Raw genomic sequence first — 72,089 nt, forward strand, 5'->3', positions numbered from 1 at the left:
TCCATTCAATCACATTATATATTATAGAAAAGAAGTCAAATCCAAAAGTGCAATGCAATCCTTTTTTTTTTTTAATTTTATATTATTTAACTTTACACTATTGTATTGGTTTTGCCATATATCAAAATGAATCTGCCACAGGTATACATGTGTTCCCCATCCTGAACCCTCCTGTCTCCTCCCTCCCCATACCATCCCTCTGGATCGTCCCAGTGCACCAGCCCCAAGCATCCAGTATCGTGCATTGAACCTGGATTGGTGATTCGTTTCATATTTGATATTATACATATTTCAATGCCATTCTCCCAAATCATCCCACCCTCTCCTTCTCCCACAGAGTCCAAAAGACTGTTCTATACATCAGTGTCTCTTTTGCTGTCTTGTATACAGGGTTATTGCTACCATCTTTCTAAATTCCATATATATGTGTTAGTATACTGTATTGGTGTTTTTCTTTCTGGCTTACTTCACTCTGTATAATAGGCTCCAGCTTCATCCACCTCATTAGAACTGATTCAAATGTATTCTTTTTAATGGCTGAGTAATACTCCATTGTGTATATGTACCACAGCTTTCTTATCCATTCATCTGCTGATGGACATCTAGGTCGCTTCCATGTCCTGGCTATTATAAACAGTGCTGCGGTGAACATTGGGGTACACGTGTCTCTTTCAATTCTGGTTTCCTCAGTGTGTATGCCCAGCAGTGGGATTGCTGGGTCATAAGGCAGTTCTATTTCCAGTTTTTAAAGGAATGTCCACACTGTTCTCCATAGTGGCTGTACTAGTTTGCATTCCCACCAACAGTGTAAGAGGGTTCCCTTTTCTCCACACCCTCTCCAGCATTTATTGCTTGTAGACTTTTGGATTGCAGCCATTCTGACTGATGTGAAATGGTACCTTATTGTGGTTTTGATTTGTATTTCTCTGATAATGAGTGATGTTGAGCATCTTTTCACGTGTTTGTTAGGCATCTGTATGTCTTCTTTGGAGAAATGTCTGTTTAGTTCTTTGGCCCATTTTTTGATTGGGTCATTTATTTTTCTGGAATTGAGCTGTAGGAGTTGCTTGTATATTTTTGAGATAAGTTGTTTGTCTGTTGCTTCATTTGCTATTATTTTCTACCATTCTGAAGGCTGTCTTTTCACCTTGCTTATAGTTTCCTTTGTTGTGCAGAAGCTTTTAAGTTTAATTAGGTCCCATTTGTTTATTTTTGCTTTTATTTCCAATATTCTGGGAGGTGGGTCATAGAGGATCCTGCTGTGATGTATGTCGGAGAGTGTTTTGCCTATGTTCTCCTCTAGGAGTTTTATAGTTTCTGGTCTTATGTTGAGATCTTTAATCCATTTTGAGTTTATTTTTGTGTATGGTGTTAGAAAGTGTTCTAGTTTCATTCTTTTACAAGTGGTTGACCAGTTTTCCCAGCACCACTTGTTAAAGAGATTGTCTTTAATCCATTGTATATTCTTGCCTCCTTTGTCAAAGATAAGGTGTCCATATGTGTGTGGATTTATCTCTGGGCTTTCTATTTTGTTCCATTGATCTATATTTCTGTCTTTGTGCCAGTACCATACTGTCTTGATGACTGTGGCTTTGTAGTAGAGCCTGAAGTCAGACAGGTTGATTACTCCAGTTCCATTCTTCTTTCTCAAGATAGCGTTGGCTATTCGAGGTTTTTTGTATTTCCATACAAATTGTGAAATTATTTGTTCTAGCTCTGTGAAGAATACCATTGGTAGCTTGATAGGGATTACATTGAATCTAGATTGCTTTGGGTAGTGTACTCATTTTCACTATATTGATTCTTCCGATCCATGAACTTGGTATATTTCTCCATCTATTAGTGTCCTCTTTGATTTCTTTCACCAGTGTTTTATAGTTTTCTATATATAGGTCTTTGGTTTCTTTAGGTAGATATATTCCTAAGTATTTTATTCTTTTCGTTGCAATGGTGAATGGAATTGTTTCCTTAATTTCTCTTTCTGTTTTCTCATTATTAGTGTATAGGAATGCAAGGGATTTCTGTGTGTTGATTTTATATCCAGCAACTTTACTATATTCATTGATTAGTTCTAGTAATTTTCTGGTGGAGTCTTTAGGGTTTTCTATGTAGAGGATCATGTCATCTGCAAACAGTGAGAGTTTTACTTCTTCTTTTCCAATTTGGATTCCTTTTATTTCTTTTTCTGCTCTGATTGCTGTGGCCAAGACTTCCAAAACTATGTTGAATAGTAATGGTGAAAGTGGGCACCCTTGTCTTGTTCCTGACTTTAGAGGAAATGCTTTCAATTTTTCACCATTGAGGATAATGTTTGCTGTGGGTTTGTCATATATAGCTTTTATTATGTTGAGGTATGTTCCTTCTATTCCTGCTTTCTGGAGAGTTTTTATCATAAATGGTTGTTGAATTTTGTCAAAGGCTTTCTCTGCATCTATTGAGATAATCATATGGTTTTTATTTTTAAGTTTGTTAATGTGGTGTATTACATCAAAAGTGCAATGCAATTCTAATTAGAGCCCTAGAAAGGATTTTGGTTAAACTTTTTCTGATGAATTGATAATTGAAATGGATTTGAGAGAGGCCAAAAATAACCTATATATTCTTGAAGAGCAAGACAGAATTGAGTGGCCTTATCCAAATATCAGAATTGACTTTAAATTTGTAGTGATGAATACTGATATGTGGTATTTTAAATAGACGGATAAATTGGGCCATAGGACTTAATGGAGAGTACACAAATTAGCCCATACATAGGGAGATGTTTGATTTATGACACATGTGGCACTGCAAATCTGTAGGAAAAGGGCAGATTTTTCAATAAGTGGTTCACTGAAATTGGGAGAATCAATAAAAGTTTAGGTAGCTGTTCATAGGATAAAATATAAAAACAGAAAGAAACCCTACTCAACATTATACACACACATCACTTGTAGCTGGATTATGACCTGTGAGAGGCAAAACCATAAATATTCCAGAAGACAAGATAGAGAATAGTTTCATGGCCCCAGTGCAGGGACAGATTACTTAAAACAGAAAAGCACTGGCCGTAAGCAGAAGAATGATAAATTTTGACTATAAGTATGTTATATAATTAAGTATGTCTTAATTAAAGTCTGTTCACAAAGCACAGCACAAAAGAGAAAATAAAAACAACAAAGCAAAAGATTATTTTAGCCACACATATAACTGGTATTGAAAACACATAAATAACTCACTGAATCAGTAAGAATAAGATGGAAAATAGAATAGAAAAATGGCAAAAGAGTTAAACATGAACAGGCTTTTCATAGAAGAGAATGTCCAAAAGGTTCATAAAGGTGAGAATGTGCAAAAACTTAATAGTAGTGATAAACAAGTAAATTAAATGTTGCCAACACTTGGCGTAGATGAAGATGTGCAGGCAGAGAAACTCTCTGTGTTGCTGCAGGGATTACATGTTGTTACAACCACTACAGAAAACAGTTTGTCACCCTGCAGAAAAGCTATAGATATGTATAACTATGAGCCAGTGATTCTGTTCTTGCATGTATACCCAAGAGACTTTTAAACATGAGTCACATGAAAAACACCCAAGAATATTCATTGCACCATTGTTCATAAGAAAAAGCTAAAAGCATTGTTAGGGAAAAAAATAGCTAAAAGCATCCCAGTATTCACACAGTGTAGAACAGTATAATCATTTCAAAATTACTTTGCTAAAATCATGCATTGGAATGCTAGTCAATGATGAAGACAAAAGATTGAAGGCTACTAGGAACAAGATGGATGAGTCTCTCAAATAAATATGATAGAGTGAAAGAAGCAGGCCATAAAAGGGAGCATGCAGTATGATTCCTCTGATACAACTTCAAATAAACTGTATTGTTTAGGAATGCATACAAAATTTGTAAGGTCATGTTTTTTAGGAAAGCACTGAACTGATTATCATAAAGTCAAGATCCATAGGGAAGGGAGTGGGTTGTGATTGGGAGTAATACCAGTGGCGGTATTCTGGAAGGCTGGCAATGGTCTGTTTCTTGACCTTAGTCTTGGTTAAGTAGGAGTTTGCTTTTATAAGGGGCTTCCCTGGCATTATCTAAACCTGGCATATATTCTTTATGCAATTCCCTATGCCTCAGTGGAGAAGGCAATGGCACCCCACTCCAGTACTCTTGCCTGGAAAATCCCATGGATGGAGGAGCCTAGTAGGCTGCAGTCCATGGGGGTCGCTAGGAGTCGGACATGACTGAGAGACTTCACTTTCACTTTTCACTTTCATGCATTGGAGAAGGAAATGGCAACCCACTCCCGTGTTCTTGCCTGGAGAATCCCAGGGACGGGGGAGCCTGGTGGGCTGCCATCTCTGGGGTCGCACAGAATTGGATGCTACTGAAGCAACTTAGCAGCAGCAGTAGCAGCAGCATCCCATAATCTAGTCATCACTTGAAACCTTTCTCTTGCCAGATAATTCACCCTCTATTTACATCAATTCCCAATTCACTGATGACAGACAAATTGGAAGATCATCATCAACATTAATAAGATCATTAGCCATCACAGACCAAATCCATTACAGTGAGTCCAGGCCACCACACTTAAATGCAAGCAGGCACACCAAGGCTATTGGGCAGGCAAAAGGCATCTGTGCCTTTTTCTCAGGAGAGTCCACTACGGTATCTTAGGGTTTAACCTTGTCACATTTCACCAGTGCTGTTGTCCAGAGATCTCCATGTGCTGGAGGATCTAGAGTAACCTAAGCAATGTCCTCATCATCCTGTGAGACTGGACATGAAATTTACCATGGTGTACACAATGGTGGAAGAGCAAAGAGTTGCTTTAGGTTGTTCACCTTATAGGGAGAACCCAGGAGTAGGTTGGGTTTTCCAGCTTTCAATATAAATTGGTTCATCCTTTAGGCCTTGCATTTCTGAGCTCAACAGTGCTACTCTGTTTTGACCTCACGTCTTACTCTGCACCAGCAGGATGAAATGTTTAACTATGCTCCTGAGGACATTGCTCAAGGAGATTTTGAATGTGGAAGGAAAATTTTTAAAAAGGCATCATTTTCCACTGTGTATTCTCTCAGGAACTTTGCCACCTATCAATCCAGCCACCCATCCAATACACAATGTTTAACACATGATAAGTGCCTTTGACTGTGTGGATCACAATAAACTGTGGAAAATTCTTCAATAGATTGGAATACGAGACCACCTGACCTGACTCTTGAGAAACGTGTATGCAGGTCAGGAAGCAACAGATAGAACTGGACATGGAACAACAGACTGATTCCAAACACGAAAAGGAGGGATCAAGGCTGTATATTGTCACCCTGCTTATTTAAGTTATATGCAGAGTACATCATGAGAAACGCTGGGCTGGAAGAAGCACAAGCTGGAATCATGATTGCGGGAGAAATATCAATAAACTCAGATATGCAGAGGACACCACCCTTATGGAAGAAAGTGAAGAGGAACTAAAAAGCCTCCTGATGAAAGTGAAAGTGGAGAGTGAAAAAGTTGGCTTAAAGCTCAAAATTTAGAAAACGAAGATCATGGCATCTGGTCTCATCACTTCATGGCAAATAGATGGGGAAACAGTGGAAAGAGTGTCAGACTTTTTTGGGGGGGCTCCAAAATCATTGCAGATGGTGACTGCAGCCATGAAATTAAAAGACGCTTGCTCCTCGGTAGGAAAGTTATAACCAACCTAGATAGCATATTGAAAAGCAGAGACATTACTTTGCCAACAAAGGTCCATCTAGTCAAGGTTATGGTTTATTTGTTCATCTTGTATTAATTTATCACACTCTTTCCAAGCATGTATTTATTATTTATATGGATTCTTAAATAGAGTTTTCCATTCTTTGACCTCAAAAGGACTCAATGGAGGGAATGGGATGGTGACAATTTGTAAGTTAACAGTAATCAGAAACTAACAAATTCAAATCGTGACTAGTGTGCTTCTCCTTTTGTGACAAAAACACTTTTTATCTTACCCTTTTGATTACTAGTGTGGACTTCTCGTGATGCCACTTCCAGATGCCAAATAATTCCCATTATAATTCAAAAGCGTTTCTTTCCAGAGGTTACCAGACCTGTTTTTAAGCGGGAAAGAGTCTTTCCACGTACAATTCCAACGTCAAATGTTTCTGAAGGGCAAAGGCCATCAGCGTGCTTAGAGAGTGCATTCTGGTGCATAAATAATTCATGGCTGTATGCCACAGAAAAAGTCTGTCTAGTACCGAGATGTCCTCATAGCATCAATCTGCCGCCTTCCACTCCACCCCCAATATAGGGTTGTATAAGATTGGAGGCGTCTTTCTAGGGTTAAAATGCTAGGAAAGTCAAAATAAAGCCAAAGTAACATCAAGATACGATATGAAGTCAACTAACCTAAGAATGTTGAGGAACAACCAATAAAGAGAAGATCATCAGTGTAGCCTGGGTGCGTTCACAGAGTGAGAGATCATGGGAACCAAGTACTACACGCTCAGTGGCAGGGAATGGGGAAAGGGAAGCAATCCAAAGGAAACTAGCGGTAGTAGTGCTAATGAGTGGGGCAGAGTGGCTCTAAACAAGCGAACTGAAAGAGAAACCAAACGGTTTCTTTAACATTCCTTTAATCAAGCTAAAGGAAATGCATATTTTAAAAGAGTTTCCCCAACAGTAGTAGAGTAGGTAGGTTCACAGGTTCTCTCTAAAGTCAACTGGCCTTTGACTTTGCAGAAATGATGGGAGGGGGCATTGATGGATGGTAAACCAGGAGGACAGGTTGCCACTTTAACAGCACAAATGAGGTCTAAAGGTGTTGGGGGAGCAGGGCTTTAAAATTTCTCCTCTTCATAGGCTCAGGTAAACAATCTCAAGTATTATGAGCTACAGTTCAACAAAGACTCTGACAGAGGTGGGCCACCAGAGGTGGGCAAGTCCGGTTGGTCCCGCAGAAGGAGCTGGCATCTGGACAAAGCTGGTCGTCCCTGACCCCAGGAAAAGAGCTGCTCACCTCTCTGAGATTTTGTTTTCAGGAGTCCTCACTCAGGAAAACGCCCCTCTCTGGGGAGGTACAGGAAATTACAGGTCACATATATGGGGAAAACCACATCTTCGTTCTCCAGATTCACCACCTCTAGCTCTTCATCCTTTCCCAGGGAAAGCACCTGGAGTTCTGTCTCCTTCCGGAAAATGGCTCTTCCAGCCCTGTCCAAGGAGGCCAGGCGCAAGCGGAACGCGACCTTTCTCTGCCAGAGTAAGCTGACCCCGAGACCGCAGGACCTGTTCAGTGCGCTGCGCTTGAAAATGATGCGCCGGTTGGCATAGCACACCACCAAGTCCCAGCCGACGTTGAAGCCTGCCCACCGCCAGGTGCACTGCTTATCCCTGAGGAGCTGGCCCCCGCACCGCATGCTGGTCCTCTGGAGGTCGGACACGAAGACATCCACGGGCCCGAGGTCTCTGGTCTGCTCAGCCCGGAGGAGGGCAAGCCACTGCTCTTTGTACACTGGGGTCAGCCACGTGGCAGGGATCAGTGCATCCTGGTCGATGATGCGTGCTGACGGCAGGTCGCAGATCATGTAGGCAAGCCGCAGCTGCTGGAACGCTGGCACGAAGGCTCTGCCCTGCTCGGTCTCCAGGAAAGGGGTGCCCTCTGACTCCTGCCTGGACCTGGCAAACCACGAGTCGGCGTCAGGCAGCAGGTCTCTGCGGGGGCCTCTCCATGTCGGCTGCAGCTGCAGGAACATCCACTTTTTCAGCGTCGTGTACACATCCATCTCTACCTCCATCACGAAGAGCTCTGAAGAGGCAATGACCTCTTTCATGAGATCCAGGCTAACTTCTCTCAATAACTCCTCACTATGCTGGGTCATCAGGTTGTCCAGCAGCCACTGAAGACACATGGCCCTGATGTTCTGGAGTCCGTAGCTCTCAGCAGAGCAGTAGTAGCTGCACACGGTCTCATCACTGACCGTCTCCTTCATTATCTCTCCGCACTGCTGAATCAGCTTGTCCAGCTGCAGCATGCTGGCTGTGGCCAGCATGGGGACCACTCGACCGGGTGGGATGAGCACAGAGTTTCGGTACAGGGAACCTAAAGCCTCGTGCAATGCCTCACAATCAATGTTCTCGTCAGGCATCTGCAACTCTACAGTATCCATGGTTGTCTCACGCCACGCACCACTGAACATGCTAGCAAAGTATCCTGACCGGCACAAGTAGACCTTGTGCAAGTTCCACTCCTCCCCCAGGGCACGGATCTGCACGTCACTCCCTTCTCCTCTCAGAAAAAGTGTCTTATAAACGGACTCTAAACGGTCTTTTGCTCGCTTCCTGTGAGGCGCTTTTGTGAGCTGCCCTTCTGGGCCTGTCTTCCGCTTGTGGCGCCCTTGGCTAGTGGTGGGTCTGGCCTCTTCGCTCTCCTCCCCTTCCTCTATCACTGCCACTGCTACCTCCTCGGCCTCCTCCTCCCCCTCAGGGGCACCTGGCTCCTCTGGGGCATGCCCCACTCTGTTCGAGGGCATCTGACTGTTGACTGCTCCCATGGCTTTTACCTCAGGGGTACAGAGGGCAAGCTTCCTCACCAGACGCAGCCGCCACTGGCACTAGCTCAGCCCACGGTGTCGTTGGATACGGCTGATGTTTGTGACGTCATCTTGGACGCCACGCAAAGCCACACCCACGAGGCTTTCCCCTACCCCTCCCACTCCCCATCACAGGATCAGTGCACTCTGTACCAGGAATTCCACTCTGTGTATCTTTCCCTCCAGGGATGATTTCTCTGCGGCTCCCTTCGTAGGATAATGGTGGAACAGAGGACTTTGTGTATGAATTTTTCCCATGAATCTTAAGAACATCATTTCCTCTTCCCCATTTGACATAATTACTGATCACTCCTTTTTTTGGATAATTACGTCTTGGTTCCAGCTCTGTGCTCTATGCACCTTAATTTCTGTAATTATTTTCTTAGGTTATCCCATCATTTGCGGCTGTCAAAACATTTTCTGTGATAAAAGTGGCAATGTGTGCCCAGTCTTTGCTTTTGTCTCTATTTTAGACACCAGCTAAGCATGTAACAAACTTAAACACTGAAAGAAATGAGGAATGAATGAGATGGATTTTGATTTTTGAGGAAATTAATAATATTAAATACTGACAAGTGTTATATGCTAAACAAAGTATACGGTGTAGAGAGAGTGTGGACCTTTCAATGACAAGGAAAGTACAATGCAAGGGAAAAAACTTTGAAAACGGTAAGTCTCTCAGGTCATTTGACCTTGCCTAAGTAGAATGTTTGGGGCTTCCCACACATTCCCAGTGGTAAACAATCCACCTGCCAATGCAGGAGACGCATGAGGCATGGGTTGGGAAGACTTCCTCGAGGAGGAAACGACAACCCACTCCAGTATTCATGCCTGAAAAATTCCATGAATAGCAGAGACTTGCAAACTCGTGTCCATGGGGTCGCAAAGATTCTGCCCTATTCAAATCATGTGAGTAGAATGTTTACACACTTTGAATAGGACAGGATAACCTTAAATCACATTTTAAATATTCTCTGTTAGATGGCTATAGAAAGTTGATAAGAAGGTCTATATAATGCTTCAGGTTGAGTGGTGCTTGGCATGAGAGAAACATGAATACTGACTCTAGAGTTGTGACAGCTAATGGTGAATGGTGAACAGTGCCGCCAGATTCATGGTCTCCGAAGGAGAAGATTTAACTCGGGACCAAAGACAGTCTCAGTCACTTGGAGCATTGTGTAGATTTTATCTAAAGTGAAAGTGACAGAAAAAGCTTCAGACATAGACGTCAGAAGGGAGCAGGAGAGAACCCACCTCACTACTTTAAGCAAGGCGTTATACACTTCTCAACTAGCTGCTGAGACTAGATAAAAGATACCTCAAGACTTCGAGAATTTTTCCAGACCCTTTCCTGTAACATACCTCCTGGGATGACATCAGCACGAGATTAGCCAGAAGGAACAGGTTAACCCAGAGCTACAGCTGTGGAAGTTTTTACCCAGACCTTCTCCCATAACATATATCCAAAGCTTAAAAAAAAAAAAAAAAAAAAAGACATGTCCTTGAATAAGAGATACTGCTGCCTACGAGGCCTACATATCTATAGCAAAGAATGTGAAAAAGAAAGAATGTTTATCTCCTCCTTAAAGGGGCCTTAGGCTTTGACTCCTTATCAACCTGCCTAAGTTAACTCTCTCATTTCCCCCTTTTTATTTTAGGAGAATATTGTTGCTGAGGGGAAAGGGGCAGAGAAATCTGTCAGTAACTGCTTCCTGCAGGTGAGGGGCACTGACCCTAAGTGGTTGAAGCAACATATTCTCCTTACCCTTTTACTTAGGGTTTCTGATCCAAGGGCCCCAAGTAGTAAATACACAGTTACATATGTAAGGAGCAAACAGCAAAAAACAGAATGATTACAATGATTGTAGTCAAGATAGTTTTTCACAAAGGAGAGCTTGTAAACCAAGATTGTATCTGTAACCATGATGGAACATCAGGGGAGTCCATTTTGAAGAGTGGCCAGAATCTCTGCATCACTGTTACTTTGTCTGGGAAGCCATTGTATCCTTTAGAAAGAACAAACTAGATAAGTAGATTAAAAGGCAGAGACCAAATATCAGTAGATGAATTACTGTAATCAGCAGTCCAAGAATAACCTGCAAGAATCAGCTTACATTTGATAGTAACTTTGATCCTGGTCTGGGTAGAGTCAACACTTGGGCTGCCGTATTTATAAGAATGGAGCCATCTGGCATATTCATATACATTTTGAATGTAGGTATAAAAAACCCAGTTAGAAGTAGTTGAAAGAATGAAAACCTGAAATTTAACAGACAAAATAAATCTTATAATTTCTTTTCAGGTGAATGAGTCTATAACCCAGCGTAGACAGGTGCTTGAGGTAGCCAGTTGTCAAAGTTTGTCCAGGTAGGCCTTGGCTTCTTACTGTGGTATTACTGTAAAAGTGAAAATAATTGTCCCCATTAACAATTTAGGTGCTTTTCTAGGTATGAGAAGATGCAAGAATCTGGGCTCAAGAAAATCTTTCCCTGAAAATCTCTAACTCTCCAAAGGCCTGTTTTGTCCATTTTTCCAGAACACAGAGCGAGTGCCTAATTTCTGATTTTCACCCTGAACTCCTTTCAGGGGACGTTGAAGGTCAGCAGCTGTAGTGTCCATGAGTTAATCTTTGTAGAGGCAGATAGCAAGTGCCAGTTGCCAGAGCAGGGCCCTTTTATGGCCATGAGTTTGACCATGGTTCGCAGAGCATTTCATTACCATCTTGTTCCATGGTGCTGGGAGGGTTCATTCGCAGGTCTGTCAAAGATCTCACTGATAGGCCACTCAGGGTGTTATTACTGGACTAGGCCCTGTGAGTAACAAAAGTCTCTGGACCACACCTGTCTTACTAGTCTCTTGGTCCAGGAAAATATTCTGTCTTGTTGCTTCTTATATACAGAGTCACACCATTATACTTATTGATTTCATATGGAGCTGCACACCATCATTATATCAGTGGCTCAGTCACACACTTGATAATGTAAGGAACAACACTTCTTGAAGCAGGCAGTATAGAAAACAATATCGTTAGAAGTAATAGTAGAATCATCAGTAAGAACTTCAATCAAGAACTTCTATTAAGTATAGCCCAGTGACATATCCATGTCATCTGATTTCGTTTGCTAAATGACTTTCAGATCAGATCAGATCAGATCAATCGCTCAGTCGTGTCCAACTCTTTGCAAACCCATGAATCGCAGCACGCCAGGCCTCCCTGTCCATCACCAACTCCCGGAGTTCACCCAGACTCACGTCCATCGAGTCAGTGATGCCATCCAGCCATCTCATCCTCTGTCGTCCCCTTCTCCTCCTGCCCCCAATCCCTCCCAGCCTCAGAGTCTTTTCCAATGAGTCAACTCTTCGCATGAGGTGGCCAAAGTACTGGAGTTTCAGCTTTAGCATCATTCCTTCCAAAGAAATCCCAGGGCTGATCTCCTTCAGAATGGACTGGTTGGATCTCCTTGCAGTCCAAGGGACTCTCAAGAGGCTTCTCCAACACCACAGTTCAATAGCATCAAGTCTTCGGCACTCAGCCTTCTTCACAGTCCAACTCTCACATCCATACATGACCACAGGAAAAACTATAGCCTTGACTAGACGAACCTCTGTTGGCAAAGTAGTGCCTCTGCTTTTGAATCTGCTATCTAGGTTGGTCATAGCTTTCCTGTCAAGGAGCAACCGTCTTTTAGTTTCATGGCTTCAGTCACCATCTGCAGTGATTTTGGAGCCCAAAAAGATAAAGTCTGACACTGTTCCACTGTTTCCCCATCTATTTCCCATGAAGCGATGGGACCGGACACCATGAACTTCGTTTTCTGAATGTTGAGCTTTAAGCCAACTGTTTCACTCTCCACTTTCTCTTTCATCAAGAGGCTTTTTAGTTCCTCTTCGCTGTCTGCCATAAGGGTGGTGTCATCTACATATCTGAGGTTATTGATATTTCTCCCGGCAATCTTGATTCCAGCTTGTGTTCTTCCAGTCCAGCGTTTCTCATGATGTACTCTGCATAGAAGGTGAATAAGCAGGGTGGCAATATACAGCCTTGACGTACTCCTTTTCATCTTTGGAACCAGTCTGTTGTTCCATGTCCAGTTCGAACTGTTGCTTCCTGACCTGCATACAGATTTCTCCAGAGGCAGGTCAGGTGGCCTGCTATTCCCATCTCTTTCAGAATTTTCCACAGTTTATTGTGATCCACACAGCCAAAGGCTTTGGCATAGTCAATAATGCAGAAATAGATGTTTTTCTGGAACTCTCTTGCTTTTTTCATGATCCAGCGGATGTTGGCAATTTGATCTCTGGTTCCTCTGCCTTTTCTAAAACCAGCTTGAACATCTGGAAGTTCACGGTTTACGTATTGCTGAAGCCTGGCTTGGAGAGTGTTGAGCATGACTTTACTAGCATGTGAGATGAGTGCACTTGTGTGGTAGTTTGAGCATTCTTTGGCATTGTCTTTCTTTGGGATTGGAATGAAAACTGACCTTTTCCAGTCCTGTGGCCACTGCTGAGTTTTCCAAATCTGCTGGCATATTGAGCCCAGCACTTTCATAGCATCATCTTTCAGGATTTGAAATAGTTCCACTGGAGTTCCATCACCTCCACTAGCTTTGTTCGTAGTGATGCTTTCTAAGGCCCACTTGGCTTCACATTCCAGGATGTCTGGCTCTAGGTCAGTGATCACACCATCGTGATTATCTGGCTCGTGAAGATCTTTTTTGTACAGTTCTTCCGTGTATACTTGCCACCTCTCCTGAATATCTTCTGCTTCTGTTAGGCCCATACCATTTCTGTCCTTTCTCGAGCCCATCTTTGCATGAAATGTTCCCTTGGTATCTCTTGTTTTCTTGAAAAGATCTCTACTCTTTCCCATTCTGTTGTTTTCCTCTATTTTTGCATTGATCGCTGAGGAAGGCTTTCTTATCTCTTCTTGCTATTCTTTGGAACTCTGCATTCAGATGCTTATATCTTTCCTTTTCTCCTTTGCTTTTCCCTTCTCTTCTTTTCACAGCTATTTGTAAGGCCTCCCCAGACAGCCATTTTGCTTTTTTGCATTTCTTTTCCATGGGGATGGTTTGATCCGTGTCTCCTGTACAATGTCACGAACCTCATTCCATAGTTCATCAGGCACTCTTATCTATCAGATCTAGGCCCTTAAATCTGTTTCTCACTTCCACTGTATAATCATAAGGGATTTGATTTAGGTCATACCTGAATGGTCTAGAAGTTTTCCCTACTTTCTTCAATTAAAGTCTGATTTTGGCAATAAGGAGTTCATGATCTGAGCCACAGTCAGCTCCTGGTCTTGTTTTTGCTGACTGTGTAGAGCTTCTCCATCTTTGGCTGCAAAGAATATAATCAGTCTGATTTTGGTGTGGACCATCTGTTGATGTCCATGTGTAGAGTCTTCTCTTGTGTTATTGGAAGAGGGTATTTGTTATGACCAGTGCATTTTCTTGGCAAAACTCTATTAGTCTTTGTCCTGCTTCATTCCGTATTCCAAGGCCAAATTTGCCTGTTACTCCAGGTGTTTCTTGATTTCCTACTTTTGCATTCAGTCCACTATAATTAAAAGGACATCTTTTTTGGGTGTTAGTTCTAAAAGGCCTGGTAGGTCTTCATAGAACCGTTCAACTTCAGCTTCTTCAGCCTTACTGGTTGGGCCATAGACTTGGATTACTGAGATATTGAATGGTTTGCCTTGGAAACGAACAGAGATCATTCTGTCGTTTTTGAGATTGCATCCAAGTACTGCATTTCAGACTCTTTTGTTGACCATGACGGCTACTCCATTTCTTCTGAGGGATTCCTGCCCACAGTAGCAGATATAATGGTCACCTGAGTTAAATTCACCCATTCCAGTCCATTTGAGTTCGCTGATTCCAAGAATGTCGACATTCACTCTTGCCATCTCTTGTTTGACTACGTCCAATTTGCCTTGATTCATGGACCTGACATCCCAGGTTCCTATGCAATATTGCTCTTTACAGCATCGGACCTTGCTTCTATCACCAGTCACATCCACAGCTGGGTATTGTTTTTTCTTTGGCTCCATTCCTTCATTCTTTCTGGAGTTATTTCTCCACTGATCTCCAGTAGCATATTGGGCACCTACTGACCTGGGGAGTTCCTCTTTCAGTATCCTCTCCTTTTGCCTTTTCATACTGCTCATGGGGTTGTCAAGGCAAGAATACTGAAGTGGTTTGCCATTCCCTTCTCCAGTGGACCACATTCTGTCAGACCTCTCCACCATGACCCACCCGTCTTGGGTTGTCCCATGGGCATGGCTTAGTTTCATTGAGTTAGACAAGGCTGTTGTCCTAGTGTGATTAGATTGACTAGTTTTCTGTGAGTACAGTTTCAGTGTGTCTGCCCTCTGATGCCCTCTTGCACCACTTACCGTCTTACTTGGGCTTCTCTTACCTTGGGCGTGGGTTATCTCTTCACGGCTGCTCCAGCAAAGCCCAGCCGCCGTTCCTTACCTTGGACGAGGGGTATCTCCTCACCGCCGCCCTTCCTGACCTTCAACGTGGGATAGCTCCTCTAGGCCTCCTGCGCCCAGGCAGCCACGGCTCCTTGGATGTGGGGTCGGTCCTCCCGGCCGCCGCCCCTGGCCTCGGGCTTGGGATTGCTCCTCCCGGCCACCGCTCCTTACCTGAGATGCGGGGTAGCTCCTCTCGGCCATTCCTGCGCCCTGTCGGTGAGTCCCACTCAATCAAGAGTAGGCTCCATTATTGGAGCCACCCTGACCCTGAGAGTCAAATTTGCTCAAGATATTCCATTTGTTCATGATAGTCAGCCTGCTTTGTGAAACTGGTTGAAAGTGAAAGTCACTCAGTCGTGTTCGACTGTTTGCGACCCCATGGACTATACAGTCCGTGGAATTCTCCAGGCCAGAATACTGGACTGGGTAGCCTTTCCCTTCTCCAGGGGATCTTCCCAACCCAGGGATCGAGCCCAGGTCTCCTCCACCACACGTGGATTCTTTACCAGCTGAGCCACACGAGGGAAGTTCTGCTAAATACATCACTTACCTTGAGGAACACAAAATCGGCTGTCTCTAGTTGTAACAAATGATGCTTATTCTCCTGATAGAGGCCGTGCCACAATGAGGTACTATTTGCTATGTAACATCTTATATAACACCCATATGGCATACGCTAACTTATCTTGTGTGTTCAGGATAATTGTTGAGACTCTGTGATATGTTAAACTAAACATTCCAGCAGATCTTGTTTCCCAGAAACGGGTGGGGGAGGGGGGAGGGGTTAGAGAGAGGGGATTATCCAGTAACAGTCAAACCAATTTCTTTTAAAAACTCACCAGGAAGGGCTTCTCTGGTGGCTCAGATGGTAAAGAATCTGCCTGCAATGCAGGAGACCCGGGTTCGGTCCCTGGGTCGGGAAGATCCCCTGGAGAAGGGAATGGCAACCCACTCCAGTATTCTTGCCTGAAGAATACCATGGACAGAGGAGCCTCCTGGGCTATAGTCCATGGGGTTGCAAAGAGTCAGACATGACTGAGCGACTCTCTTTCTCTCTCTCTCTCTCTCACTCTCCCTCACACACACACACACACACACGAAGAATAACTGACTCCCTATTCATATAGGCTTTGTGACTTGCTATTCTCACATTAGGGAAAATCATAACTAGCAAGGGTGGTCCAAAACTTGTCTTTGATTCTAACAAAAGTCATGTGGTGCTCAAAGGTGAACCCAGCTGGATTCATTGCCTGGTTTTTATAATCCAAGCCCTTGACTTCAAGTCCTGTTGCAAGGACTAATAATCATTGTGTTTCGTTTGATTACTTGTTTTGCAGTTGGCCACTGCATCCTGTCTGGAGTCTTAAATGCTATTGCACAGCCCGTGTCACACCAGAGTATTCAATGATGCATTCTACTGCAAAAGGAGCAGGAGAGACCAATCCATGTCCTACTACAGACTACATTCTCTAAACAAATTCCTGATCATCAAACTCAGAGCAATGTTGATAATCTAGATAACATGGGTTAATGGCTTGTGGCCAGAAGGGGGTACTAAAAAATATCTCTTGACATCCAGGCTAGGACATGTTATTCTCCCATTAGACACTGAAAAAAATCTCAGGGAATGCCAACTTCAGGTGAGATCATGAGATCTTGTCACTCTGAGATCATGATAAAGTGAGACAAAACAAAGGCCACTTCATGATTTTTTTGTTCCTTAGCACAGACAAAAGCAAGATCACTGTACAAATCACCGTATATCCCTCTCCTAGCTAGTATGAGTGACTGCTAGTTTGGGGGTTTTGTTTTCCCCTTTGCTTTGTTTCTTTGCTTGTTTTCAGCAATTGTAGCTTTAACCTCACTCGAATCTATTCTCTCTATACAAAGGTTTATTAAGATACTGTCATAGGAATTCCCTGTGTTCCTGACAGTATCCAATCCAGATCAGAGCTCTGCTTCTTTAAAAATTCACCCAAATCAACTAAAACAAGCCCACCTCTTTTTTTTCTTTAATTTTTTTTTTGAGGTGGTCCCTTTGTTTAGTCTTTATTCAATTTGTTACCATATTGCTTCTGTTTTGTTTGTTTGTTTTCTTTTATGTTTTGGTTTTTGGCCACAAGACATGTGGGACCTTAGTTTCCCCAACCAGGGAGCGAACCCACACCACCTACTTTGGAAGGCAAAGGCTCATCCACCGGACCAGCAGGGAAGTCCCAAGCCCAAATCTCTTAACATCCCTTTTCTATCACCCACGTACTTGTGTGGCCCACAGTTCCTTCACTGTGTATGTTCTCCTTCACTGCAAAGAATAATAAACTCAAATTGTTCAACTACAAATGTGTTCCTGCTGGTCTTAAGCTGGGAGGCATCGAAATATCATATCACGTTAAACCTGATGGCAAAGCAAAGCAGAAGACTCAAATGTATTTGATTTATGTATTTACGTATTTGTATCTAAATGTATTTACAATAACCCCACATGCTATTATTTCTAATGTAAGTTTCAGTTTACAAAGACATTTATTTTGTATCCTTTCAACCAGCGATTTCAAGGCCTAGCGACTGAGAAGAGGGCTAGTATACTGGTGGAGATATTAACAATATGAACAGTAAAAGACCAACCATAAAATATATTGAAATTAGATATTCATGATCGTGGAATGGGAGAAAGAAAGCAAAGGTTGAGTTTTGGACAATGAGTTTGAGATGATGGCCTGACCACCAGGTCAGATGCTGTATGGGCCACAGAAGATTAGACCCAAATTCTTCACATTCCAAAGCACAGGGTTCCAGAACAAACGGTTCCTTTGGGTGGCTACCAACCTTCCTCAAGCCCTGTCCCCAGCCTCCATAACATCTCAGTAAGCACAGTGAGACAAAAAAGACCCTGATGAGACCCTGTAAATCCAAATGTGACCATTCTGTATGTCCGTTTTTCTAACTCCTGCCCATCCCCACAAACATCACCCACCCCCACATAGGTTATCCAGGCGACCTATGTATTCAGAAGCAGAAAGAAATGTCAATTTTACTTGGAATGACTAATTATAGAACAGCACTATCTCACAGAATCCTCTGCGCTGATAGAGATGTTCCATATCTGCGCTGCACACAGTATAGTAGCCACGGGTTTACATGTAGCCATTGAGCACTTCAAATGCTGCGAGTGAGACTGAGAGACTGAATTTTCCATTTTATTTAATTTTAATCCATTTAAATAATCACATACGACTAGGGGCTACCATCTTTAAGAATATACCTCTACAGCAAGTCTCCTCACCTGTGGTGGACCATACTCAGCCACTTGCCTTCACCCAAAACATGCTCTTTGTGACCGCTTGGATGATTTTAATTCACTTAGAGTCACCACTCTTCATAAAATCCCATGTACAGCAAACACGCTCTTCAAAACCATCAGCTGCTTGTAGATTCCTATTTTTGCCATCACCATGTACTATTTTTATTTTTTAAAATAATTGACAGACATCACCAATGTAATGCAGTGTGTTTATGTGATGAATACTGCTCAGAGAATTAAGGATCTTTTGGGTATTCAAATCTTACCTTGAATCTGCCCAGATAGTTTTTGTTCCTTCCACTGCATCTTATTACCCTGCTAGTCTTTAAACCAAGTTTGATAGTTGAAGTTTGCTACAATGTGGAGTGAAATTTATCCTTTGGTGTCTGATCTCAGAATCTAATCATAGCAACTGACATGGAAAACGTGTTCACAGACTAAACCAAACTTTCATCTGCACTGTTAGAACAAATCATTCCCGAAGACTGTTCATATATCAATTGGCTATTGTCTAAATAAATGAGGTAAATTTCAATTCTCCTACTACTAGAAAAAAAAATTGCCACCTTTCTTTAGAATGTCATGAATAGACAAATTTTACTTCTGAAACACAAGCACTTGAAGAAGTATAAGTTTCAGCTAACATCCTGGTTATTTTCTCCTTACCAGAATCAGTGTCTTTCTATTTATTTACTCAGATGAGGAAGGAATCTACATTTAGATTAAAATTGGTTGCCTGGACTATACGTTCTATTTTGTTCCTTTGTAGATCGCACCACCTTTGAGATTTCCAAGTGGTGGGGCAGACTGCTGGCTATAGGTCTGGATTCAAAGAAGAGGTCTGTGCATGGGCTATGAATTTGAGAGTCTATGACATATAGATGGTGCCTGGAGTCAAGCAAGTAAACCTTAGAACAGGGGGCAGATGACACACCCCTCTCAAGAGATTTATCTTGAATAAAGGGAAGGGCATCAAGGCCCAGGTAGCTGAGTGGACAAGGAAAGGGTGGAACCTCATGAGGGCTCATAAAATATAAATGTGTGTGTGTGTGTATGAATGTCTTAGAAGTCATGTTACTAGCTGAACAGGTGATGACATAAAAACCTTGGATTCTGCTTCAATCCACTTATTTCCGTGTGTGTGTGTGTGTGTGTGTGTGTTTGCTGATCCCAATTCTAAAGTTTAAGTTTAATCGCATGATTAAACTGATGTGATGTGCTTATATAAAATAGGTGAATTTTGCTATTTTAACTCTCACCAGGCAGTTTCATGTCCAAATTCTGTGGCTGAGACTTGGCAAGTACCTTCCTGTAGACCTTGTGGCTGGACACTCCCTCTTCTTTTTATTTTCCTCTTAAAAAGATGGTTTTCTTTTTCCAGCACATGATTTATCTTTCATCGAAATTTCAGTGTCATCTTTGTGCTGTTTATATATAGACCCTTTCCACAGTAGCATAATTTACACTGGTCTGCTGTCTGTGTCCATCCCACTTCCATCCCTGGGGCACTGCTTTCTCCTTCATAAGTCATTGTTTATTTAAGTCTCTTGTGTCTTTGCACACGAATGCTAAGCTTTATCTTCTTACAGCATCTATCTCTAGGACACCACTGGAAGGGAAGATGACAGAAGAGGGTTTGTCTACCGAATTGTAATAACATTTCATTCCTGTCTCCTTAAGACAGGCAGAAGCAGAGATGGACTATCAAAAGATGCAACAGAACCAGATGTAGAAACAGCCAGAGACAGGACAGCCTGACAGAAAAACAGAGATAGCTGGTCAGGCAGGCTGAGAAAGCCCAACAGATGGACAGACTCAGAAATTGTACCTCCTCCCCCAAAAGAGACAGGTAGAAAGGCATACACAGAAAGGGGCAGACAGAGACAGGTAGAAATAGATGGAGACAGAGACAGGGAGGCAGAGGAAGCCAGGCACAGACAGGGACAAACAGACACCCATTCAAACTAAGGCAAAGAATGATGGTTGCAGACAGAGACAGGGAGACAGGCAGAGGCTGATTGACACAGATAGAAAGACAGAGACAGACAGACTGAGAGATGGAGAAAGACAGACGCACACTGAAAGAGAGCCAACAGACATAGAGATAGTGATGGGGAGAGAGAGAGTCAGAGAGAAACAAGGTTGGGGGTGGGGAGAAAGACAGAGACAGATCGGGACAGAAAGGGAAAGACAAAGACAGACGGATGGGGAAAGAGACACAGAGAGATGCAGATACAGACGGATACAGAAGCACTGGGGAAATACAGAGACAGAGACAGAAACATAGAGACCCAGACACAAACAGATTGTCAGAAACAGAGAGAAACAGAAAGATACGGACAGTAAGACAGAGACAGAGAGTGACGAAGATAGGCAGTCTGAGACAGAGACTGAGGTAGACAAAGACAGAGGTAGATAGAAATTAGACAGGGATGCAGACAGACATCATGGAGACAGAGATAGGGGATGACAGAGAGAGCGGCAGACATACAGAGAGGGAAAAACAGAGACAGGGATAAATCCTCATCATTGTCAAGGACCACGTGGTATCCCATAGGGGTACATCTCCTTTAGTGTGGCGTTTACTTTGTTGTTATTTAGCTTGATGTTTTCCTATAGCGTTACCATGACTGTACTTCGCCCTGCCTCCCCATCTACCCATGCCTTACGAAGAGGCTAACAAAATGAGTATCAACATGGGAAAAGGTTTCTTCCTCATCCTGAGCAGTCAAAAAGAAAAGAAAAAAAAAAGAGAGAGAAAAAATAGAGACAGGTATTGGATAAGTTGCCCAAACTGGCAAATGGCAACAGTCAGGGTTTGTGAGAGTTTAAATGTTTAAATGAGTGTATTTCAGCTGTCACTGTTTGTACATTATTGAATATCTTTCTATTGTAAGTGGCAACAAGCAATTTAAGGATTTAAAGCTCGTTGGGTAGGAAAACAAAAGCAGATCTTTCAGTCAAGGTACACTTGTAGCTAAGTAGTCTCTGAATTTCCCAACTGAGGATACCTCTGTTTAGATGAAATGGCATCTTGGCATTCAGCTCAAGAACAAGTGATTTCAAATTGCTTAGAGAGTTTATATAAAGAAAGTGAAATTCTTACCGAAAAAAAAAAAATAACAATAATTTTTACGTTTCAACTGAATCATGACTTACTCTTCTCCCCAGTTATTTTTAAACACAAATAAAATGAAGTCTATTGTTTGTAGTTGGTTAGGTATATGGAATATAAGGGAACACGAGAAAGGGTAGGGGGCTGCAAAATTAAGGGCAAACATCGAAGGATGCAACAGCAGCTTCCTGGTTGAACCATTTCATATAAGTAACTGTCACGTAAATATTACTCTAATCCTAGTATGTGGGTTTGGGATAAGGAAGCCTTTCAAATCTCCTTAAAGAGGAAAAGGAATGAATGAATGGATAAAGTCAAAAGTAATTTGTTCACTGAATGACAATGGATAAAATCTAATTGGGAAGAGAAACATAAACCACCAGTAAGGAAAATTCTGATTTCAACTAAGTAAAGCCTTAAATCTGGTGACTGTTTTTTTTTTTTTTTTTAATTTAAATGTACATTTATTTATTTTAATTGGAGGCTAATTACTTTACAATATTGTATTGGTTTTGCCATACATCAACATGAATCTGCCAAACACCAATAGAGTATACTATTTTTTTTTATTTGTTCATCTTGTATTAATTTATCACACTCTTTCCAAGCATGTATTTATTATTTATATGGATTCTTAAATAGAGTTTTCCATTCTTTGACCTCAAAAGGACTCAATGGAGGGAATGGGATGGTGACAATTTGTAAGTTAACAGTAATCAGAAACTAACAAATTCAAATCGTGACTAGTGTGCTTCTCCTTTTGTGACAAAAACACTTTTTATCTTACCCTTTTGATTACTAGTGTGGACTTCTCGTGATGCCACTTCCAGATGCCAAATAATTCCCATTATAATTCAAAAGCGTTTCTTTCCAGAGGTTACCAGACCTGTTTTTAAGCGGGAAAGAGTCTTTCCACGTACAATTCCAACGTCAAATGTTTCTGAAGGGCAAAGGCCATCAGCGTGCTTAGAGAGTGCATTCTGGTGCATAAATAATTCATGGCTGTATGCCACAGAAAAAGTCTGTCTAGTACCGAGATGTCCTCATAGCATCAATCTGCCGCCTTCCACTCCACCCCCAATATAGGGTTGTATAAGATTGGAGGCGTCTTTCTAGGGTTAAAATGCTAGGAAAGTCAAAATAAAGCCAAAGTAACATCAAGATACGATATGAAGTCAACTAACCTAAGAATGTTGAGGAACAACCAATAAAGAGAAGATCATCAGTGTAGCCTGGGTGCGTTCACAGAGTGAGAGATCATGGGAACCAAGTACTACACGCTCAGTGGCAGGGAATGGGGAAAGGGAAGCAATCCAAAGGAAGCTAGTGGTAGTAGTGGTAATGAGTGGGGCAGAGTGGCTCTAAACAAGCGAACTGAAAGAGAAACCAAATGGTTTCTTTAACATTCCTTTAATCAAGCTAAAGGAAATGCATATTTTAAAAGAGTTTCCCCAGCAGTAGTAGAGTAGGTAGGTTCACAGGTTCTCTCTAAAGTCAACTGGCCTTTGACTTTGCAGAAATGATGGGAGGGGGCATTGATGGATGGTAAACCAGGAGGACAGGTTGCCACTTTAACAGCACAAATGAGGTCTAAAGGTGTTGGGGGAGCAGGGCTTTAAAATTTCTCCTCTTCATAGGCTCAGGTAAACAATCTCAAGTATTATGAGCTACAGTTCAACAAAGACTCTGACAGAGGTGGGCCACCAGAGGTGGGCAAGTCCGGTTGGTCCCGCAGAAGGAGCTGGCATCTGGACAAAGCTGGTCGTCCCTGACCCCAGGAAAAGAGCTGCTCACCTCTCTGAGATTTTGTTTTCAGGAGTCCTCACTCAGGAAAACGCCCCTCTCTGGGGAGGTACAGGAAATTACAGGTCACATATATGGGGAAAACCACATCTTCGTTCTCCAGATTCACCACCTCTAGCTCTTCATCCTTTCCCAGGGAAAGCACCTGGAGTTCTGTCTCCTTCCGGAAAATGGCTCTTCCAGCCCTGTCCAAGGAGGCCAGGCGCAAGCGGAACGCGACCTTTCTCTGCCAGAGTAAGCTGACCCCGAGACCGCAGGACCTGTTCAGTGCGCTGCGCTTGAAAATGATGCGCCGGTTGGCATAGCACACCACCAAGTCCCAGCTGACGTTGAAGCCTGCCCACCGCCAGGTGCACTGCTTATCCCTGAGGAGCTGGCCCCCGCACCGCATGCTGGTCCTCTGGAGGTCGGACTCGAAGACATCCACGGGCCCGAGGTCTCTGGTCTGCTCAGCCCGGAGGAGGGCAAGCCACTGCTCTTTGTACACTGGGGTCAGCCACGTGGCAGGGATCAGTGCATCCTGGTCGATGATGCGTGCTGACGGCAGGTCGCAGATCATGTAGGCAAGCCGCAGCTGCTGGAACGCTGGCACGAAGGCTCTGCCCTGCTCGGTCTCCAGGAAAGGGGTGCCCTCTGACTCCTGCCTGGACCTGGCAAACCACGAGTCGGCGTCAGGCAGCAGGTCTCTGCGGGGGCCTCTCCATGTCGGCTGCAGCTGCAGGAACATCCACTTTTTCAGTGTCGTGTACACATCCATCTCTACCTCCATCACGAAGAGCTCTGAAGAGGCAATGACCTCTTTCATGAGATCCAGGCTAACTTCTCTCAATAACTCCTCACTATGCTGGGTCATCAGGTTGTCCAGCAGCCACTGAAGACACATGGCCCTGATGTTCTGGAGTCCGTAGCTCTCAGCAGAGCAGTAGTAGCTGCACACGGTCTCATCACTGACCGTCTCCTTCATTATCTCCCCGCACTGCTGAATCAGCTTGTCCAGCTGCAGCATGCTGGCTGTGGCCAGCATGGGGACCACTCGACCGGGTGGGATGAGCACAGAGTTTCGGTACAGGGAACCTAAAGCCTCGTGCAATGCCTCACAATCAATGTTCTCGTCAGGCATCTGCAACTCTACAGTATCCATGGTTGTCTCACGCCACGCACCACTGAACATGCTAGCAAAGTATCCTGACCGGCACAAGTAGACCTTGTGCAAGTTCCACTCCTCCCCCAGGGCACGGATCTGCACGTCACTCCCTTCTCCTCTCAGAAAAAGTGTCTTATAAACGGACTCTAAACGGTCTTTTGCTCGCTTCCTGTGAGGCGCTTTTGTGAGCTGCCCTTCTGGGCCTGTCTTCCGCTTGTGGCGCCCTTGGCTAGTGGTGGGTCTGGCCTCTTCGCTCTCCTCCCCTTCCTCTATCACTGCCACTGCTACCTCCTCGGCCTCCTCCTCCCCCTCAGGGGCACCTGGCTCCTCTGGGGCATGCCCCACTCTGTTCGAGGGCATCTGACTGTTGACTGCTCCCATGGCTTTTACCTCAGGGGTACAGAGGGCAAGCTTCCTCACCAGACGCAGCCGCCACTGGCACTAGCTCAGCCCACGGTGTCGTTGGATACGGCTGATGTTTGTGACGTCATCTTGGACGCCACGCAAAGCCACACCCACGAGGCTTTCCCCTACCCCTCCCACTCCCCATCACAGGATAAGTGCACTCTGTACCAGGAATTCCACTCTGTGTATCTTTCCCTCCAGGGATGATTTCTCTGCGGCTCCCTTCGTAGGATAATGGTGGAACAGAGGACTTTGTGTATGAATTTTCCCCATGAATCTTAAGAACATCATTTCCTCTTCCCCATTTGACATAATTACTGATCACTCCTTTTTTTGGATAATTACGTCTTGGTTCCAGCTCTGTGCTCTATGCACCTTAATTTCTGTAATTATTTTCTTAGGTTATCCCATCATTTGCGGCTGTCAAAACATTTTCTGTGATAAAAGTGGCAATGTGTGCCCAGTCTTTGCTTTTGTCTCTATTTTAGACACCAGCTAAGCATGTAACAAACTTAAACACTGAAAGAAATGAGGAATGAATGAGATGGATTTTGATTTTTGAGGAAATTAATAATATTAAATACTGACAAGTGTTATATGCTAAACAAAGTATACGGTGTAGAGAGAGTGTGGACCTTTCAATGACAAGGAAAGTACAATGCAAGGGAAGAAACTTTGAAAACGGTAAGTCTCTCAGGTCATTTGACCTTGCCTAAGTAGAATGTTTGGGGCTTCCCAAACATTCCCAGTGGTAAACAATCCACCTGCCAATGCAGGAGACGCATGAGGCATGGGTTGGGAAGACTTCCTCGAGGAGGAAACGACAACCCACTCCAGTATTCATGCCTGAAAAATTCCATGAATAGCAGAGACTTGCAAACTAGTGTCCATGGGGTTGCAAACATTCTGTCCTATTCAAAGCTGCAGCATGCTGGCATTGGCCAGCATAGGGACCACTCGACCAGGTGGGATGAGCACAGACTCCCTGGGACAGGGAACCTAAAGCCTTGTGCAGTGCCTCATGTCAGGCATCTCCATCCTAGAGAGTTAACTTTGGCAGGTTGATAAGCAGTGAAAGCCTACGGCCCCTGTAAGGAGGAGATGAACATTTTTTCGTTTTCACATTCTTTTACCTTAGACAAGTAGATTTGGTAGGCAGCCTTATCTCTTGTTCAGTAACATGCCTTTTTTTTTTGTACCTTTGGATGTATGTCATGGGACCTCTGGGCAAAATCTTCCACAGCTGGATCTCTGAGTTAATCTGTTCCTTCTGACTAATCTCGTGCTGATGTCATGTCAGGATGTATGTTATAGGAAAGGGTCTGGGAAAAATTCTTACAGCCTTGCGATATTTTTTTATCTATTCTCCGCAACAAGTTGAGAAGTATATAAGGCCTTCCCTCAGCTAGTCAGGTGGGTTCTCTCCTACCCCCTTCTGATATCTATGGCAGAAGCGTTTTCTGGAACTTTCACTTTAAATAAAATCTACACAATGCTCTGAGTGACTGAGACTGTCTTTGGTCCCGGAGTTAAATCTTCTTCTTCAGTGACCATGAATCCAGCAGCACTGTTCACCATTCACCATAAGCTATCATCTTGAGAGCTCATCTGGGATATACAGGACAAGGTAAGTATACTCAGAGCTGGGACTCCTTTGCTCTTTTACTGTAAAGTCTCTACTAACTCAGAAGCTTATGGACCAAACTTCTTTTCCCCAGTCAGCTTTTCCTGGGCTGTCTGACCATTTCATAAATGCTTGGGGAATTAAAGCTACTAACCTAGTATGCTGGGTTGTAGATTTTCAATGGACTTGCAATCCATGCTGTTATTGTGTTTTTCTAGCCCGACTCCATTCCAAGTTTTACAGGACATTGCAGGCAGGAACACTTAGGGAGCTAGCTATAGCTCTAGCTCCAGGGACATCTCTCAGACCAGAAATCACCATCCTAATCCCAGAGACCCAGAAGCAAGTTATTGTCACGACTACGCCTCCAGACTATATGGATATGGATTGAAGCATTGCTGGTCAGCATGAGATTCTGGAGGACACAGATTGGGGAACTCCAGATTTGGGCAGATTGGGAATGTGGCTGGCTTCTTCCCTTGGTAGTGTTAGCTCTTAGTGGGTCAGAGAAAGCCCTCCATTGGCTCTTGTCTCATCCTTAGATATTCTTTTTGTACAATCTCCTGGACAGGAATAGAAAGGTTGACCTTGACACACCATGAATGTGAACAATTATTTTTTCCTCACAGGCTGACCCTTCATCACCTCTTTTGTTATCAGATAGATGCATGTGGCAACTCTCAGAAGGGACATCTTGGGTTTTCTGTTCATCCCTTTATGACTTACCACTTCTACTGCAGTCAAGGATATGCTCAGGAATGTGCACAGACACATACAGGACTGGTGCTTCACCTGGTGGTCTTACCTTTGAAAGCATTCCAGAAAACTACTCTGCTCCACCCTGGATGGCACTGGAGAAAAAGGGAAATCAAGCCAAGGTTTTAATGGTGAGGAACTGAACATCAATCTGGGATGCCATCAGGTCTATCCCTGCTGCATCTCCACCCCACCTCCGTGGTAGAACGAGAAGGGACAGTAATGAGAAACCTGCATTCATAAGGGACAGGTTAACTCCAGCCAGCAAGGAAGCTTGGGTGGAACACCTGTCTCTCCACCCCCATCTAGAGCAGAGAGGGATGCCTCCAGTACAAAAAAAGCCATGGAACTGGGCATCGCTTTTTTCTCTCTTACAGATGGGAGCTAGCAGTTCCAGAATCACCCTTTTGAGTTGTATTTTGAAAACCTGGGATAAGTTTGATCCCCAGAGCCTAAAAAATCCCTTATATGAAGGCTTTCTTTGCTTTAAGAGAAGACCTCACCTCCCCAGAGAGACAATCCCTGCTGGGACAACATCTTATCAGTCAGTCAACTCCTGTCAGCAGAGCCAATTTGAACACTGTCTGGTTTAAATTTTAGATATAAAACTATGACTACAAAAAGGAGAGATGACATTTTTGACACTGAATGGCCATGATATTCTTTAGACTCCAGAGAAAACTGGTTAAAATGAAGTCTTTTTGAAATTGCAAAATTGTTTCTTTTTGCACATGCAATTAAGAAAAAGCTGGCTTGTTAAAATATTTTTTTGGGAGCTCTGATCCTGCATGAGAAACAAAAATATGTCTGGGGAAAAAACCTGAAGTTAACTCTTATCATGTCCTTGAGATACACAGCCCACTCTGTCTGAAACTCCAGCCATGAGCAAATTGGTAGAACTTCAAGCCAAGGGAAAAAATGGGCAGAGACATTTTAAATTTCAAATGGAAAACTGTGAAGTCTCTGTCTAGATTTATGTGTGTCTCAGTGTGTGTCTTTGTCCTTGGACAAAATTGCTAAAGGCCAGTTGGTCAGTGAGCTCTATTTATCTGGCCTAAGGAGAAGTAAGCACTTACAAATCAAACAGTTCTAAATTCAAGAAAACTAAATTAAATGAATTTCAGACTTGTATGAACTGGGAAATATTCACTGTTGAATTGATACCTGGTATTGATGTTTGTTTATTGATCTAATTAACATAGACATTGTGAAGATAGAAAATTATATTTACCAGTCTACAAAATGATGATATAAAGTACAATTCATAGTTGCTGAAAGAAAGTAGGATGTGTGTTTTCAATAAAAAGGTATAAGGAATGAAATTACATTCTATTAAAAAAGGAAGTAAATTTGAACTTACAGGTTCTCTGAATGGGCAAATAAAGTGATGAATACAAAAAATATAAAAAATGTTTGTGGCAAATGAAAAAAGGTTTGTGGCAAGTGGAAGAGAGTTTTGTGCATGACTCAAGTTTCTTAAGACATTAAACTGCCTTTGAAATCTTTTATTGTTACTTTGACTAAGAGAATAACTATTGTTTGACAGTGAATATAAGCTGGCACCAATCTGGAATTTGGTTTTCTCTTCCTGATAAAAGAACAAAGTTTTCTTGGAATGTGGCTTTTGATAACAGACAATGGCACACGTAGACAAAGCTCATTCTGCTTCTACAAAAATTAACCCCTCATCAGGGCATTTTAAATGGATAAACAATGGCTGTAAACCAAATAGTTGGGGCTATGGGAAATCCAAGATGACTGCTTAGCTTTTCCTGGCTCCCTGACAAATCTCATTTTTATTTGATAAGACAAACCCTTTCCTGGCTTCAGGGTTAATGTCTCACAATAGAAAAAAAAAAAAGGTTAAAATGTGTTTTCTACAATCTCCAGTAATTGGAGTACCCACTTTGCTGGACAGGTCGTACAGATGTTGATAAAAATCTTCACGAACTTCTTGGAGACTGTCGCTTTCACTGGCATCCTCAGTTGTCGGGCAAGGACGGCAGAACAAAGGGATCGGTTACATGGGATTGAACAGACTGCTAAATATGATTGAAATTTTCATGACTTTTTGTCTGACATATTACTGGCTTCTAATCTTTGTTTACAGATATAAAGAAGCTCTTTTCAAGTTACTGATAGTTCAAAACAATTTAGTGATTTACATCTGTGGGTAAAATTATCACATTTTTCTCTCTGCCTCGTCCTTCCAGAAGAAATTGGAGACACTTGGGTTCTGAACAGCCTGATCAGGTAAATAAAAAGACTGCCTCCCAACATATGCGGAAATCTCAAAGTATACTGCTGCTGCTGCTGCTAAGTCGCTTCAGTCGTGTCCGACTCTGGGAGACCCCAGAGATGGCAGCCCACCAGGCTCTGCCATCCCTTGGATTCTCCAGGCAAGAACACTGGAGTGGGTTGCCATTTCCTTCTCCAATGCATGAAAGTGAAAATTGAAAGGGAAGTCACTCAGTCATATCCCACTCTTAGCGACTCCATGGACTGCAGCCCACCAGAATTCTCCATCCATGGGATTTTCCAGGCAAGCGTACTGGAGTGGGGTGCCATTGCCTTCTCCAAAAGTATACTGGGAGGCTCTAAAAGAAAAATTGACCCAACTGATGTCAGGCCTAAGGTATCTATTAAGTTTCACTGAATATTAGGTTCTAGTTTTGTTAATTAAGATCTGTATTTACTAAGACTGACTTCTAAGGTAGTTCCTTGTGGTTATGTTAATATTGTTAAGAAGTTTAAGTTATGAAAAAGGACACTCTGAGTTTGTTTCTGAAGCTTATCTCAGTAAACAGTTTTTGAATAAAGATCAAATGCTCCAGGATCTACAACCAGGAGATTAACAACAAGACTGGAAAAGGTCAGTTTTCCTTCCATTCCCAAACAAAGGCAATGCCAAAGAATGCTCAAACTACCGCACAAGTGCACTCATCTCATATGGTAGTTAAGTAATGCTCAAAATTCTCCAAGCCAGGCTTCAGCAATATGTGAACCGTAAACTTCCTGATGTTCAAGCTGGTTTTAGAAAAGGCAGAGGAACCAGAGTTCAAATTGCCAAACATCTGCTGGATCATGGAAAAAGCAAGAGAGTTCCAGAAAAACATCTATTTCTGCTTTATTGAGTATGACAAAGCCTTTGACTGTGTGGATCACAATAAACTGTGGAAAATTCTGAAAGAGATGGGAATAGCAGACCACCTGACCTGCCTCTGGAGAAATCTGTATGCAGGTCAGGAAGCAACAGTTCGAACTGGACATGGAACAACAGACTGGTTCCAAAGAGGAAAAGGAATACGTCAAGGCTATATATTGCCACCCTGTTTATTTTACCTATATGCAGAGTACATTATGAGAAATGCTGGACTGGAAGAAGCACAAGCTGGAATCAAGATTGCCGGGAGAAATATCAATAACCTCAGATATGTAGGTGACATCACCCTGATGGCAGACAGTGAAGAGGAATTAAAAAGCCTCTTGATGAAAGTGAAAGTGGAGAGTGAAAAAGTTGGCTTAAAGCTCAACATTCAGAAAACGAAGATCATGGCGTCCGGTCCCATCGCTTCATGGGAAATAGATGGGGAAACAGTGGAACAGTGTCAGACTTTATCTTTTTGGGCTCCAAAATCACTGCAGATGGTGACTGAAGCCATGAAACTAAAAGACACTTGCTCCTTGAAAGGAAAGTTATGACCAACCTAGATAGCCATTTCAAAAGCAGTGACATTACTTTGCCAACAGAGGTTCGTCTAGTCAAGGCTATAGTTTTTCCTGTGGTCATGTATGGATGTGAGAGTTGGACTGTGAAGAAGGCTGAGTGCCGAAGACTTGATGCTTTTGAACTGTGGTGTTGGAGAAGCCTCTTGAGAGTCCCTTGGACTGCAAGGAGATCCAACCAGTCCATTCTGAAGGAGATCAGCCCTGGGATTTCTTTGGAAGGAATGATGCTAAAGCTGAAACTCCAGTACTTTGGCCACCTCATGCGAAGAGTTGACTCATTGGAAAAGAGTCTGAGGCTGGGAGGGATTGGGGGCAGGAGGAGAAGGGGACGACAGAGGATGAGATGGCTGGATGGCATCACTGACTCGATGGACGTGAGTCTGGGTGAACTCCGGGAGTTGGTGATGGACAGGGAGGCCTGGCGTTCTGCGATTCATGGGGTTGCAAAGAGTTGGACACGACTGAGCGGTTGATCTGATCTGATCTGATCTGAAAGTCATTTAGCAAACGAAATCAGATGACATGGATATGTCACTGGGCTATACTTAATAGAAGTTCTTGATTGAAGTTCTTACTGATGATTCTACTATTACTTCTAACGATATTGTTTTCTATACTGCCTGCTTCAAGAAGTGTTGTTCCTTACATTATCAAGTGTGTGACTGAGCCACTGATATAATGATGGTGTGCAGCTCCATATGAAATCAATAAGTATAATGGTGTGACTCTGTATATAAGAAGCAACAAGACAGAATATTTTCCTGGACCAAGAGACTAGTAAGACAGGTGTGGTCCAGAGACTTTTGTTACTCACAGGGCCTAGTCCAGTAATAACACCCTGAGTGGCCTATCAGTGAGATCTTTGACAGACCTGCGAATGAACCCTCCCAGCACCATGGAACAAGATGGTAATGAAATGCTCTGCGAACCATGGTCAAACTCATGGCCATAAAAGGGCCCTGCTCTGGCAACTGGCACTTGCTATCTGCCTCTACAAAGATTAACTCATGGACACTACAGCTGCTGACCTTCAACGTCCCCTGAAAGGAGTTCAGGGTGAAAATCAGAAATTAGGCACTCGCTCTGTGTTCTGGAAAAATGGACAAAACAGGCCTTTGGAGAGTTAGAGATTTTCAGGGAAAGATTTTCTTGAGCCCAAATTCTTGCATCTTCTCATACCTAGAAAAGCACCTAAGTTGTTAATGGGGACAACTATTTTGGCTTTTACAGTAATACCACAGTAAGAAGCCAAGGCCTACCTGGACAAACTTTGACAACTGGCTACCTCAAGCACCTGTCTACGCTGGGTTATAGACTCATTCACCTGAAAAGAAATTATAAGATTTATTTTGTCTGTTAAATTTCAGGTTTTCATTCTTTCAACTACTTCTAACTGGGTTTTTTATACCTACATTCAAAATGTATATGAATATGCCAGATGGCTCCATTCTTATAAATAGGGCAGCCCAAGTGTTGACTCTACCCAGACCAGGATCAAAGTTACTATCAAATGTAAGCTGATTCTTGCAGGTTATTCTTGGACTGCTGATTACAGTAATTCATCTACTGATATTTGGTCTCTGCCTTTTAATCTACTTATCTAGTTTGTTCTTTCTAAAGGATACAATGGCTTCCCAGACAAAGTAACAGTGATGCAGAGATTCTGGCCACTCTTCAAAATGGACTCCCCTGATGTTCCATCATGGTTACAGATACAATCTTGGTTTACAAGCTCTCCTTTGTGAAAAACTATCTTGACTACAATCATTGTAATCATTCTGTTTTTTGCTGTTTGCTCCTTACATATATAACTGTGTATTTACTACTTGGGGCCCTTGGATCAGAAACCCTAAGTAAAAGGGTAAGGAGAATATGTTGCTTCAACCACTTAGGGTCAGTGCCCCTCACCTGCAGGAAGCAGTTACTGACAGATTTCTCTGCCCCTTTCCCCTCAGCAACAATATTCTCCTAAAATAAAAAGGGGGAAATGAGAGAGTTAACTTAGGCAGGTTGATAAGGAGTCAAAGCCTAAGGCCCCTTTAAGGAGGAGATAAACATTCTTTCTTTTTCACATTCTTTGCTATAGATATGTAGGCCTCGTAGGCAGCAGTATCTCTTATTCAAGGACATGTCTTTTTTTTTTTTTTTTTTTTTTAAGCTTTGGATATATGTTATGGGAGAAGGTCTGGGTAAAAACTTCCACAGCTGTAGCTCTGGGTTAACCTGTTCCTTCTGGCTAATCTCGTGCTGATGTCATCCCAGGAGGTATGTTACAGGAAAGGGTCTGGAAAAATTCTCACCGTCTTGAGGTATCTTTTATCTAGTCTCAGCAGCTAGTTGAGAAGTGTATAACGCCTTGCTTAAAGTAGTGAGGTGGGTTCTCTCCTGCTCCCTTCTGACGTCTATGTCTGAAGCTTTTTCTGTCACTTTCACTTTAGATAAAATCTACACAATGCTCCAAGTGACTGAGACTGTCTTTGGTCCCGAGTTAAATCTTCTCCTTCGGAGACCATGAATCTGGCGGCACTGTTCACCATTCACCATTAGCTGTCACAACTCTAGAGTCAGTATGCATGTTTGTCTCATGCCAAGCACCACTCAACCTGAAGCATTATATAGACCTTCTTATCAACTTTCTATAGCCATCTAACAGAGAATATTTAAAATGTGATTTAAGGTTATCCTGTCCTATTCAAAGTGTGTAAACATTCTACTCACATGATTTGAATAGGGCAGAATCTTTGCGACCCCATGGACACGAGTTTGCAAGTCTCTGCTATTCATGGAATTTTTCAGGCATGAATACTGGAGTGGGTTGTCGTTTCCTCCTCGAGGAAGTCTTCCCAACCCATGCCTCATGCGTCTCCTGCATTGGCAGGTGGATTGTTTACCCCTGGGAATGTTTGGGAAGCCCCAAACATTCTACTTAGGCAAGGTCAAATGACCTGAGAGACTTACCGTTTTCAAAGTTTCTTCCCTTGCATTGTACTTTCCTTGTCATTGAAAGGTCCACACTCTCTCTACACCGTATACTTTGTTTAGCATATAACACTTGTCAGTATTTAATATTATTAATTTCCTCAAAAATCAAAATCCATCTCATTCATTCCTCATTTCTTTCAGTGTTTAAGTTTGTTACATGCTTAGCTGGTGTCTAAAATAGAGACAAAAGCAAAGACTGGGCACACATTGCCACTTTTATCACAGAAAATGTTTTGACAGCCGCAAATGATGGGATAACCTAAGAAAATAATTACAGAAATTAAGGTGCATAGAGCACAGAGCTGGAACCAAGACGTAATTATCCAAAAAAAGGAGTGATCAGTAATTATGTCAAATGGGGAAGAGGAAATGATGTTCTTAAGATTCATGGGGAAAATTCATACACAAAGTCCTCTGTTCCACCATTATCCTACGAAGGGAGCCGCAGAGAAATCATCCCTGGAGGGAAAGATACACAGAGTGGAATTCCTGGTACAGAGTGCACTGATCCTGTGATGGGGAGTGGGAGGGGTAGGGGAAAGCCTCGTGGGTGTGGCTTTGCGTGGCGTCCAAGATGACGTCACAAACATCAGCCGTATCCAACGACACCGTGGGCTGAGCTAGTGCCAGTGGCGGCTGCGTCTGGTGAGGAAGCTTGCCCTCTGCACCCCTGAGGTAAAAGCCATGGGAGCAGTCAACAGTCAGATGCCCTCGAACAGAGTGGGGCATGCCCCAGAGGAGCCAGGTGCCCCTGAGGGGGAGGAGGAGGCCGAGGAGGTAGCAGTGGCAGTGATAGAGGAAGGGGAGGAGAGCGAAGAGGCCAGACCAACCACTAGCCAAGGGCGCCACAAGCGGAAGACAGGCCCAGAAGGGCAGCTCACAAAAGCGCCTCACAGGAAGCGAGCTAAAGACCGTTTAGAGTCCGTTTATAAGACACTTTTTCTGAGAGGAGAAGGGAGTGACGTGCAGATCCGTGCCTTGGGGAAGGAGTGGAACTTGCACAAGGTCTACTTGTGCCGGTCAGGATACTTTGCTAGCATGTTCAGTGGTGCGTGGCGTGAGACAACCATGGATACTGTAGAGTTGCAGATGCCTGACGAGAACATTGATTGTGAGGCACTGCACGAGGCTTTAGGTTCCCTGTACCGAAACTCTGTGCTCATCCCACCCGGTCGAGTGGTCCCCATGCTGGCCACAGCCAGCATGCTGCAGCTGGACAAGCTGATTCAGCAGTGCGGAGAGATAATGAAGGAGATGGTCAGTGATGAGACCGTGTGCAGCTACTACTGCTCTGCTGAGAGCTACGGACTCCAGAACATCAGGGCCATGTGTCTTCAGTGGCTGCTGGACAACCTGATGACCCAGCATAGTGAGGAGTTATTGAGAGAAGTTAGCCTGGATCTCATGAAAGAGGTCATTGCCTCTTCAGAGCTCTTCGTGATGGAGGTAGAGATGGATGTGTACACGACGCTGAAAAAGTGGATGTTCCTGCAGCTGCAGCCGACATGGAGAGGCCCCCGCAGAGACCTGCTGCCTGACGCCGACTCGTGGTTTGCCAGGTCCAGGCAGGAGTCAGAGGGCACCCCTTTCCTGGAGACCGAGCAGGGCAGAGCCTTCGTGCCAGCGTTCCAGCAGCTGCGGCTTGCCTACATGATCTGCGACCTGCCGTCAGCACGCATCATCGACCAGGATGCACTGATCCCTGCCACGTGGCTGACCCCAGTGTACAAAGAGCAGTGGCTTGCCCTCCTCCGGGCTGAGCAGACCAGAGACCTCGGGCCCGTGGATGTCTTCGTGTCCGACCTCCAGAGGACCAGCATGCGGTGCGGGGGCCAGCTCCTCAGGGATAAGCAGTGCAGCTGGCGGTGGGCAGGCTTCAACGTCGGCTGGGACTTGGTGGTGTGCTATGCCAACCGGCGCATCATTTTCAAGCGCAGCGCACTGAACAAGTCCTGCAGTCTCGGGGTCAGCTTACTCTGGCAGAGAAAGGTCGCGTTCCGCTTGCGCCTGGCCTCCTTGGACAGGGCTGGAAGAGCCATTTTCCGGAAGGAGACAGAACTCCAGGTGCTTTCCCTGGGAAAGGATGAAGAGCTAGAGGTGGTGAATCTGGAGAACGAAGATGTGGTTTTCCCCATATATGTGACCTGTAATTTCCTGTACCTCCCCAGAGAGGGGCGTTTTCCTGAGTGAGGACTCCTGAAAACAAAATCTCAGAGAGATGAGCAGCTCTTTTCCTGGGGTCAGGGACGACCAGCTTTGTCCAGATGCCAGCTCCTTCTGCCGGACCAACCGGACTTGCCCACCTCTGGTGGCCCACCTCTGTCAGAGTCTTTGTTGAACTGTAGCTCATAATACTTGAGATTGTTTACCTGAGCCTATGAAGAGGAGAAATTTTAAAGCCCTGCTCCCCCAACACCTTTAGACCTCATTTGTGCTGTTAAAGTGGCAACCTGTCCTCCTGGTTTACCATCCATCAATGCCCCCTCCCATCATTTCTGCAAAGTCAAAGGCCAGTTGACTTTAGAGAGAACCTGTGAACCTACCTACTCTACTACTGTTGGGGAAACTCTTTTAAAATATGCATTTCCTTTAGCTTGATTAAAGGAATGTTAAAGAAACCATTTGGTTTCTCTTTCAGTTCGCGTGTTTAGAGCCACTCTGCCCCACTCATTACCACTACTACCACTAGCTTCCTTTGGATTGCTTCCCTTTCCCCATTCCCTGCCACTGAGCGTGTAGTACTTGGTTCCCATGATCTCTCACTCTGTGAACGCACCCAGGCTACACTGATGATCTTCTCTTTATTGGTTGTTCCTCAACATTCTTAGGTTAGTTGATTTCATATCGTATCTTGATGTTACTTTGGCTTTATTTTGACTTTCCTAGCATTTTAACCCTAGAAAGACGCCTCAAATCTTATACAACCCTATATTGGGGGTGGAGTGGAAGGCGGCAGATTGATGCTATGAGGACATCTCGGTACTAGACAGACTTTTTCTGTGGCATACAGCCATGAATTATTTATGCACCAGAATGCACTCTCTAAGCACGCTGATGGCCTTTGCCCTTCAGAAACATTTGACGTTGGAATTGTACGTGGAAAGACTCTTTCCCGCTTAAAAACAGGTCTGGTAACCTCTGGAAAGAAACGCTTTTGAATTATAATGGGAATTATTTGGCATCTGGAAGTGGCATCACGAGAAGTCCACACTAGTAATCAAAAGGGTAAGATAAAAAGTGTTTTTGTCACAAAAGGAGAAGCACACTAGTCACGATTTGAATTTGTTAGTTTCTGATTACTGTTAACTTACAAATTGTCACCATCCCATTCCCTCCATTGAGTCATTTTGAGGTCAAAGAATGGAAAACTCTATTTAAGAATCCATATAAATAATAAATACATGCTTGGAAAGAGTGTGATAAATTAATACAAGATGAACAAATAAAAAAAATAGTATAATCTATTGGTGTTTGGCAGATTCATGTTGATGTATGGCAAAACCAATACAATATTGTAAAGTAATTAGCCTCCAATTAAAATAAATAAATGTAAATTTAATTTAAAAAAAAAAAAAAACAGTCACCAGATTTAAGGCTTTACTTAGCTGAAATCAGAATTTTCCTTACTGGTGGTTTATGTTTCTCTTCCCAATTAGATTTTATCCATTGTCATTCAGTGAACAAATTACTTTTGACTTTATCCATTCATTCATTCCTTTTCCTCTTTAAGGAGATTTGAAAGGCTTCCTTATCCCAAACCCACATACTAGTATTAGAGTGATATTTACGTGACAGTTACTTATATGAAATGGTTCAACCAGGAAGCTGCTGTTGCATCCTTCGATGTTTGCCCTTAATTTTGCAGCCCCCTACCCTTTCTCGTGTTCCCTTATATTCCATATACCTAACCAACTACAAACAATAGACTTCATTTTATTTGTGTTTAAAAATAACTGGGGAGAAGAGTAAGTCATGATTCAGTTGAAAGGTAAAAATTATTGTTATTTTTTTTTTTTTTTGGTAAGAATTTCACTTTCTTTATATAAACTCTCTAAGCAATTTGAAATCACTTTTTCTTGAGCTGAATGCCAAGATGCCATTTCATCTAAACAGAGGTATCCTCAGTTGGGAAATTCAGAGACTACTTAGCTACAAGTGTACCTTGACTGAAAGATCTGCTTTTGTTTTCCTACCCAACGAGCTTTAAATCCTTAAATTGCTTGTTGCCACTTACAATAGAAGATATTCAATAATGTACAAACAGTGACAGCTGAAATACACTCATTTAAACATTTAAACTCTCACAAACCCTGACTGTTGCCATTTGCCAGTTTGGGCAATTTATCCAATACCTGTCTCTATTTTTTCTCTTTTTTTTTTTTTTTTTCTTTTCTTTTTGACTGCTCAGGATGAGGAAGAAACCTTTTCCCATGTTGATACTCATTTTGTTAGCCTTTTCGTAAGGCATGGGGAAATGGGGAGGTAGGGCGACGTACAGTCATGGTAACGCTACAGGAAACCATCAAGCTAAATAACAGCAAAGTAAACGCCACACTAAAGGAGATGTACCCCTATGGGATACCACGTGGTCCTTGACAATGATGAGGATTTATCCCTGTCTCTGTTTTTCCCTCTCTGTATGTCTGCCACTCTCTCTGTCATCCCCTATCTCTGTCTCCATGATGTCTGTCTGCATCCCTGTCTAATTTCTATCTACTTCTGTCTTTGTCTACCTCAGTCTCTGTCTCAGACTGCCTATCTTCGTCACTCTGTCTCTGTCTTACTGTCCATATCTTTCTGTTTCTCTCTGTTTCTGACAATCTGTTTGTGTCTGGGTCTCTATGTTTCTGTCTCTGTCTCTGTATTTCTCCAGTGCTTCTGTATCCGTCTGTATCTGCATCTCTCTGTGTCTCTTTCTCCATCTGTCTGTCTTTGTCTTTCCCTTTCTGTCCCGCTCTGTCTCTGTCTTTCTCCCCACCCCGAACCTTGTTTCTCTCTGACTCTCTCTCTCCCCATCACTATCTCTATGTCTGTTGGCTCTCTTTCAGTGTGCATCTGTCTTTCTCTGTCTCTCAGTCTGTCTGTCTCTGTCTTTCTATCTGTGTCAATCAGCCTCTGCCTGTCTCCCTGTCTCTGTCTGCAACCATCATTCTTTGCCTTAGTTTGAATGGGTGTCTGTTTGTCCCTGTCTGTGCCTGGCTTCCTCTGCCTCCCTGTCTCTGTCTCCATCTATTTCTACCTGTCTCTGTCTGCCCCTTTCTGTGTATGCCTTTCTACCTGTCTCTTTTGGGGGAGGAGGTACAATTTCTGAGTCTGTCCATCTGTTGGGCTTTCTCAGCCTGCCTGACCAGCTATCTCCGTTTTTCTGTCAGGAAGTCCTGTCTCTGGCTGTTTCTACATCTGGTTCTGTTGCATCTTTTGATAGTCCATCTCTCTTCTGCCTGTCTTAAGGAGACAGGAATGAAATGTTATTACAATTCGGTAGACAAACCCTCTTCTGTCATCTTCCCTTCCAGTGGTGTCCTAGAGATAGGTGCTGTAAGAAGATAAAGCTTAGCATTCGTGTGCAAAGACACAAGAGACTTAAATAAACAGTGACTTATGAAGGAGAAAGCAGTGCCCCAGGGGTGGAAGTGGGATGGACACAGACAGCAGACCAGTGTAAATTATGCTACTGTGGAAAGGGTCTATATATAAACAGCACAAAGATGACACTGAAATTTCGATGAAAGATAAATCATGTGCTGGAAAAAGAAAACCATCTTTTTAAGAGGAAAATAAAAAGAAGAGGGAGTGTCCAGCCACAAGGTCTACAGGAAGGTACTTGCCAAGTCTCAGCCACAGAATTTGGACATGAAACTGCCTGGTGAGAGTTAAAATAGCAAAATTCACCTATTTTATATAAGCACATCACATCAGTTTAATCATGCGATTAAACTTAAACTTTTGAATTGGGGTCAGCAAACACACACACACACACACACACACACACACACGGAAATAATTGGATTGAAGCAGAATCCAAGGTTTTTATGTCATCACCTGTTCAGCTAGTAACATGACTTCTAAGACATTCATACACACACACACACATATTTATATTTTATGAGCCCTCATGAGGTTCCACCCTTTCCTTGTCCACTCAGCTACCTGGGCCTTGATGCCCTTCCCTTTATTCAAGATAAATCTCTTGAAAGGGGTGTGTCATCTGCCCCCTGTTCTAAGGTTTACTTGCTTGACTCCAGGCACCATCTATATGTCATAGACTCTCAAATTCATAGCCCATGCACAGACCTCTTCTTTGAATCCAGACCTATAGCCAGCAGTCTGCCCCACCACTTGGAAATCTCAAAGGTGGTGCGATCTACAAAGGAACAAAATAGAACGTATAGTCCAGGCAACCAATTTTAATCTAAATGTAGATTCCTTCCTCATTTGAGTAAATAAATAGAAAGACACTGATGCTGGTAAGGAGAAAATAACCAGGATGTTAGCTGAAACTTATACTTCTTCAAGTGCTTGTGTTTCAGAAGTAAAATTTGTCTATTCATGACATTCTAAAGAAAGGTGGCAATTTTTTTTTCTAGTAGTAAGAGAATTGAAATTTACCTCATTTATTTAGACAATAGCCAATTGATATATGAACAGTCTTCGGGAATGATTTGTTCTAACAGTGCAGATGAAAGTTTGGTTTGGTCTGTGAACACGTTTTCCATGTCAATTGCTATGATTAGATTCTGAGATCAGACACCAAAGGATAAATTTCACTCCACATTGTAGCAAACTTCAACTATCAAACTTGGTTTAAAGACTAGCAGGGTAATAAGATGCAGTGGAAGGAACAAAAACTATCTGGGCAGATTCAAGGTAAGATTTGAATACCCAAAAGATCCTTAATTCTCTGAGCAGTATTCATCACATAAACACACTGCATTACATTGGTGATGTCTGTCAATTATTTTAAAAAATAAAAATAGTACATGGTGATGGCAAAAATAGGAATCTACAAGCAGCTGATGGTTTTGATGAGCGCGTTTGCTGTACATGGGATTTTTTGAAGAGTGGTGACTCTAAGTGAATTAAAATCATCCAAGCAGTCACGAAGAGCATGTTTTGGGTGAAGGCAAGTGGCTGAGTATGGTCCACCACAGGTGAGGAGACTTGCTGTAGAGGTATATTCTTAATTAAATTGATTAAATAAAATGGAAAATTCAGTCTCTCAGTCTCACTCGCAGCATTTGAAGTGCTCAATGGCTACATGTAAACCCGTGGCTACTATACTGTGCGCAGCGCAGATATGGAACATCTCTATCCACGCAGAGAATTCTGTGAGATAGTGCTGTTCTATAATCAGTCATTCCAAGTAAAATTTACATTTCCTTCTGCTTCTGAATACATAGGTCGCCTGGATAACCTATGTGGGGGTGGGTGATGTTTGTGGGGATGGGGAGGAGTTAGAAAAACGGACATACAGAATGGTCACATTTGGATTTACAGGGTCTCATCAGGGTCTTTTTTGTCTCACTGTGCTTACTGAGATGTTATGGAGGCTGGGGACAGGGCTTGAGGAAGGTTGGTAGCCACCCAAAGGAACCGTTTGTTCTGGAACCCTGTGCTTTGGAATGTGAAGAATTTGGGTCTAATCTTCTGTGGCCCATACAGCATCTGACCTGGTGGTCAGGCCATCATCTCAAACTCATTGTCCAAAACTCAACCTTTGCTTTCTTTCTCCCATTCCACGATCATGAATATCTATTTTCAATATATTTTATGGTTGGTCTTTTACTGTTCATATTGTTAATATCTCCACCAGTATACTAGCCCTCTTCTCAGTCGCTAGGCCTTGAAATCGCTGGTTGAAAGGATACAAAATAAATGTCTTTGTAAACTGAAACTTACATTAGAAATAATAGCATGTGGGGTTATTGTAAATACATTTAGATACAAATACGTAAATACATAAATCAAATACATTTGAGTCTTCTGCTTTGCTTTGCCATCAGGTTTAACGTGATATGATATTTTGATGCCTCCCAGCTTAAGACCAGCAGGAACACATTTGTAGTTGAACAATCTGAGTTTATTATTCTTTGCAGTGAAGGAGAACATACACAGTGAAGGAACTGTGGGCCACACAAGTACGTGGGTGATAGAAAAGGGATGTTAAGAGATTTGGGCTTGGGACTTCCCTGCTGGTCCGGTGGATGAGCCTTTGCCTTCCAAAGTAGGTGGTGTGGGTTCGCTCCCTGGTTGGGGAAACTAAGGTCCCACATGTCTTGTGGCCAAAAACCAAAACATAAAAGAAAACAAACAAACAAACAAACAAAACAGAAGCAATATGGTAACAAATTGAATCAAGACTAAATAAAGGGACCACCTCAAAAAAAAAATTAAAGAAGAAAAGTTGGGCTTGTTTTAGGTGATTTGGGTGAATTTTTAAAGAAGCAGAGCTCTGATCTGGATTGGATACTGTCAGGAAGACAGGGAATTCCTATGACAGTATCTTAATAAACCTTTTGTATAGAGAGAATAGATTAGAGTGAGGTTAAAGCTACAATTGCTGAAAACAAACAAAGAAACAAAGCAAAGGGGAAAACAAAACCCCCAAACTAGCAGTCACTCATACTAGCTAGGAGAGGGATATACGGTGATTTGTACAGTGATTTTGCTTTTGTCTGTGCTAAGGAACAAAAAAATCATGAAGTGGCCTTTGTTTTGTCTCACTTTATCATGATCTCAGAGTGACAAGATCTCATGATCTCACCTGAAGTTGGCATTCCCTGAGATTTTTTTCAATGTCTAATGGGAGAATACCATGTCCTAGCCTGGATGTCAAGAGATATTTTTTAGTACCCCCTTCTGGCCACAAGCCATTAACCCATGTTATCTAGATTATCAACATTGCTCTGAGTTTGATGATCAGGAATTTGTTTAGAGAATGTAGTCTGTAGTAGGACATGGATTGGTCTCTCCTGCTCCTTTTGCAGTAGAATGCATCATTGAATACTCTGGTGTGACACGGGCTGTGCAATAGCATTTAAGACTCCAGACAGGATGCAGTGGCCAACTGCAAAACAAGTAATCAAACGAAACACAATGATTATTAGTCCTTGCAACAGGACTTGAAGTCAAGGGCTTGGATTATAAAAACCAGGCAATGAATCCAGCTGGGTTCACCTTTGAGCACCACATGACTTTTGTTAGAATCAAAGACAAGTTTTGGACCACCCTTGCTAGTTATGATTTTCCCTTATGTGAGAATAGCAAGTCACAAAGCCTATATGAATAGGGAGTCAGTTATTCTTCGTGTGTGTGTGTGTGTGTGAGAGAGAGAGAGAGAGAGAGAGAGAGAGAGAGAGTCGCTCAGTCATGTCTGACTCTTTGCAACCCCATGGACCCCAGGAGGCTCCTCTGTCCATGGTATTCTTCAGGCAAGAATACTGGAGTGGGTTGCCATTCCCTTCTCCAGGGGATCTTCCCAACCCAGGGACCGAACCCGGGTCTCCTGCATTGCAGGCAGATTCTTTACCATCTGAGCCACCAGAGAAGCCCTTCCTGGTGAGTTTTTAAAAGAAATTGGTTTGACTGTTACTGGATAATCCCCTCTCTCTAACCCCTCCCCCCTCCCCCACCCGTTTCTGGGAAACAAGATCTGCTGGAATGTTTAGTTTAACATATCACAGAGTCTCAACAATTATCCTGAACACACAAGATAAGTTAGCGTATGCCATATGGTTGTTATATAAGATGTTACATAATGAATAGTACATCACTGTGGCACGGCCTCTATCAGGAGAATAAGCATCATTTATTACAAGTAGAGAAAGCCAATTTTGTGTTCCTCAAGGTAAGTAATGTATTTAGCAGAACTTCCCTTGTGTTGCTCAGCTGGTAAAAAACCCACGTGCGGTGGAGGAGACCTGGGTTCGATCCCTGGGTTGGGAAGATCCCCTGGAGAAGGGAAAGGCTACCCTGTCCAGTATTCTGGCCTGGAGAATTCCACGGACTGTATAGTCCATGGGGTCACAAACAGTCGAACACGGCAGAGTGACTTTCACTTTCAACCAGTTTCACAAAGCAGGCTGACTATCATGAACAAATGGAATATCTTGAGCAAATTTGACTATCAGGGTCACGGTGGCTCCAATAACGGAGCCTACTGTTGATTGAGTAGGACTCGCCGATAGGGCGCAGGAATGGCGGAGAGGAGCTACCCCACGTCTGAGGTCAGGGGCGGCAGCTGGGAGAAGCTACTCCAAGCCCCGACTCCCGAGGACAGGGGCAGCGGCCGGGAGGACCAACCCCACATCCAAGGAGCCGTGGCTGCCTGGGCACAGGAGGCCTAGAGGAGCTATCCCACGTTGAAGGTCAGGAAGGGCGGCGGTGAGGAGATACCCCTCGTCCAAGGTAAGGAACGGCGGCTGGGCTTTGCTGGAGCAACCATAAAGAAATAACCCACGCCCAAGGTAAGAGAAGCCCAAGTAAGACGGTAGGTGGTGCAAGAGGGCATCAGAGGGCAGACACACTGAAACTGTACTCACAGAAAACTAGTCAATCTAATCACACTAGGACAACAGCCTTGTCTAACTCAATGAAACTAAGCCATGCCCATGGAACAACCCAAGACGGGTGGGTCACGATGGAGAGATCTGACAGAACGAGGTCTACTGGAGAAGGGAATGGCAAACCACTTCAGTATTCTTGCCTTGACTACCCCATGAGCAGTATGAAAAGGCAAAAGGAGAGGATACTGAAAGAGGAACTCCCCAAGTCAGTAGGTTCCCAATATGCTACTGGAGATCAGTGGAGAAATAACTCCAGAAAGAATGAAGGAATGGAGCCAAAGCAAAAACAATACCCAGCTATGGATGTGACTGGTGATAGAAGCAAGGTCTGATGCTGTAAAGAGCAATATTGCATAGGAACCTGGAATGTCAGGTCCATGAATCAAGGCAAATTGGAAGTGGTCAAACAAGAGATGGCAAGAGTGAATGTCGACATTCTAAGAATCAGCGAACTCAAATGGACTAGAATGGGTGAATTTATCTCTGATGTCCATTATATCTACTACTGTGGGCAGGAATCCCTCTGAAGAAATGGAGTAGCCATCATGGTCAACAAGAGTCCGAAATGCAGTACTTGGATGCAATCTCAAAAACGACAGAATGATCTACGTTCATTTCCAAGGCAAGCCATTCAATATCTCAGTAATCCAAGTCTATGGCCCAACCAGTAAGGCTGAAGAAGCTGAATTTGAACGGTTCTATGAAGACCTATAAGACCTTTTAGAACTAACACCCAAAAAAGATGTCCTTTTCATTATAGGGGACTGGAATGCAAAAGTAGGAAATCAAGAAACACCTGGAGTAACAGGCAAATTTGGCCTTGGAATACGGAATGAAGCAGGGCAAAGACTAATAGAGTTTTGCCAAGAAAATACACTGGTCATAACAAACACCCTCTTCCAACAACACAAGAGAAGACTCTACACATGGACATCAACAGATGGTCCACACCAAAATCAGACTGATTATATTCTTTGCAGCGAAAAATGGAGAAGCTCTACACAGTCAGCAAAAACAAGACCAGGAGCTGACTGTGGCTCAGATCATGAACTCCTTATTGCCAAAATCAGACTTAAATTATAGAAAGTAGGGAAAACCACTAGACCATTCAGGTATGACCTAAATCAAATCCCTTATGATTATACAGTGGAAGTGAGAAACAGAGTTAAGGGCCTAGATCTGATAGATAGAGTGCCTGATGAACTATGGAATGAGGTTCGTGACATTGTACAGGAGACAGGGATCAAACCATCCCCATGGAAAAGAAATGCAAAAAGGCAAAATGGCTGTCTGGGGAGGCCTTACAAATAGCTGTGAAAAGAAGAGAAGCGTAAAGCAAAGGAGGAAAGGAAAGATATAAGCATCTGAATGCAGAGTTCCAAAGAATAGCAAGAAGAAATAAGAAAGCCTTCCTCAGCGATCAATGCAAAGAAATAGAGGAAAACAACAGAATGGGAAAGAGTAGAGATCTCTTCAAGAAAACAAGAGATACCAAGGGAACATTTCATGCAAAGATGGGCTCGAGAAAGGACAGAAATGATATGGGACTAACAGAAGCAGAAGATATTCAGGAGAGGTGGCAAATATACACAGAAGAACTGTACAAAAAAGATCTTCACGAGCCAGATAATCACGATGGTGTGATCACTGACCTAGAGCCAGACATCCTGGAATGTGAAGTCAAGTGGGCCTTAGAAAGCATCACTACGAACAAAGCTAGTGGAGGTGATGGAATTCCAGTGGAGCTATTTCACATCCTGAAAGATGATGCTGTTAAAGTGCTGCATTCAATATGCTTGCAAATTTGGAAAACGCAACAGTAGCCACAGGACTGGAAAAGGTCAGTTTTCATTCCAATCCCAAAGAAAGGCAATGCCAAAGAATGCTCAAACTACCACACAATTGCACTCATCTCACACGCTAGTAATGTAATGCTCAAAAATCTCCAAGCCAGACTTCAGCAATATGTGTCCTGTGAACTTCCAGATGTTCAAGCTGGTTTTAGAAAAGGCAGAGGAACCAGAGATCAAATTGCCAACATCTGCTGGATCATGGAAAAAGCAAGAGAGTTCCAGGAAAACATCTTTTTCTGCTTTATTGACTATACCAAAGCCTTTGGCTCTGTGGATCACAATAAACTGTGGAAAGTTCTGAAAGAGATGGGAATAGCAGACCACCTGACCTGCCTCTGGAGAAATCTGTATGCAGGTCAGGAAGCAACAGTTCGAACTGGACATGGAACAACAGACTGGTTCCAAAGATGAAAAGGAGTACGTCAAGGCTGTATATTGCCACCCTGCTTATTTACCTTCTATGCAGAGTACATCATGAGAAACGCTGGACTGGAAGAACACAAGCTGGAATCAAGATTGCTGAGAGAAATATCAATAACCTCAGATATGCAGATGACACCACCCTTATTGCAAAAAGGAAAGAGGAACTAAAAAGCCTCTTGATGAAAGTGAAAGTGGAGAGTGAAAAAGTTGGCTTAAAGCTCAACATTCAGAAAACGAAGATCATGGCATCCGGTCCCATCACTTCATGGGAAATAGATGGGGAAACATTGGAACAGTGTCAGACTTTATCTTTTTGGCTCCAAAATCACTGCAGTTGGTGACTGCAGCCATGAAACTAAAAGACGCTTGCTCCTTGGAAGGAAAGTTATGACCAACCTAGATAGCATATTCAAAGGCAGAGACACTACTTTGCCAACAGAGGTCTGTCTAGTCAAGACTATTGTTTTCCTATGGTCATGTATGGATGTGCGACTTGGACTGTGAAGACGGCTGAGTGCTGAAGAATTGATGCTTTTGAACTGTGGTGTTGGAGAAGACTCTTGAGAGTCCCTTGGACTGCAAGGAGATCCAACCAGTCCATTCTGAAGGAGATCAGCCCTGGGATTTCTTTGAAAGGAATGATGCTAAAGCTGAAACTCCAGTACTTTGGCCACCTCATGCTAAGAGTTGACTCATTGGAAAGACTATGATGCTGGGAGGGACTGGGGGCAGGAGGAGAAGGGGACAACAGAGGATGAGATGGCTGGATGGCATCACTGACTCGATGCACATGAGTCTGGGTGAACTCCGGGAGTTGGTGATGGACAGGGAGGCCTGGCGTGCTGCGATTCATGGGGTTGCAAAGAGTTGGACACGACTGAGCGAATGAACTGAACTGAACAGAACTGAGCTGACACTCCTTTGTCTTAGTCACATAAAACATAATTTCCTTTCAGCCCAGAACTGATGATAATACAACAAAACAACTCAGCTAAAACTCTGTACTAAGGATTACATAACAACAATGTATCCCACTTGAGGACATGTTTCTCCTTCTTGAGGACCTTCTGACTCTCTTATTGTTATCTTACAATGTATATTATGGGAGTAGGTCTGGTAAGATCTTTCTACTGTTAGTTCTAATCCTGTCATCTTAAAATGTAAATTATGGGAATTGGTCTAGGAAGACCTTTACAACCTTGAGTCATTCTTTTGATTTACTGTAATAACCAATTAAAAAAGTATATAGCTCCTTTGCTAAGACTAGTGAGGGGGCATTCTCTGTCCCCCTTCTGATGTCTATGTCAGAAGCTTTCTCTGTCCCTTTTCATACTTTGATAAAACTCTGCTACACAAAAGCCCTTGAGTGATCAAGCTTGGTCCCTGGTCCCAAAGCTAAATCTTCTTCTTTGGAGATCATGAATCTGATACGGTTCACTGTAAGCTAACATCTTGGGGCTTCATCCAGGATCTTCAGGACAAGGTAAAAACACTCAGAGCTCTAGTCTCTGCTTTCTCAGTATACACGTTTTCTGCTTTACTTTACTAACGCTATGCTGTGCCTGTCTGTGTGAATGTAGAATGAAAGAGATGTACCAAAATGAGTATGAAATGAGCACTGAGCCCTGCTCTGCAGTTTCATGGTGCCTCGTAATGACTGAGACAGCCCCCAAAAAGGGAGCCTTGTTGGGAGTTTATACCCACCTGCCAATGCCAAGAGACACCCAACTTCCCTTCGAGGGGAGTGGCCAGAAAAGGGCAAAGCACGTGGGCTGAACTTTCCTTTCTTGGTCACCTTTTCCTGGTCTCTTCCACCATTTCATAATTGCATGGGGAATTAGAACTACTAACCTAATCCGTCAGATCATAGACTTTCAAGGGACTTGTGATCCATGCCATTACTGTGTACTTTTACTTAGACCCCAAGCTTGGTAGCCATGGGGAACCCAGACTTGCTAGGAGCACGTTCAGGAATGAGGTGGAACTCTAGGTCCAGCAGCACCTTTGGGAACTAGGTGAAACTCTAGCTTCAGCGGCGTCTCTCTCTTGACTGCTTCCATATGGGGCCAGAGTCCTAAAAGCGAGTCCTTGCCATACCTGTGCCTCCGAACTACATGGATGGAAGTGCTGCTAGAGAGCATGAGGTTTCTAAGAACATAGGTCAGGAATTCCAGACTGGAAGTACAATGGGCTTCTTCCTTTGGTAGTGCTAGCTCTTAGCAGACCAGAGAAAGCTCTCCAGTGCCTTCTGTCTCAACTCCTTAGATATTCCTTTTGTGGAATCTGTGAAAATGAGCTGGAAGGATTGGCCCTAATAGCTTGAGGACAAAAGTCACTTTTTCCTCACTGCACGACCCTCTACCACCTCTTTTGCTGTCACATACACTGGTGTGGTGACACAAAGAAGGGACATATTGATTGTTGTTTGTCCCTTTATAACTCACCACTTCCACTGTGGTCAGGACTGTACTCAGGAATGTGCACAGGCACTCGTAAGATGGATGCTTCCCCTAGGAGTCCCAGCTTGGGAAACATTCCAGGAAACTACTCTGTTACACCCCAGGTGGCATCAGAGGAAAAGGACAAATCAAACAAAGGTCGTGGTGGTATGGAACTAGAAATCAATTTGGGATGCCATCAGGTCTACCCCTGGTGCATCTCCCTCTTGCCTCGATGGTAGAATGAGCGGGCTGAAGGGAAGGCGCCTGAGTCAGTAAGTGACAGACTAAGTCCGTCTAGGGAAGGAAAAGCTTCGGTGGAAAGTCTGTCTCCACCCCCATCTAGAGCAGGGAGGGACACCTCCGATGGAAAGAAGCAAAGGCGCTGGTTGCCACTTTTTTCTCTCTTACAGATGCTGCTGCTGCTAAGTTGCTTCAGTCGTATCCGACTCTGTGTGACCCCACAGACGGCAGCCCACCAGGCTCCTCTGTCCAGGGAAGAATACTGGAGTAGGTTGCCATTTCCTCCTCCACTCTCAAAGTTCCAGACCCATACCCTTGGATTGTGTGCTGAAAACCTGGGATAAGTTTGACCCCCAGAGCATAAAGAAGACACACCTGACTTTCCTTTGCAAATCTGCATGGCCACAATATCCATTGGAGGGTGGCAGACAAGGGTGGCCAGTTGAAGGGTCTCTTAACTATGATATTGTTTTACAACTAGACCGGTTCTGTAGAAAACAAGGGAAATGGGTAGAAGTGCCATATGTGTTACTCTTTTTCTCTCTGTGAGATATACCAGACTTAAGTCCTAAGGGTACAGATTTGGGTGTAAAGCCTTCAGCTCCCTCCTATCCTTTTACTCTGCCTCTGCCTCTGTATCCGGGGCTCACAACTGAGCACGCTGAGGGTCAAGGCACCCCTCCAGGAAGGGTTGCCTCAGTCTCGATAGAAGTTCAAACAACCCCAGTTCCAATGCAGCCTCAGACTACTCTGGTTTCAATGGGAACTCAGACAGTCAAAGTAGAGAAGGTGCAGATAACTAAAACTAAGGTAAAATATGAGAAAGAGGATGAGGATGAGAAAAAGCAGGTTTCTCTAATCTATCCCTCGGAACGTAAGTGAAGCGTAGCTAGAGGGGCCGAGGAACAGCCACACAACTTACTGCCTCTCCAGGAGGCCCCCACTGGGAAAAATAACCAATCCATAAAAATCCATAAGCCCTTTTCCTACCCAGAGGTACAACAGATAAAGAGAGATCTGGGAGACTAGATGATCCAGAAAAGTACATAGAACCCTTTACAGGACTCACTTTATGAGCTTACTTGGAGAGATATAATGTATGTCTTTGGACAGACGCTGACTCGTGACTTGAGAGCTTGAGTTTTTGGGGAAGTTACTATTTTTGGAGATGAATGGCTTGAACATGAGACAAGGGGAAAGAGGGAACACGAACTAGCCCTCCCTACAGGGAGCCAAGCAGTTCCCACAGCAGAGCCAGACTGGGATTATCACAAAGAGGAAGGGAGACAGGAGGAGACCAACTTTGTCAATTACATTATTGAAGGGCTTAAGAGAGCTCGAACTAAGCCTCTAAATTATGCTAAGTTGGCTGACATAGAACAGGTAGAGAAGGAAACTCCTGGTAAATTCCTAGATAGACTACGGGAGGCTCTCCACAAGTTTACTGACATTGATCCCAAATGTGCAGAGGAGGAATGATCTTAAAAGATAGATTTCTCACTCAGTCACTCAGTCAGCTCCAGATATCTGCTGTAAGTTACAAACACAGGCGTTTGGGCCAAATCAGTTTTTAAAACACTGTTACAGCTGGCTCAGACGGTATATTAGAGTAGAGAATATGAGAATGGGAAAGGACAACAGAAAGGAACCAAAGAAAAGGCTCAGGCTCTAGTGATGGCTATGAAAACTGCTATGAATCAGCCTGAAGAGAAAAATGTCCAGAGGAACCCAGGTGAAAAGGGATGGGCTTGCTATTACTGTGGAAAGGAGGGGCATCTCAAGCGAAGTTGCTCTCAGGGGTCTAAGCCGCCCCTGGCTCCCTGTCTGGTCTGTAAAGGACCACCCTGGAGGACAGACTGCCCCCAGAGGCACAGGTCCCAGGGGTCAGACTCTCAGGACAATCAGGACTGAGGGTGCCCAGGGATCCCCACACATGCTCCTGTCCTAATAACACCCGAGGAACAACAGGTATTAATAACTGTGGGGGGCCAATCAGTCGATTTTCTTTTGGACACTGGGGCAACTTTCTCTGTGCTCACTGAAGCCCCTAGTCTGCTTTCCTCCTGATCCACTACTGTAATGGGACTGTCAGGATGAGCCAAACGCTATGACTGAAATATTCAGTCATCCTTTAAGCTGCAACCGGGACTCTGTGCTGTTTTCCCACGAGTTTCTGATCATGCCAGAGTCCCCCTCACCCCTTCTCAGGAGGGACAGACTGAGGAAGGTCCAGGCCTCTGTTTTCATGAATATGGAGTCTGCTCTTTCTCTCCCATTAATTGAACAAAATGTAAATCCTAAAGTGTGGGCTGATGGAAAAACTGTGGATTGAGCACAAAATACTGTTCTTGTCCCTATCAAGCTCAAAGACCCTCACCTATTTCCACATCAAAAGCAGTATCCATTAAAGCCTGAGGTTAAGGAATGGGCGAAATCTTACTGTACTGACTTGTCATGATGTAAGTGGGATCTTAAACTCTAAAGTTCAGAGCAACAACGCTCCACCTTTAAAGCTGCTGTAACTCAAGGGATGTCGAAAGCTCTAGGAATAGAGTATCACTTACACTGTTCCTGGAGACCCTAATCTTCAGAAAAAGTTGAAAAGGCTAATGATATTATTAAGAGACATCTACGTAAATTAACTCAAGAGACACAGGACGATTGGCTTAAAGTTCTACCCATAGCTTTAATGAGGGCTCAGACTGCCCCTAAAAAGGAAGGACTGTCCCCCTTTGAATGTATCTATGGAAGACCCTTCTTATGCACAGACATCGTTATAGACCCTGAAGCCTTAGAATTAACTATGTGACGCAGCTTTCAGCCTTTCAACAGACATTACGGAAACTCTGGGAGGTGACTCCTGACCCAGCCTGAGTCAAACAAGCCTCTGAACCAGGCACCGAGGTCTTGAAAAAGACATTGGGATCTGGAGATCAGTCTCTCGAGCCCCTCTGGGAAGGCCCTTACCAGGTTATTCTTTCTTCCCCCACAGCTGTCAAGGTGCCAGGAATTGATTCCTGGGTGCACCACACTCAAGTTAAGAAGTGGCACCCTGACCAAAACTAAACCATGTCATTTTACGTCTTTATCCTCTATGCTTTTACCTTTTACTTTTCAGATGGGCCTGATAATCTACATGGGCCTGCTTCTGCTGACTCCAAACGTCCCGAGTCTGCCATTTGACCCTCAAGACAACGCCTTTCTGTCCTGGGCTCATTCTCATGCTGCATTCCACAATCGGTCTAATTGCTGGGTCTGCGGAGTGCTCCCCTCTTCATCAGTTGAAGTGTTCCCATGGTGGGTTTTTCCATTTCAAGGAAAAGACTTTCTTCAACTCTGTGAAAATATCTTCACCAACAACAATCACATGTGATGCTTCTCTTTAATCTGATGACATCTAGCAATCCTAAAATGGACTGGTGTAACACTCTGTACCTTAACTATGGATATAATGTGACTTTCAACTTTGATCATACAGTATCTTGATTTAATGTCTATTTTGCTGAACATATACAAGCAACTCCTACAGCTCAACTCCAGAAAAATAAACGACCCAATCAAAAAATGGGCCAAAGAACTAAATAGACATTTCTCCAAAAAAGACATACAGATGGCTAACAAACACATGAAAAGATGCTCAACATCACTCATTATCAGAGAAATGCAAATCAAAACCACTATGAGGTACCATTTCACACCAGTCAGAATGGCTGCGATCCAAAAGTCTACAAATAATAAATGCTGGAGAGGGTGTGGAGAAAAGGGAACCCTCTTACACTGTTGGTGGGAATGCAAACTAGTACAGCCACTATGGAGAACAGTGTGGAGATTCCTTAAAAAACTGGAAATAGAACTGCCTTATGATCCAGCAATCCCACTGCTGGGCATACACACTGAGGAAACCAGAAGGGAAAGAGACACGTGTACCCCAATGTTCATCGCAGCACTGTTTATAATAGCCAAGACGTGGAAGCAACCTAGATGTCCATCAGCAGATGAATGGATAAGAAAGCTGTGGTACATATACACAATGGAGTATTACTCAGCCATTAAAAAGAATACATTTGAATCAGTTCTAATGAGGTGGATGAAACTGGAGCCTATTATACAGAGTGAAGTAAGCCAGAAGGAAAAACATAAATACAGTATACTAACGCATATATATGGAATTTAGAAAGATGGTAACAATAACCCGGTGTACGAGACAGCAAAAGAGACACTGATGTATAGAACAGTCTTATGGACTCTGTGGGAGAGGGAGAGGGTGGGAAGATGTGGGAGAATGGCAGTGAAACATGTAAAATATCATGTAGGAAACGAGTTGCCAGTCCAGGTTCGAGGCATGATGCTGGATGCTTGGGGCTGGTGCACTGGGACGGCCCAGAGGGATGGTATGGGGAGGGAGGAGGGAGGAGGGTTCGGGATGGGGAACACATGTATACCTGTGGCAGATTCATTTTGATATTTGGCAAAACTAATACAATTATGTAAAGTTTAAAAATAAAATAAAATTGGAAGAATAAAAAAAAAAAAAAATAAAGGTAAAGAAGAAGAAAAAAAAAAAAAAAAAAATTTGAAGCAGCAAAAAAAAAAAAAAAAAAAGAAAGTAAATGGGTCTAGATCTCATGGTTTCCTGCCTAATGTTTATCAAATATGGGATGAGGTCATATGGCTAACTCCTGAAAAGGGACGCCTACTACCTAATGCTCCCATAAGCTGGGAACAAATAGAGCCATCCCCAGAAGTTAGCTGACAACTTAATTAAAAGGATCGGAAACAATTGGGATTTTTGCCTCAAGAAATATGCAATGTCATCATTCCTGTGTTTTCCAATTCCAGTTCAGGCCCTCCTTTTGCCTGGCCAGGAACTCATTGGGACTGGATCCCTCAGTCACGCTGGTTTGCTCCCAACAGGACCTATTGGATATGTGGCTCTTATCTATGGGCATGGCTTCCCCCTGGCTGGATAGGGAGGTGCACCCTAGGTCTAGCTTTTACTCGTGGCTTCATATTTTCAGAGCTTCCAGAGAATCCTGCTGATCTGCTGCACCTTAAAACTCGTTGGGCAAGGTCTGTATTTCACTGGTATGATTATCTGGCTGCAATATCCATCCCCTCTCTGGGGACACAGATGTTATGCTACGAGTTGATGCTCTGACTAACTTAACTCAACAGGCTTTACAAGATTCTCACAAAGCTAGTTCAGCCCTTAATGCTAAACAAATACAAATTAGAAAGGCGGTTTTACAAAACAGATTGGCCTTAGATATTCTAACAGCCGCACAAGGAGGAACTTGTGCCATTATTCATACCCAAAGTTGCACACATATACCAGATGTGAGTACTAATGCTACTCACATACTAAACACACGAACAAGATGATTCAGGCTATGGATTCCCTTGAAACTTCAGTCACCTCACTTTGGGAAAGGTTAACTAGCTCCCCATAGTCAAAACTATCTTAATTGTAATAATTCTAATTGTTCTGTTTTTACTGTTTGCTCCCTGCATCTGCAACTGTGTAACTGGATTTGTTTCTAACCGTCTGAAAGCTTTTAAGTTACAAATGGTTGTCCAGGCTCCTAGGAGTGCCACAGCCTCCTTCAACTATTACATGGGGCCCCTAGATCAGAGACCCTCAATATGAGGGCTAGGAGAATATGTTGCCTCAACAATTGAGGGGCGAGGAATGACGCCCCTCAACAGCAGGAAGTAGTTATGGAACAAAAAACGATGCCCCTTTCCCTTGGCAACATCATTCTCCTAAAAGAAAAACGGGGAATGAGAGAGTCAATTTCTAGGTAGGTTGATAAAAGTCCGGGATCCCCAAAGAGGAGAGAGAATCTGGTGTTCTCAAAGAGGAGATAGGGGTCTGGAGTTCTCAAGGAGGACAAAAGGACAAACGTGTTTGTTTGTTTTATTCATAAAACATTTTTTTTTCTTTAAGCCTAGAGCTGATGATTGTACAACAAAACAACTCAGCTTAAACTCTGTACTAAGGATTACATAACAACAATGTATCCTGCTTGAGGATATGTTTCTCCTTCCTGAGGACCTAATGACTAATCCTGTTATCTTACAATGTACATTATGGGAGTGTGTCTGGTAAGATCTTTCTACTGTTAGTTCTAATCCTGTCATCTTAAAATGTAAATTATGGGAGTTGGTCTAGGAAGACCTTTACAACCTTGAGACATTCTTTTGATTTACTGTAATAACCAATTAAAAAAGTATATAGCTCCCTTGCTAAGACTAGTGAGGGGGCATTCTCTGTCCCCCTTCTGATGTCTATGTCAGAAGCTTTCTCTGTCCCTTTTCGTACTTTAATAAAACTCTGCTACACAAAAGCTCTTGAGTGATCAACCCTGGTCCCTGGTCCCAAAGCTAAACCTTCTTTGGAGATCATGAATCTGCCACCGTTCACCATAAGCTATCATCTAAACCAGAAGAACAGCTTAGGTTAGGGGCAGGTAGACCCTTCTGAAAAACATCCATTGCCACTGATGATGAAGAGTAATTGTGTGAAGAATCTGATAGAAAAAACACCAGTTTTTAAGGACTCTTCATTGCTCGGGATGGATTTTATGCTGCAGCTATCACCTGAGGGGTACCCTGTAGACCACACAATTACATAGTTCCTGGATGTAATGCCTGAGTATTCCATGCCATCATCTATGAATTCACCTAAGCCACTCACTGATACCATTAAAAGTATTGGCATACTTGCTTGATAAATACAGAAACTCCCAGACAAAAGGCTGTCTCCCATCATCAACTGGAATCATTCTGGCACTAGGGGGAGAACATGCACTGTCACTGCTGAAAACTGCTGCAAGTGGAATCCAGTGGAATCCCAGAAACCTTTACTGTGCCTTTTTGATGTATTAACACATCTGTGAAGATAACTAAAACATTTGATAACTGAATGACATTGTCCTACCTCTCGGGACATTTTGAGTCAGCTTCAGGTAGAAGGGATGGGACATCTTTTCCTATAGATTCCAAGTAGGGCTGTCTTCCTTACACGTTTTTCCCCCTCAAGGGCTAGTGACTCCTCATTAAGTCAGTCTTATCACATCTAATCAAAACAGCAGTACCAAGCAGATGATTCAAGCCACGATTAAGGAAAACAAAAAGCCAAAGAACAAGCCTCTTCCAAATCTTCTCAAGAAGTTCCTTTAACTCTAGCTCCTGAGGAGTCTGGCTGAACATATCTATATCTATACTATGTCTATATCTATATCTATATCTATATCTATATCCATATCCACATCCATATCTATATCTGTCTATATCTTTTTCTAGATGGTCCAGCAGTGAAAAAGAATTCAGTTTGGCCAAGGGGACTGTGAAAGGACTAAAACAGGCATGATGAAAGGTCTCCAATTTCTCCCTTTCTTTCTTCCTTTCCTCTTCCTTCCTTTGCTTTCCTTTCCTCTCGTTTTTTTCCCATCCTTTCCTTCCTTCCTTCCTTCCTTTCCTTTCTACCTCCCCCACTTTGAAAATTTTGGCTACAAGGCTTGCAAAAACTTTTCTCAGAATATACTACTCTCTTGTTTATTGAGGTGGCATCAATCACCCCAAGCAAATAGCACACAACCAGGAGCAGCCTCCAACTGTGACTTGCAGGTAAAGAAGAAAACTGCTGCCTAATCAAAAACAGCAAGAACATCTTTCCTGCTACCCTATAAAACTCTGACCTTGCTTAAATTGTCACTTACTCTTCATTTGCTCCTTGGTACATGTCAATGGAATACAGCCACAAACCTCTATTTGAATCACATATCATTTTGTTGTAACACATCTTAAACCTTTCATCTCCACTTGATTATTTTAATAAGAGAAATATATTCCTTGAAATATTTATGAACAAAGGTATTCACTATAGTACTAATTATAGTAGAAATAATTAGGGAAGTAGTTAAATAATTATGCTAAAACATTTGATGGACTTTTGGGTATCCATACAATTAAGTTTTTCATTGTATTGAATGATAAAAGAGCATTTTAAATTCTTTTTATTCCAAAAGGTAGTGTAAATACAGTATGTATATGTATGTATGTAGATATGTACCTATGTAGATAGCTATATCTATATACCTACATACATGCATGCATTTCTGGAGAAAAGGAGTGAATGAAATACAGTAACATCTTTGCAGTGATTTTCTCTGGGCAGAGAGGTTCTAGGTGGTGAATGCAGTCATCTCAATACCTCCCCAAAGTTTCTAATCGCCACAGTACATACACTGAGGATGGAGAGACTCTCTCACAGGAGCTCACAGAATGTTAGGATTTCCCTTCCACAGAGTCAAAATTGCAGCATACAAACTGCCAGTAACATTGGCCCAGGTACAATTTACTGGAGGCATGTAAATTTCTAACCTCAGTATTTGGGGAAAGCTCTATATTTAGAGAAGAAAGACCACAACAGAAACACTGTAAAGAAGCTTAACAAAGCACAGAGAGAATTCCACCAAGAAAGCAGGCCAGACTCTTCCACAAACATGACCACAGGGCTACAAACACTACTTTTGACTAGTTTCTAGTCTCCCAACCAGGGGCATGTGCTGAGACGTTACGGAGAGTAAACCATATAAACTAGCTGGAGCAATTTAAGCTATATGTAGGTATTATGCTTCTGGTCAATATAGAATGACAGCACGAGTAGGCATCCCTGTAATATTAATGATAGCAAACAACCTAAGTGTTCAACCTATCGCACAGAGTCAGACATGACTGAAGCGACTTAGCAGCAGCAGCAGCAGCAGCAGCAGCAGTATGACTAAGAGTGGGCAAGGAAGAAGCTGCTCTAGGGATAATCGTGCCAGCATGACAACATGTCCCTCGATCTGAGAGGATAGCAACCAATAAAACATTTACAGGGAGGGCAGGAAATGGGTAGATATGAGAAGGATAAAGGCACTAAATCTTCAGCTTTCATACAGGATAGCCAGTATATACTGTTCTATTTCTGACAGTAACTGAAAATTAGAGACATAAACAAATTTTGTATACATTAGCAACATGCAGAGGGTGGGTTATGTGAAAACTCAGATTGTTATGATTTAGAGTTTCTGAGTGAGTGAGTCTGAGATGAGCACTGTAAATTCCCAGGTTATGCTGCTGCTGCTGGTGCAGGTGCCTTGCACTGAAAACCACTGACCTAAAGACACCAAGAGTAGAGTTAAAGATAGGACGAATATGTGTGTGTCCGTGTGTGTGTGTGTGTGTTCATTTGTATTATTTTTAAGGTTCCACATATAAGTGATATCATGCAGGACTTGACTTTCTGACTTATTTCACTAAGTATAATGTTCCCTAGGTCCACCCACGTAGATGCAAATGGCAGAATTTCACCACTGCTGTGAGGATTAGGATGCATGTATCTTTTTGAATTAATGTTTCTGTATATACCTGAAATTGATATAATATTGTAAATCAACTACATTTAAAAAAGAGATAGGCTAAGAACCTTACAAATGAGCAGAAAGGGTAAAAAGGAAATTGGCAAAAGCACCAACCATATAAAAAATTGAAGAAAACAAAGAAAACATAAGCATATAAAGTATAAAGCAATATGATGTAATAATATGTGTCATGTCATAACTATAGTAGCAATATAGAGAAAAGACAAAGAGGTTAAGAATTTGTCTGTTCATTTTCCCTTGTGAGATTCTGTCTTTTTACTCAGAGAAAAGGATCTAGAATAAATAATTGGCCATAACTTTATCACAATCCAAAAAAAAAAAAAAAGGGTAAAACAAAAAACCCCTGCTCCAGACGGGGTTCTGAGTCACTAGCCAGGATGAACTCTCGATGGGAGTGAGAGTAACTAGAGATGTTAAGAAGCCTAAATATGGAGCTCACAGCCAACCACATCCAGAAGTCAAGATAAAGAAGACAAGCAAAATCTGAGAAGGTAGGAGGAACACCAGGAAAAAAATGGTTCTCTAGAAGCCAGGTGAAGAAAAAGTTTCAAGGAGGAAGGAGTGATCAATTGCCTCAAATGCAGCTGAGAGGGTCAAGTAAGATGAAGACCAGGGAACCAGCAATTGGATTTAGCAACAGGGAGGTCGTTTGTGACCCTGATACAAAGCAGTTTCAGCGGAGAATTAAGAGAGAAAGCCTGAGTGGAGTATGTTTATGTGAGAATGGGAGGAAAGGATTTGGAGACAGTGAAAATAGATATGCATTTGAAGGATATTTGCCAGAAAGAGGGAGAGAAAAATGGTATGGCAGCTGGGGGGCGTAAGTGGGGGAAGTTACAGCATGTCTGTTTACTGACAAGAATGAAAGAGAAAAAGAAGGAAAGAGAGGGAGTGGGTGGGAGAATTTCTAAAGCAACTTCCTTGGGAAACTGTCAAGTATGAGTGGGACCCCAGTGCATGAGTGGAATGAAATGGCTTTAGAGAGAAGCCCTGGGAGTTCATTTGAAACACTGGACGAAGTGCCAAGTATCATGAGCACAGGTGGCATGCAATGACAGTGGGAGTTTGTAGATGTTCTTCTCTTATTGCCTCTATGTTTTTAGTGAAGTGGAAAACAAAGTCAGTGGCAGTGAATGAGGATAGGAGAGAGAGACAGTGTAGGAAAGGGTCATCCAAGAGAGCAAGAGAATGAATGAGCTAGGGCATTGGTTCTTAACTCCAGCTTCATGGTAGAATTACCTGGAGAAAGATAGGGGTCTAGTTTCATTCTTTTCATGTGAATATCCAATTGTCCCAGCACTGTTTATTGAAGAATGACTACTCCATTAAATATTCAATGAATATTCTTGGCTCCCTTCTCAAATAGGAGTTGACCACTGAACTTGTGGTGATAATGATTTCACTATATCTATAAATCAAGTCATTATGCTGGACACTACACATTTATATAGTGCTGTATGTCAAATATATCTCAATGAAACAGAACAAAGATAAAATTTTTTTTAACCCAAATACCAAAAAACAAAGAAAAGAATCACCTGGAGAGCTGTTAATGGTTTGTACTACCAATTAAATGCAGACTTTCTAGACACAGAGTCAGAGCATTGGTATTACTAAAAGCTCTTATATCTTTTTTCTAATATTCAGCCACGATTGGAAAGATCTGGACTAGGAAAGTGTAGTATTATTTTCAGACAACTTTAAAGACCCACTTGAGATTCTTGGTCATGGATTTAAGATGGTACCATTCATCATGGTTTCTCTAGCTACATTCAACTGGGCATTGGAGGCCTGCAGGTTTTAAGTAGGTATGGAGATGATCTGACAGAAATGGAACTTTGGTATGAGGTAGAGGGTGGGTGACACGGCGGGGGGGTGGGGGGTGGGGTGGGGAGGGAGATTTGAGGTTATTTATACATAGGAGAGGTATTTTAATAATTGATCAAAGGCCTGAAACTGGGTAAGGAGGGAAACAAGGACATAAAAAGTGTGAAGAACAGTAAAAATTTGCAGGGCTAATGGAGAGTAGGTCCCATTGGGGGTTGTCGAACTGTCAGTTTCAGGGCACTTTGGAAGTGGGTTGGAGAGAGGAAGTATTTATTGGGACATTGCAGTGCTTGAAATTGATATGACTTGCAGTTATTGATGACAGAGTCCAGGGCAGTACTTTCAATAGAGTGATAACTCCAAAACCTAGTGCATGTTTTGGAAATGTGTATAGGCGGTTTTGAATGTCAAAAGATAGATGTGGGTTGGGGTGGGGGGGAATTCCCTAGTGGTCCAATGTTTAAGACTCTGAGCTTCCATGGCAAGGATCACAGGTTTGATCCTTGATCGGGGAACTAAGATCCTGTCTGCTGTGCAGTGTGACCAAAAACCAAAAAAATTAAAAAGTGAGAGAGAGTGGAGGTCCGAGACCACAAACCAATCTCTAAAATAGAAAGAAAAAAAAAGATGGGAGGGAATTACTGTGTGTTCAAGATCAGGGATGTGCAGAACATCCCTTAAGTGGAAGATAACATGGTCGTCAAATAGCTTACTGAATACAAGTTGAAGTGAAAAAGCCATTTAAAAGCATCCCAAGGTAGAAACAAACTCCATTTTGTGTATAACCACAAATCATACAGTTTACACAGTTTCAATATGGACTCACATTTCTATATTATATATGAAATGATCATGTAAATCAAGGAAACATTGTATTGTGTTTTTCCTTTCGCAGTTTCACCAATAACTGTGTACCCATTCAGAAAATCGTATCTCTGAAAGGCAACTGCAACGTGTGGCATTGTACTGGAGTAGCCAGTACAATACACCTGATTTGATAGGATTTGGAATTCACAGGAATTTTGTGAATAGGGAGAGGAATAAAGGTATTTGGCCCTCATTTCACATTGGGTAAAATACAGTATCTACCCCACAGTGTCCTTGTGGGTATATATTATTTCCATACCAATCAACATTTTCAACAGTCCTTGGCAAGCAGGAAGACTTAGGCAGGTGTTAGCTGTTATTTATATTATCATCATTGTCTTTGTAGTCATTTTTATTCTAGAGATCCAGAAGGTACAGGTTATTTTGAAGTTTGTGGCAGACACTGTCTCCAAGATGAGACAACTTCTTTTTCTATCCATTTGTCTCTCACCCCTCTTGAACACCAAAGAGGCAAGCCTGGGTATCAGCTGGTGCCTCTTACATAGAAAATGTATAAAGAGGCCCGATGTCAAGACGATACAGGGGGAAGTGCCTAGAAAGAAGAGCATAAAAGAGGCATGAAACAGGAAAAGTCCCCTCTGTTCACTGTTGCACATTCCGAGAAGACTCAGATTTTATTTATCTTGGAATTCACATCATTCTATTTCCTTCCTCAGGTTTTCTTGCATACAAATTTTCCCATGAAAAGTCTGTCCCTGTGCAAAGAATATTGTACTCAAACCCCCTTGTTTTCCTGGAGAACCTCTACCCTTCTTTCAAGCCCAAATTGAAGATGACATTGGTTAAAAGAGAAGAGTAACAACCTCTGGGAAATTATCTATTTCTTAAAAGTAATGAGAAAACCGGCTATAGAACTGCAAGCTTTCTGGTGTTTTAACTTGTCCTGTTTCCATTCCGTCCCCAGCTTCATGGCAACTTTGAGAAACAACAGCCTGAAACTGCAGTGAACACCAACAGCCTGGTAGCTGCCAGAGAGAACAGAACAGGACTGGAATTCCATCAAAGACCCATTCCCAGAAAATTGTTATTATTTGACCTGTCTGGTGATTCCCTGGAAGCCCCGGTGGACAATCACTCACAAGGTTGTCTTTATTTGGTCTGACTCAGAGCTCACCCGATGGGAAACAAATTTACCCCAGGGACAATTGTCCAAAACTGTTAGAGGCAATAGGACCACAACTGCCTCCAGAAGTAGATAAACAGGTGGAGAAGACAGTAGGATAACCAAAATGTTAAAAGGAAAATTAGAGAATAGATATGTCCATGTAGAGCTTTGATAAGCTCCCATATATTCCCGGGGGTGTAGAAGGCTGTGCATAAGATTGTGCCTGTGATCAGGAAAGACATGAAAAGACTGTAAGCTGTCTTATTCAGGCTGACCTTGAAGCTCCTTGCAAGGAGAAAGTGGAAGCTAAGGCAGGATTGTCAATGAAGGGTTGTGACTGAAGGGTTGAAGGTAAGTCCTAACAGGTACACAGAGCCCCATGGCACACTGGGAAACTTATTGATTCCAGGTATTTAAGGAACTCATCTCTGTCTGTCCAGTTGTTAACAGACCACTGACTAACCAAGCAGAGCCTTTCATGGCCACATATGACAAAGAATACAGACTTTATGTAATTATTTCAGAAAATCATTACACAAATAGAATTATAACAATAACAGTGAGAAAAACCGGGGTGGGACTGAGGATCAGACATATGATTTTCATGGTTGCCATAGTATATTATATAAAATATGCAGTTTTCAAGGGAAAAAAAAAAAACCTCAGGAGACATACAAAATATATGAAAACAAATTCCAAACACAGGAAAAAGACACACTCAATAGAAACCATTACTGAGGAAGCCCAGACATTGGCCTTACTAGCCAAAGTCTTTAGTCTTCTATTTTAGCATGTAGAAATCTCTAAAATCATCTATTTTAACATGTGCAAAAAGAGAAACTGATGGAAAGAGAGTGATCTGAATCTCTGGACAGGGTGACTGGTGAAGGACTTTCTCTGCCAAAGCCAGCATGTAAAAACTGGAAGAGATGCCAACGTCTCCAAATGAGCAGACACCAACACGAGGACACAAAGATCACAAATAATCAGGGAAACATGACAGGAGATGAATAAAGCTCCAATATCTGACCTTAAGGAAATGGAGAACGATGAACTGTCTGACAAAGTATTCACAATAATCCTCTTACAGAAATTCAGTGAACTGAAACAAAACACAGATTTTTTAAAAACTGAATGAAATTAGGAAAATAACACATAAACAAAATGAGAGGTGCAACAGAGAAATCAAAACCATTAAAATAACACCAAACAGAAGTCCAAGAGTTAAAGAGTACAATGATGGAACTGAAGAATGCAATAGAGAACTTCAACAGCAGACTCGACCAAGCAGAAGAAAAAGCCAGTGATCTCAAAGACAGGTTATCTGAAATTATCAAGCCAGAGGAATCAAAGAGAAAAAAGGAGAAAGAAACAGGTAAAGATAGCCTAAGTCAATTATTGGATACCATTAAGAGAAAGAATCCATGCATGACTGGAGTCCTGGAAGGAGAGAAAAGGAAGAAAGGAGCAGACAGATTATTTAAAGAAATAATGATGAGAACTTCTCAAATCTGGGGAGAGATCTGGGCATCTAAGTTTATGAATCTCATAAGTCCCCCAAGAGACACAATCTGAAAAGATATTCTCCAAGACATATTGTAATAAGGATGTCTGAAATCAAAGACAAGAGAAAAATCTTGAAAGAAGAAAGAGGGAAAATAATCTTCCCATGAAGGGAATGCCCATAAGGCTAGCAGTTGGGGTTTCTCAGCATAAAACTTGCAGGCCAGGAGAGACTGGGAAGGTATATTTAAAGTGCTAAAGAAAAACACTGCCACATAAGAATACTCTACCCAGAAAAGTCATTCCTCAGAGATGAAGAAGAGATAAAGCCCTTCCCAGACAGACAAAAACTGCAGGCGTATACCCCACGACTAGACCTGCCCTGCAAGAAACACAAAAGGGAGTTTTTCAATCTGAAACAACAGGATGCTAATTAGTAACATGACAACTTATGAAAAAGCATAAAACTCACTGTAGAGGTAAGAATATAGTCAAATTCAGAAGCCTAATACTGTAATGGGGCTCCACTGGTGGCTCAGCAAACAAGAATGTGCTTACTAATGCAGGAGATATGGGTTCAATCTCTGGGTCGGGAAGATCCCATGGAGAAGGACATGGCAACCCACTCCAGTATCCTTGCCTGGAAAAGCCCATGGACAGAGGAGTCTAGTGGACTGCAGTCCATACGGTTGCAAAAGCATAGGACACGACTTTGTGACTAACCACCACCACCAACAAATACTGTAATACTGGTGCACAAATCACTTTAAACTCTAGTATAGAAGTTAAAAGGCAAACATATCAGAGATGTGAAAATCTACTATAATTTGTCAATGGATTCAGTCCAGTTCAGTTCAGTCACTCAGTCGTGTCCGACTCTTTGCAACCCCATGAATCGCAGCACGCCAGGCCTCCCTGTCCATCACCAACTCCCGGAGTTCACCCAGACTCACGTCCATCGAGTCAGTGATGCCATCCAGCCATCTCATCCTCTGTCGTCCCCTTCTCCTCCTGCCCCCAATCCCTCCCAGCATCAGAGTCTTTTCCCATGAGCCAACTCTTTGCATGAGGTGGCCAAAGTACTGGAGTTTCAGCTTTAGCATCATTCCTTCCAAAGAAATCCCAGGGCTGATCTCCTTCAGAATGGACTGGTTGGATCTCCTTGCAGTCCAAGGGACTCTCAAGAGTCTTCTCCAACACCACAGTTCAAAAGCATCAATTCTTCAGCACTCAGCCTTCTTCACAGTCCAACTCTCACATCCATACATGACCACAGGAAAAACCATAGCCTTGACTAGACGGACCTTTGTTGGCAAAGTAATGTCTCTGCTTTTGAATATGCTGTCTAGGTTGGTCATAACTTTCCTTCCAAGGAGTAAGCGTCTTTTAATTTCATGGCTGCAGTCACCATCTGCAGTGATTTTGGAGCCCCAGAAAATAAAGTCTGACACTACACCACCATATATGAAAGATGTAAACTGTGACATCAATAACATAAAATGTTGGCTGGGGGAGGTGGGTGTGGGGGAGAAGTTGAAGCATAGTGTTTTTGTATGTGATAGAAGTTAACTTGCTAGAGACTTAAAATTGATTGTTACACCTATGAGATGTCTATCAAGAGGCTCTTTAGTTCCTCTTCACTTTCTGCCATTACAGTTGTATCACCTGCATATCTGAGGTTGTTGATATTTCCCCCAGCAATCTTGATTCCAGCTTGTGATTCACCCAGCCTGGCTTTTTGCATGATGCAATCTACATATAAGCTAAATAAGCAGAGTGACAATATACAATCTTTTCACACTCCTCTCCTAATTTTGAACCAGTGAGTTGCTCCATGTTCAGTTCTAACTGTTGCTCCTTGACCCCACATACAGGTTTCTCAGGAGACAGGTAAGACGATCTGGTACTCCATCCCTTTAAGAATTTTCCACAGTTTGTTGTGGATCCATACACTTTAGGGTATGCAATGAAGCAGAAGTAGATTTTTTTTTCCTGGAATTCCCTTGCTTTCTGCATGATCCAACAAATGTTGGCCATCTGATCTCTGGATCCTCTGCCTCTTCAAAACCCAGTTTGTACATGTGGAAGTTCTTGGTGGAAGCCTAAGTTTGAAGGATTTTGAGCATAACCTTGCTAGAAAGTGAAATGAGCTCAACTGTATGGCAGTTTAAACATGCTTTGGCATTCCCCTTCCTTGGGATTGGAATGGAAAGTGACCTTTTCCAGTCTTGTAGCCACTACAGAGTTTTCCCAAGTTGCTGACCTATTGAGTGCAGTGCTTTAACAGCACCATCTTTTAGGATTTTAAATAGCTCCAAGCTGGAATTCTGTCACCTCCACTAGCTTTGTTCGTAGTAATGCCCACTTGACTAAAATCCACTTGACTGCACATTCCAGGATGTCCGGCTCTAGGTGAGTGCCCACACCATCGTGGTTTTCCAGGTCATTAAGACCTTTTCTGTATAGTTCTTCTGTGTATTCTTGCCTCCTCTTCTTAATCACCTCTGCTTCTGTTAGGTCCTTACTGTTTCTGTCTTTTATCGTGCCCATCCTTGTTTGAAATGGTCCCTGGATATCTCCATTTTTCCTGATCTTGTTTTCCCCTATGTCATTGCATTGTTCATTTAAGAAGGCCTTCATCTCTCTCTTTGCTCTTCTCTGGAAATCTGCATTCAGTTAGGTATAACTTTCCCTTTCTCCCTTCCTGTTCACTTCTCTTCATTCCTCAGCTATTTGTAAAGCCGCCTCAGACAACCACTTTGCCATTTTTCTTTTTCTTTGGGATGGTTTTGGTCACTGCCTCCTATACAATGAATGTTACAAACTTCTGTCCCTAGTTCTTCAGGCACTCTACCTACCAGACCCAATCCCTTGAATCTATCACACATATGCACCCATGCATGCACACGTGGACATACACACATCTCTTCTTGTGAGAGCACCTCACAACTGCAACTAGCTGTAGAACAACCATCAACAGGAGGATGCTGAACCCACCAGAAGAGATACTCCACATCCAAAGACAAAGAAGAAGCCACACCAAGATGGTGGAGGGGTGCAACCTTGAGTAAAAGCAAATCTGATACCAACCCGGTCGGTGACTCACAAACTGGAAAACAGTAATACCAAAGAAATTCTCACACTGTTGTCAAAGTTGTGAGCCCCACATCCAGCTTCCCAGCCTGGGGGTCCTGCAAAGAGCCTAGGAATCCCCAGGGAATCTGAGTCTGAAGGCCAGCAGGATTTGATTGCCGTATTTCAACAGGACTGGGGAAAACAGACTCTACTCTTGGAGCACACGTACAAAATTCTGTGTGCACTAGGACCAGGAAAAGAGCAGTGACCCCAGAGGAGACTGAACCAGACCTACCTGCTAATGTTGGAGGGTCTCCTGCAGAGGTATGGGTCAGCATTGGCTCACCACCAGGACTGAAGCCCTGGCAGCAGCAGTCCTGGCAGTGCCCCTTGACAGAAGCCCCCTTGGAGGTCACCATCAGCCCTACCATAGAGCCTGTAGACTCCAGGGCTGGGTCACCTCAGGACAAACAACCAAAAGGGAGGGAGCACAGCTCCACCCATCAGCACAACAGAGAAGTGAATTAAAGTTTTACTGAGTACGGCCCTGTCCACTAGAGCAGCATCCTGTTTTTTCCCATTGCAAGTCGCTCCCATCAGGAAGTTGAGAGTACTTTGGAGAGCAAGGAGATCAAACCAGTCAATCCTAAAGGAAATGAACCCTGAGTATTCATTGGAAGGACTGATGCTGAAGCTGAAGTTCCAATACTTTGGCCACCTGATCTGAAGAGCCAACTCATTGGAAAAGACCCTGATGCTGGGAGAGATTGAGGGCAGGAGGAGAAGGGGACGACAGAGGATGAGATGATTGGATGGTATCACCGACTCAATGGACATGAGTTTGAGCAAACTGCAGGAGACAGTGAAAGACAGAAGCCTGGCATGCTGCAGTCCATGGGGTCGCAAAGAGTTGGACATGACTGAGGGACTGAACAACAGCAATTTAGCCTCATGCACCAGAGGGAAGACAGAGGAAACAAGAAGAACTACAGTCCCACAGGCTCATGAAGGAAAACCGCAATCACAGAAAGCTAATCAAAATGAAAAGGCAAAGAATTATATCCCAGGTGAAGGTACAAGACAAAACTGCAAGAAAAACAACTAACTGGAGTGGAGATAGCCGACCTTCCAGAAAAAGAATTCAGGATAATGTTAGCGAGGATGACCCAGGATCTCAGAAAAAGAATTGAGAAGATGCAAGAAGTGTTTCTGGGCTCCCCTGGTGGCTCAGACAGTGAAGTGTCTGCCTGCAGTGCGAGAGACCCGGGTTTGATTCCTGGGTTGGGAAGATCCCCTGGAGAAGGAACTGGCAATCCACTTCAGCACTCTTGCCTGGAAAATCCTATAGACGGAGGGGCCTGATAGGCTACAGTCCATGGGGTCGCAAAGAGTCGGACACGACTGAGCGACTTCACTCTGAGCTTCCCTGGTGGCTCAGATGGTAAAGCGTCTGCCTGCAATGCGGGAGACCCAGGTTCGATCCCTGGGTGGGAAGATCTCCTGGAGAAGGAAATGGCAACCCACTCCAGTACTCTTGCCTGGAGAATCCCACGGACAGAGGAGCCTGGTACGCTATAGTCCATGGGGTCGCAAAGAGTCGGGCATGACTGAGCAACTTCACTTTCACCTTTCACTTTCAAGAAATGTTTACCAAAGACCTAAAAGAACTAAAGAACAAAATAGCAGAAGAACCATACACTGGAAGGAATCAACAGCAGAATAGCTGAGGCAGAATGGAGAAGTGACCTGGAAGACAAAATGGTGGAAATGACTGCTGCAAAACCGAGTAAAGAAAACCGAATGAGAAGAAATGAAGACAGCCTAAGAGACCTCTGGGAAAACATTAAATGCACCAATATTCATAATATAGGGGTTTCAGATGGAGAAGAGACGGAAAGGACCTGAGAAAATATTTGAAGAGATAATAGTTGAAAACTTTCCTAGCATGGGAAAGGAAATAGTCAACCAAGTCCACGAAGCACAGAGAGTTCCAGGCAGGATAAACCTAAGGAGAAACACAACAAGACACATAGTAATCAAACTGACAGAATTTAAAGACAAAGATAAAATATTAAAAGCAACAAGGGAAAAATGACAAACAACATACAAGCAAACTCCCATCAGGCTATCAGCTGATGTCTCAACAGAAATTGTACAAACCAGAAGGGATTGGCATGATATATTTAAAGTGATGAAAGGGAAGAACCTACAACCAAGAATACTCTACCCAGCAAGACTCTCCTTCAGATTTGATGGAGAAATCTAAAGCTTTACAGACAAGCAAAAGTTAGGAGAACTCACCACCACCAAACTAGATTTACAACAAACGCTAAAGGAACTTCTTTCTCTATGCAAGAGCAACACGAGAAGGAAAAGACCTGCATAAAATAAACTGCCATTAGGGTGGTGTCATCTGCATATCTGAGGTTATTGCTATTTCTCCCGGAAATCTTGATTCCGGCTTGAGCTTCATCCAACCCAGCATTTTGCATAATGTACTCTGCATGGAGTTTAAATAAGCTGGGTGACAGTATATAACCTTGACATACTCCTTTCCCAATTTTGAACCAGTCTGTTGTTCTGTGTCTGGTCCCAGCTGTAGCCGGTTTCTCAAGAGGCAGGTTGTTGGGAAGCGTAGTGCAAAATAGCCATAAAAGGAGAAAGTCCTTGGGAAAATGGCAAAGGGGCAGAAATACCCGGCTTTGCACTGCGGACAGAAAAACATCTCCTGTCTTTGGTTATGCTTGGCGCCAAGAGTTAATAGGGATGTTACTTGTGAAAGCAGGTTGTGGGATAAGCCCATGAGTCATTTAGAGTGTGCTGTCCGTGAAATGTTTTTACTGATTATGTGTTAACTCCGTATGCACTCTGCTGACCATATACTTTAAGCTCTTTGTTCCTGCTTCAATAAAAAAGCTTGACTGCAGAAATAAACTTGTCAGTCCTTGCAAGAGACTGTCCAAGTGTCCCTCTTTCAGGTTCGTCGCTTCCAAGTCCCAGGGAGAAAATCCCCAACAAGTGGCGCCACGAACAGGGACTTGAGAGGAAGGCTGAACAAAGCAACAAGCCCCTGCAGAAAGAGATAGGCAGGATGGGACAACATAGCAGTAAAATTCCTTTCATTTCTATAATGCATCATTTTTTGAAACAAAACGGTGTTAATGTTTCAAGAGATCAGTTGAACGACTGCTATCATATTTTACTGGAACAATTCATGTTTCCCAGAAGAGGGGACACTCAATCTAGACATATAGAAAAGGGTTAAAAATAATATTTTGCCAGCATATCGGCAAGGGTTACATGGTCACTCATACGGCCTATCATACAACAAATTGAAGGGCATAATGTTGATTTGGAAGTAAAAACTATTCGATCTTTACATGAATATGAGCTTAAGGAATAAGATATGCAAGGTGCTTTGAAATATAAGAATGTTATGCTCAATCAGATACAATCCTTAGAAAAACAACTTAGAGACACATATATACAGGATATGTCAAAACTGAAGCCACTTAGAACGGAAGTCATTTCATTCAACCGACAACCCAAATCTGAGGTTTTTCCTTTTGCTCCGCCTGTAACAGCAATTGCTAACTTTGCTCATACTAATCATTTCACTCCTCCTCGGGAGATGCCTGCTTGCACTTTTGCTTTCCCAATGCAATTTAATCAACCTGCCCAAGACCAAAATACTTGGGCTAATCTAGATTTTGGCATGTTGTCTAGCTTTAATAAAGCATGCACTCTGTATGGACCTACCTCTCCTTACTGTATAGAATTTCTCAGAGGATGGGCTGGCCATTGGATGCCATATGATTTTTTTTTCAAATAGCAAAGATGATTTTAAATCCTCAACAATTACTGCAATGGCAAATATGGATTAATGATGAGGCCCAACAGCTGATGATTGACCAGCAATCTCATGGTAACCCTGCCAATTTAACCTATGATATACTCACTGGAACAAGAGCCATGGCTGATATGATTGCACAATTAGCTAATATTACCCCTCAGATGTTGCATTTCATTAAAGAAACTGCCTGCAGGGCATAAGCAAAGGTTGATAGCACTAACTCTGATGGTTCATTTGTTAAGATTATTCAAGGACATGAAGAGGAATATCCTCAATTTATAGGAAAATTAAAGGATGCAATCGAGAAATCTATTAAGGATGTGACTTTACAAAATATTATTTTAAAACAACTTGCTTTTGAAAATGCTAATGAGAATGTCGATCCGTGCTCAGACCAATTCTAGAGACTGGCTCTCTTATGGAATATTTGAAAGCATGTAGGGACGTTGGATCTATGTCCCATAGAGCAAAATTGGCAACATTGGAAACCTTTAATGTACAGAAAGCTGCTAATGCCAAATGTTTTAACTGTGGGAAGCCCGGCCATATGAAAAAACAATGTCACATGCCAACACAGGCCAGAAAAAATAATATTACTTCTAATAAGAAGAGACCCCCAGGAGTATGTCCAAGATGTAAAAGGGGGTTCCATTGGCTGAATGAATGTCATTCTATATTTGATAAGGATGGAAACACCTTGAACCCTGGTGCACAACAAAAACAACAAGGAAACTAATAAAGGGGCCATCCTCTAGCCCCACTACAAAAGGAGGACCTAATGTTATGACGCTACAAGCAGCTACATCTAAGAGTGCTCGTACCTAGTCCTTATGATATGGAACTAATAGAATTATACAACCCCCACACAATTCCCACTGACTATTATGGCCCGATTCCACCCGGGACAATGGGACTGATTTGGGGATGTAGTAGCTGCACAATGAGAGGTTTAGTGGTATTGACTGGTGTTATGGATGAAGATTATGAA

At 42.9% G+C, this 72,089-nt stretch overlaps 3 pseudogenes; 1 reads left to right on the plus strand and 2 right to left on the minus strand.

Annotated features, from left to right (window-relative positions):
- Positions 1 to 7,012: 7,012 nt before the first annotated feature.
- On the minus strand, positions 7,013 to 8,518 carry LOC109568770 (germ cell-less protein-like 1 pseudogene; annotated as a pseudogene).
- A 14,394-nt stretch (positions 8,519 to 22,912) lies between these two features.
- LOC139181048 (germ cell-less protein-like 1 pseudogene) lies at positions 22,913 to 24,925 on the minus strand (annotated as a pseudogene).
- Positions 24,926 to 34,581: 9,656 nt separating this feature from the next.
- On the plus strand, positions 34,582 to 36,422 carry LOC139181545 (germ cell-less protein-like 1 pseudogene; annotated as a pseudogene).
- The last annotated feature ends 35,667 nt before the right edge of the window (positions 36,423 to 72,089 follow it).

The sequence above is a fragment of the Bos indicus genome, chromosome X (genome assembly GCF_029378745.1).
Source record: "Bos indicus isolate NIAB-ARS_2022 breed Sahiwal x Tharparkar chromosome X, NIAB-ARS_B.indTharparkar_mat_pri_1.0, whole genome shotgun sequence".
Lineage (NCBI taxonomy): Eukaryota > Metazoa > Chordata > Mammalia > Artiodactyla > Bovidae > Bos > Bos indicus.